At 35.3% G+C, this 66,716-nt stretch overlaps 6 protein-coding genes across 10 annotated transcripts; 2 read left to right on the forward strand and 4 right to left on the reverse strand.

Annotated features, from left to right (window-relative positions):
* Window positions 1-7,184: 7,184 nt before the first annotated feature.
* LOC109092239 lies at window positions 7,185-14,976 on the reverse strand. Of its 2 annotated transcripts, none has more exons than XM_019105986.2 (11): window positions 14,857-14,976; window positions 14,330-14,450; window positions 13,563-13,699; window positions 13,088-13,205; window positions 11,401-12,135; window positions 11,186-11,328; window positions 10,373-10,496; window positions 9,709-10,293; window positions 9,149-9,297; window positions 8,889-9,012; window positions 7,185-7,791 (listed from the first exon to the last, which is right to left on the reverse strand). In XM_019105986.2, exons 2-11 carry the CDS (start codon window positions 14,433-14,435, stop codon window positions 7,406-7,408), a joined length of 2,607 nt encoding a protein of 868 aa, XP_018961531.1. In that variant the 5' UTR covers window positions 14,436-14,450; window positions 14,857-14,976; the 3' UTR covers window positions 7,185-7,405. The 2 variants fall into 2 exon arrangements, with proteins under 2 accessions (XP_018961531.1, XP_042572979.1); XM_042717045.1 differs by having other exon boundaries at window positions 14,873-14,953.
* Window positions 14,977-17,565: 2,589 nt separating this feature from the next.
* LOC109092252 (protein-lysine methyltransferase METTL21E-like) lies at window positions 17,566-19,224 on the reverse strand. Its single transcript, XM_042715988.1, has 2 exons — window positions 19,210-19,224; window positions 17,566-18,205 (listed from the first exon to the last, which is right to left on the reverse strand). Exons 1-2 carry the CDS (start codon window positions 19,222-19,224, stop codon window positions 17,786-17,788), a joined length of 435 nt encoding a protein of 144 aa, XP_042571922.1. The 3' UTR covers window positions 17,566-17,785.
* A 335-nt stretch (window positions 19,225-19,559) lies between these two features.
* Window positions 19,560-21,326, reverse strand: trmt10c (tRNA methyltransferase 10C, mitochondrial RNase P subunit). The gene is made up of 2 exons (XM_042717046.1): window positions 21,187-21,326; window positions 19,560-20,082 (listed from the first exon to the last, which is right to left on the reverse strand). Exon 2 carries the CDS (start codon window positions 20,019-20,021, stop codon window positions 19,575-19,577), a length of 447 nt encoding a protein of 148 aa, XP_042572980.1. The 5' UTR covers window positions 20,022-20,082; window positions 21,187-21,326; the 3' UTR covers window positions 19,560-19,574.
* A 2,167-nt stretch (window positions 21,327-23,493) lies between these two features.
* Window positions 23,494-27,703, forward strand: LOC109045553 (39S ribosomal protein L16, mitochondrial-like). The gene is made up of 5 exons (XM_042717047.1): window positions 23,494-23,720; window positions 24,048-24,119; window positions 25,565-25,713; window positions 26,223-26,516; window positions 27,195-27,703. The coding sequence occupies exons 1-5, from the start codon at window positions 23,663-23,665 to the stop codon at window positions 27,384-27,386; spliced, it is 765 nt and encodes a 254-aa protein (XP_042572981.1). The 5' UTR covers window positions 23,494-23,662; the 3' UTR covers window positions 27,387-27,703.
* Window positions 27,704-28,710: 1,007 nt separating this feature from the next.
* LOC109045555 (centromere protein Q) lies at window positions 28,711-37,995 on the forward strand. Of its 3 annotated transcripts, none has more exons than XM_042717049.1 (9): window positions 28,711-28,766; window positions 30,198-30,290; window positions 30,643-30,697; window positions 31,850-31,943; window positions 32,031-32,099; window positions 32,176-32,305; window positions 33,221-33,340; window positions 33,418-33,495; window positions 37,376-37,995. In XM_042717049.1, exons 2-9 carry the CDS (start codon window positions 30,207-30,209, stop codon window positions 37,526-37,528), a joined length of 783 nt encoding a protein of 260 aa, XP_042572983.1. In that variant the 5' UTR covers window positions 28,711-28,766; window positions 30,198-30,206; the 3' UTR covers window positions 37,529-37,995. The 3 variants fall into 3 exon arrangements, with proteins under 3 accessions (XP_042572983.1, XP_042572985.1, XP_042572984.1); XM_042717051.1 differs by lacking the exon at window positions 28,711-28,766 and adding an exon at window positions 28,888-29,231 and having other exon boundaries at window positions 30,196-30,290; XM_042717050.1 differs by lacking the exon at window positions 28,711-28,766 and adding an exon at window positions 28,888-29,190.
* LOC109068840 (C3a anaphylatoxin chemotactic receptor-like) lies at window positions 37,572-44,781 on the reverse strand. Of its 2 annotated transcripts, none has more exons than XM_042717048.1 (2): window positions 44,631-44,781; window positions 37,572-39,912 (listed from the first exon to the last, which is right to left on the reverse strand). In XM_042717048.1, exon 2 carries the CDS (start codon window positions 39,905-39,907, stop codon window positions 38,852-38,854), a length of 1,056 nt encoding a protein of 351 aa, XP_042572982.1. In that variant the 5' UTR covers window positions 39,908-39,912; window positions 44,631-44,781; the 3' UTR covers window positions 37,572-38,851. The 2 variants fall into 2 exon arrangements, with proteins under 2 accessions (XP_042572982.1, XP_018941108.1); XM_019085563.2 differs by lacking the exon at window positions 44,631-44,781 and adding an exon at window positions 43,245-43,516.
* Between the last annotated feature and the right edge of the window lie 21,935 nt (window positions 44,782-66,716).

The following is a 66,716-nucleotide window of genomic DNA, read 5'->3' on the forward strand; positions in this document are numbered from 1 at the left end:
TTTTACCCTCCAGATGTGTTTTTTTTTTTAAAGGTTAGATAATTATGTCCATGTTTTGTTAATAATTCATTATTTATTGTATATTTGTGCAAAGGTTTTCTTTATAAATTCTCTCTCCTGTTGTAGTCTAGGTTCACAAAACAAAATTTCATAAGCGTCTAAGGTAAGGTAAACTTTTATTGTCCCCAGCAGGGAGATTTGTCTTGGGCCATCACCCATGCTGCAACCATACAGTACACACATTAGTCAAACACAATTCACAAAATACACAGAATACTGGATACATAAAATCACAGCTCCATACTTCCTCTATTTAACAACTTCACAGACACTGGGATAAAAGAGTTTTTAAATCTATTTAACCTGCAGCGAGGAACTCTGAAGCTCCTGCCAGAAGGCAACAACTCGTACTCTGTATTCAAAACATGGGAAAAATCACAGACTATCCTCTCAGCGTGTCTTACAGTGGCATGTTTGCAATGGTGTCCATTTATTCACTCCTATAATTTTCTAAGCAGTATGTATCATTCGTATCAGCTCTGATCTCGATTGCACTGATAGATTCCCAAACCATACTGTGATACAATATCTGATTAAACTCTCAATTACTGCCTGGTAAAGATTACCATACATTTTTGATCAACCCCATGAGCTCTCAGATGAGGTAAAAAATGCAATCTTTGTTGTATCTTATTACAGAGATTATCCACATGTATATGCCATGTTAGTAAATCATCAAAAAAGACACCAAGATATTTATATGATAAGACCTGTGCTATATTTTGATCACCCACTCCTCTAGGATCAAACACCATTTCCTTTGTCTTACCTACATTTAGAGCTAGGTGCTTGTTATCACACCAGTTCTCAAATCTTCTAATCTCTGAAAAATATTCAGACAGATCTCCATCCTTTTTTAATAATCCTAAGATTGCAGTATCATCTGAGAATTTAATAATACTAACCTGCTGCCTACGGTTGGTTAAAAAAGACTGATACCATTTAATAATAAGAGGGTGAACTTTAAGATCCATTAACCTCTTAGTTAAAAGATGCGGCTGCAGCATGTTGAAAGCTGAACTAAAATCTAAAAACACATGAGGTGCATATGAGCTAGTATCCTCTAGATGTCTATTTATTAAATGTGTGATGGTTATAGCAGCATCATCAGTACTTCTGTTACTCCTATATGCAAACTGAAATGGATCCAAAACACTACTAACCTCAGTTTTTACATGATTAATCATAATCTTCTCCAAACACTTCATCACTATCGAGGTCAATGCCACTGGACGATAATCATTATTCTCCTTACAACTAGCCTTTTTAGGGACAGGGATAATAACAGAACTCTTCCAGGACTGTGTGTGTGTGTCTACAGACTTCTGGTAGATGGGACACCAGGCTTCTGCTAGTTCTTTACTAAACGATTTCAGTAGCCGCCCAGAAGCCTTGCCGGAACAAACATGTGAGAACAGTCTCTCCACCGTATGCTGATCAATAATTATTTTAGAAGTGTCCAGTCCAGATAAAACTTCCAGTGCATTTTCCTGTTCCCATGTAAAATCTTTTTCTTCAAACCTACAATAAAAACTGTTCAACTCATTTGCCTTTACACTCTCATCCATGACGTTGATCGTCTACATCTATAATCGGCCTGGCTTTATTTTTTTTAGTGCAGACAATTCAGATTTGTTTTTCAAAACCCATCTTGAGGCTTTAATGTTCATACTGTTCTATTGCAATTGATCAAATCAGAATGAGTTCAAACCAAATCAAACTGAAAGATGACAAAAACAACTTGAATTCTGAATTGACTGGAATGGATCTCATCTAATATCACATGAAACCACGGAAAAGAAATGTGAAATACATTATTTTTATTTAAAGCAATCAAAAAACACAAGTAAATAATTGGATTTGAATTGTATAAAATATTAAGTTGCTTATTTGATAACTTGCAAACGTTGATGTTGGCAGATTGATTTAAAAAAAAAAATAGGAATTAGAGTATAGTGCACTATGTGACAAAAAAGTTTGATTGATGAGGGTCATAAAAATTCTTCTCTCACCTCGATCTAAACAGAAAAAGTATCAGAAGCGAACGTTAAGCAAAAATATACTTGTCAAAATCTATGTTGTAGTCTACCGTCAGCTACAATTTTTAAAAGTTAGAGTTTTGTCACAAGTTAAACAAAATAATAATGTTTTTCTCCGTCAGATAGCCTACATCCTCGCCCCCAACACATCCCTAACACCAGAGGACGCAAAGATGGAGGCCACAATATGTTAAAAGAATTAATGTTTTTAATAAATCGACATCATTTCTTAATTGGTGAAAACATTCTACCGATTTTTAACATTAGACCAGCATTTTTACTTTAAAATTACAAAAGTTTCCTTCTAAACAATCTCCTCTAAGCCACAGGAAAAATGTTGTTTGTTTTAATTTGATTTGATTTAGTTTATTTAGTTATTCACACTTATTTTAGCAGCCTAATTCCTTTAATCTGTCTTTTATTTTTGTCAATCTTAACTTCTAGCATGCTATATCACCAGTGTTGGGGGTAATGCATTACAAGTAACGCGAGTTACGTAATCAGATTACTTTTTTCAAGTAACTAGTAAAGTAACGCATTACTTTTTAATTTAAAAGAAAATATCTGAGTTACTTTTTCAAAAAAGTAACGCCAGTTACTTTGTATTCCCATTTTTTGACTGACAAGCCTCCTGTTCCCATATTGGGAGAAATCGGAAGTATGGAGGCGTTGTGTGTGCTGTGTGAACATGATGTTACTGTAGTTCTAGACTAAATGTGAATGTGCATTAATTCATCCCACTCACAAAAAAAAAAAAAAACAAAACAGATTTAGTATTCATCAAAATGAATCAAAACAGTGAAATGCAAACTCAGAATATGACGCAAACCTGCAATAATTAAATATATTAAATAACACAAATGTATCTATTCCCATTTTATTAACAGTGTCTTTGCTGCTGTAACACATTACTTTCCATAAAAAGTAACTATGTAACGTATTTAGTTACTTTTTTAGGGAGTAACGCAATATTGTAAGGCATTACTTTTAAAAGTAACTTTCCCCAACACTGTATATCAGTTAAAACACACGTATGCGCATACAAATATCTAACTGGAATGAAAGTGGTAAAATCAAGACAGGATTTTCTTAACATAAGACTTGTTATCAGTTGAAATAGATGTACAATGTCTAAACTTTTACAACATTACACGAAAGGCTAAATATTTGGTCTCACGTAGTGCATGGAAAGGAGAACGGCGCAGGGTGTCTGGGGTCGTGTGATTACTGATGAGACCGTATCAGTGTGCTGTATTTCAAAAGGTTGTAGAACATAAGCCTGTTTCTACGGTCGCAACTCATTTGCAACCTAATTAGTTTTGAGGGATCTGGCATTGTGAACTTTGGTGTTGTGTGTCAGCTGAAGTTCAGTGATCAAAACAGATCATGTTCAGTGATCAAAGGATCTCCATTGCATCTATTTATGACGTTCACCTGTGAGTGAGAACTTTGTCAAAGTTTAGCCAAAAGTTCACCGACTGGTCAAAGGATGTGTGCCCTATTGAACCTTTTATAACAACAAAACATCTGGAGAATTTACACAGGGGCATCTGCTGGATTGTTAGGTAAAGTTCTTGAAGATAAGAAAAACCAGGAGGGTTTATTTATAATGTAGATCTGCTGAATGTGATTTCACAGATGTTCAGGATGAGATCAGATCGATCGGGTCGAGGGTGATTGTTTTTAGCAAGGCGGTCTATGCTGTACGAAGATGTTGTTTCATTTTTGTTAATTTAGTTTATTTCAGTTACATTTATTATTTTTATTCACACCTAGATTTGTCAAGCCTCAACACAAACATACACTGCAAATGCAAACAAGTACACAAACAAACAAACAATCACACACACACAAACGTAAAACATACAGAAAACAAACATACACGCAAACAAAGACAAACATACTGTACAAACAAACATACAAACTAAAACTTACAAACAAACACAAATATACACCCAAACTCAAACAAGCACACAAACATACAAACAAACCATCTAGGGCACAAACAAACACTCACACATAAACACAAACATACACAGAAACACAGACATACATGCAAACACAAACATGTATACAAACAAACACAAACATACAGCAAAAACACAAGCACAAAGATATAGACTAACATAAATTCAAACGCAAACATACACACAAACACAAACATACAAGACGCTTACGGAGATATTTCATTATGAATTAGACCTTTATTAGATTGAAAATTAGTTGTCATAAGGTAGTTTGCAACAAAAAGTGTTTCTTATACAAGGTGCTACAAACCCGATGTGTCTGATGGTTTATGATGACATAATTATCTAACTGATACAGATGTTAAGATGTCAGTAATCTTTTTTAGCTTTCATGTAGGATTCATGTCCACGCTCAAGTGTTTTTAGTAAGAGTCCTGGACAAATGACAATAGATGCTTGAAAGACTTCTCTCTTTAAGATATTTTTAATGACAGACTAAAAGCTTTAGATTGTTTAAAACAATTGAGTTTATGCATTTCTCTTAAATATGTATACAGTAACCAGTGAGTACATGAAGCAGAATAAATATATAACCTCATAAATTCATTGTGGTTCTACCATGTTAATCAATAAAAAAAGACTTGATTTATATACCATATCTTACTTTCTTTTCAAAACACAATAAAAATTCTTATGACTTTTTAAATGTCGAACAACCGGTTTTGTTGGAAATAAAAAAAAATGTTATATGTTATGTTTCTTAGTTAGAATGCTTATAGTTTGTAGTAAAATCACATCTTTTAAGCTAAAACATCTTTATTTCAAACACTCTCACGCACCCACGCAGTTTTCACAGACACCCCCCACGAACTGCCAACAACATCCTTAAGTTTGTTTTAACATTTAGCTGTAGCTGAGACCCTGATGGGATTATTTTATGCACAGTTTTGGGAAGGTTACTATGGAAATGTAATTGGTTATAGATCACAAGTTACTCTATTTAAAATCTAAAAGGTATAGTGTAACTATTTCAATTACTTTTAAAAAGTAATGTAACTGATTACATTTGATTACATTTTGTATCACTTTTCTAAATATGTAACGTTTTCAACTGTTAATCTTTTGAAACATGTAAACCGGCCAAGGTTAACGTTACAGTAGGACTCAACAACTAATGACTGTCAGACTTTCAGAATCCTTCATCACTTAAATTAGGATTGTGATCATTTCATTTTAAAGCACAACCACCACAAAATCAGATTTGCTTTGAGATTGTTCTGAGATTAAATAAACATTTAAAACCACAACAAGATAGTTTAATAGCTATGATACTGTTTTTGAAATCAAGTCTTTGCATAGCTTCGACAGGAAACATTAACGGCTTGGTAAAACAGTTCAACATAAAAAATAAATATACATCACCCAAACAGGAAATAAAACAGTTATTGAATAAGCATGTGTCCTAAACTCCTGAAACATCTGTCTCATATTTTAGAGCAGTCAATGCAGTTTATGAAATATATCAATTAAATCTGTGTTTTTATGTTTGCGTTTGTATGTCTGTGTTTGTTGTTTACGTTTGTATGTTTGTGTGTGTTTATGTGTGTTTGTTTTCTGTATGTTTACGTTTGTGTGTGTTTGTGTACTTGTTTGCATTTGCAGTGTATGTGTGAGTGTTTGTTTTTGCGTGTGTTTGTGCCCTAGTTTGTTTGTTTGTATGTTTGTGTGCTTGTTTGAGTTTGGGTGTATATTTGTGTTTGTTTGTACAGTATGTTTGCATTTGTATGTTTGTCTTTGTGTGTATTTTTATGTTTTTTATGTTTTTATGTATGTTTGTGATTGTATGTTTGTGTACTTGTTTGCATTTGCAGTGTATGTTTGTGTTGAGGCTTGACAAATCTTGGTGTGAATAAAAATAATAAATGTAACTAAAATAAACAAAATTAACAAAAATGAAACAACATCTTCGTACGGCATAGACTGCCTTGTTAAAAACAATCACCCTCGACCCGATCGATCTGATCTCATCCTGAACATCTGTGAAATCACATTCAGCAGATCTACATTATAAATAAACCTTCCTGGTTTTTCTTATCTTCAAGAACTTTACCTAACAATCCAGCAGATGCCCCTGTGTAAATTCTCCAGATGTTTGTTGTTATAAAAGGTTCAATAGGGCACACATCCTTTGACCAGTCGGTGAACTTTTGGCTAAACTTTGACAAAGTTCTCACTCACAGGTGAACGTCATAAATAGATGCAATGGAGATCCTTTGATTACTGAACATGATCTGTTTTGATCTCTGAACTTCAGCTGACACACAACAACAAAGTCCACAATGCCAGATCCCTCAAAACTAATTAGGTTGCAAATGAGTTGTGACCGTAGAAACAGGCTTATGTTCTACAACCTTTTGAAATACAGGACACTGATATGGTCTCATCAGTAATCACACGACCCCAGACACCCTGCGCCGTTCTTCTTTCCATGCACTACGTGAGAACAAATATTTAGCCTTTCGTGTAATGTTGTAAAAGTTTAGACATTGTACGTCTATTTCAACTGAAAACAAGTCTTATGTTAAGAAAATCCTGTCTTGATTTTATCACTTTCATTCCAGTTAGATATTTGTATGTGCATACATGTGTTTTAACTGATATAGCATGCTAGAAGTTAAGATTGACAAAAATAAAAGACAGATTAAAGGAATTAGGCTGCTAAATTAAGTGTGAATAACTAAATAAACTAAAATAAATCAAATCAAACCAAACAACATTTTTCCTGTGGCTTAGAGGAGATTATTTAGAAGGAAACTTGTGTAACCTAATTTTAAAGTAAAAATGCTGGTCTAATGTTAAAAATCGGTAGAATGTTTTCACCAATTAAGAAATGATGTCGATTTATTAAAAACATTAATTCTTTTAACATACGTTTAAATCTATCTTTGCGTCCTCTGGTGTTAGGGATGTGTTGGGGGCGAGGATGTAGGCTATCTGACGGAGAAAAACCTTTTTATTTTGTTTAACTTGTGACAAAACTCTAACTTTTAAAAACTGTAGCTAACGGTAGACTACAACATAGATTTTGACAAGTATATTTTTGCTTAACGTTCGCTTCTGATACTTTTTTTTTGTTAGCTCGAGGTGAGAGAAGAATTTTTATGAACCTCATCAATCTATACTCATCACTATACTCTCTCTGGAATTGTCTGCAGTGTGAACATGGTGTTGGTTCTTTAAACAAACGTGAGCCAGAGCCACTTATCTTCACCTCCTCTACCTGTGCCAGCAGTGTAGTTCAGAAAGCCTTCTCAAAGCGGTGCATTGAGGTTCACCTCATCAGATTCTCACGGTAGCGGAGTAAATCCTCACCTCATCCAGCTCCATCAGTAATGTGGTGTTAAAAGCTTTCTGAAAGTTCTCAATAAATACCAGGTCTGACTGATACCGGACCTTGTTTGCAAGGATTATCGTTGTCCCTGTTTGACAGAAGTGAAGCATGGTGTCGAGAAGCTCAGTGAGGCAGTTGTGGTGATAGACCACATCAGCTGCCAGAATGTAATCGTAAGAATGCGTGGAACGGGGAAACGTCTCCTCCAGCTTGTAGCCCCATTGCAATGCTGTAACCTGAGGCTCGTGTCTCCAGTGCAATCTGGTATTCCGGTTCAAGTTGCACCTCAGATTACCGAGGATATCTGGCAGATCCGTGGCCGTCAGTTTAGCACCTACAAATTAGTGACACCATTTAGTTTTGGTCTTAAGCTTAGTCTAAACCAGGGCTGTCCAGTTCTGCTCCCGGGGGGCTACTATCTCAGATCAGCTCAAATCCCATTTAACACACCTGAACAAGATAGTCAAGGTCTTTGGGATTACTAAAAACTCCAGGCAGGTGTGTTGGGGATGGTTGGAACTAAATTCTGCAGGACGTTGGCCCTCTGGGAGCAGGATTGGACACCCCATAGCTTAGTCCAATGGTTTCCAATCACGTTCCTAAAGGCCCCCAACCTCACTCCACTTTTTGCATGTCTCCTTTGTCTGACAGACCCATTTCAGGTCTTGGAGTAGTATCAGCCTCAGACGTCACGTCCACGGACTGTTGGCTAAACGTCTGATGCATACGGCACACAAAATTGGAACACTGCAGGAGTTGCGGAGTTGTCATTGGATTTGTTAAATTATACAGGATTTCCAGAAGATATGCGTTTCGTGTTCTTTAACGTTCCGCCTGGAAACAAAAATGCCGTGAGGCCAAACCCCTCTTGGAAGAAGAAAGCCGTCGTGTTTACATCTTTGATGATCAGCGCTTATCAGGATCAACTAAACACTGGATTATGTGAAATATTTAAATTTTGCAACATAGAATCTTTAAAATATGTCAAAGAGTTTTACACACCGTTATTGTGGGGACATTTCCACAGCCCTAAACATGATGTGACAGAATGAAACGTGATTGGTTGCTTTACCTGTCAGTCATGTGGCCTTTTGGGTAGCCCTTGGCCATTTAAAGTGGCTAAAGTTCCCAGACCTTCTGCTATCCGTCTGAAGGTCTGGCTACGTGAGACGATGCAAAATGTTCATTGTTGAGGGCTTCAGGAACGTGGTTCAGGGTGTAGGCAAGTTCAGATCTAGAGAGCCGCTGTCCTGCAGAGTTTAACTCCAACCCTAATCAAACAAGCTACTCGATGTCTTCAGGATTGCTAAGGCTGTAGGCAGGTGAGTTTTTTTTTCTTTTCAGGGTTGAAGCAAAACTTCTGCAGGGCAGTGACTCTTTAGGATGAACTTGCCTACCCCTGGCCTAATTGTATCAAATATTGAGACGTACCAAGAAGTGTGGCAACTATCGAGACGAGGCCTGTTCCTGCGCCGAGCTCCAGCGTTGATTTGTCAAGTAGATTAATCTGCTGTCGACCTGTTGGGGTGTCCAGGAATCTGCAAAGGGCCAATGCCTATGACATTCATAACCAGGAGTTCATAGTCTCCATTAGACTCTTTGTATTTTACCTTCTCACAAAGCACACATATAGTTTCTTCCTGATATGACAGGTTGATATACTGCTGTGCTATTGAACATTTAATGCTCACCGCTGGCCATACTATACCGCCATAATGGCCTATGGCTTCTTGAATTTTGATTTCATGACCCAGAAAGTAGTAGATCTCCTTGCCAAGACTGGAGTAGACGGTGGGAGCCCAGGATCGGCGCTCTGGTGGTTCTGTGTTGGCAGGTACAACTGAGGGAAAGATAAAAGAAGCGTATCCCATCAGATAGGTATCCATAGCCCCTTTCGCACTGGAGGAAGCTTTCCATAGTTCCTATAACTATTGGCGGAGGTTCCCACTTTTTGGAGCGTTCGCACCACAGGATCTAGAAACGTGTTTAGTTCTAGGAACTCCGTTTGAGTAAGATACACTTACATCACTGATAGTTCCTATACAACTGTTTTAGACCCTACTCCGAAGTATGAGCTAAATTGGTTCCCCCAAGTGGTGTTGTTAGAACTAAATACATTCCTAGTTCCTGCAGTGCGAACACACCAAAAAGAAGGAACTTCTGCTAAAAGTTCTAGGAACTATGAAAAGGTTCCTCCGGTGCGACATCACCTATATAAGTGCATTGGGTCTCTACAATATGCAAGCCTAACCTTCTTCCTCTGCAGGTTTTCCCAAATCCTGGAGTTCTTTGTCTGCTTGTGTCTCATCTGGCGTTTGAGTATCATCACACTCTAGATGTTCCACTTCCTCTGCATCGTTTCCGTTCTCGTTTGTAGAATTTGGCTCCCCGGCATCATAATTGTCGTCCTCTTCCTTGTTCATCTCTTGAACCTGGTCACCTCCCTGCTCTGGTGTCTTGCTGGTTGCTATGTAAATCCTCACATCATCCAAGTCTTCAAGGAGTGTGATTTCAAAATATCTAAGAAAGTTGTCAATGAAGCCCAGATCCGAAGCATAGCGGACCTTGTTCGCCCAGACTAGAATAGTTCCCGGCTGGCAGAAGTGACGCATGGTGACTAGTAATTCTGCTAGGAAGTCATGGTGATAGACCACATCAGTCGCCAACACATAATCATACTGGTGAGTGGATCTAGGGAAGAACTCATCCAGCTTGTGACCCCAGTAGAGTTCTGCAACCATGGGCTCGTGTCTCCGCCGGCCTCTCGTGTTCCTGTTGAGGTTGTATCTCAGATTACTTAGTATCTCGGGTAAATCCGTTGCTGTTAGTTTGGCACCTATAGAGCAATTTCAGTTATTATCTTGCAACGTACAAAACCATTTAGACTAGTACCCGAGTCTTATCCCAACACTTACCCAATAATGTGACGACAACCGAAAGTAAGCCGGTTCCGGCTCCAAGTTCAAGAACTGATTTGTCAAGTAAATCAATGTGCTGATGACCCTGCGGCATTTCCAAGAATCGGCAAAGTGCAAGTGCCTATATGGAAGGAATACAAATCACATTTTAAAAGTACAACATGTTTGTTTTGCTTGACTGTTTTCTTGGACTTACTTTATAATGCCCCTATTTTCTTGAATGCAGCATCACACAAAAGCAAAGTTCTTGGGTTATTGATGTCAATGCTGATCTAGGGCCAGATTTACTAAACAGGGCAAATTAGCGCAAGAGCGCAATTCCAAAGCAGTGCCCATGGGCGTTGAAATGATTTACTAACAATGCACAAATTAAAGAACACAGCAACATCTCACTTACATATCAACCAATGCAATATACCAAGCAGTATACTGATGCTCATCAGGTGCGGGTTTTCTACTTACAACACAGGCACAAAATTTGTGTTTTTGGGTGTTAAATAATTTGACGAGTGCAAATGTTAGTAAACTGTGTTGTGTGATTCATTTTAATACTCTCCTCCCATAAATTTTGCATCTGAAAGGGAAACTCCTACAAATGCATATTCAATAACGTCAGGCGCAAAAATAACTGTCCACACGTTTTCACCTCTAATCCTTCAGCGCGTGTCTTTAGTAAATATTGACAGTACTATTTTAACACCAAAAGACGGTTTGCATTGGCGCAAGCTGTTAGTAAGTCTGGCCCATACTCTATTCACATGTGCATTTGTTTCGCATGGTTCATTGTTACTGCAGTTGAAAGTGTCTCACCGCTGGCCATATCATAGCACCGTAAAAATCGATGGACTCCTGAATTGTAATTTCCTGGCCCAAAAAATGATAAACTTCTTTCCCGGGTCTGCAGTAAATAGTCGGTGCCCAGGATCTCATATACTCTCCTCCTGTGCTTCCATCTTAAAGAAAAGCCCAAATCAGACTCAAATTCATTAGATAAGCAACTGTGTTTTAGAACAAATATCACTGACCAGATTTCTGCTCTACAAACGCTGAATCCATCTCACTGCAGCCGTCGTGGTCTTCTTCACTATCCTCAGGTTCATTTTCAAGGTTTGTGTTGTTGTCGTCGTCGTCATCTTCGATATTGTTCAGGTTTCCATCCTCCTGGTTTTCCACATCAACATAACCTGTAGCCTGCTCTTCTCTAAAATCTACATCTTTCTTTTCATATTCTTGAACCTGTTCTACAAACTTTTGTTCTGTCCATTTAATCTTTCCTTCATTTATCTCTTCCTTTGTCTTTTTGTTGACCATTTCATCCTCGTCCACTCCTTTCCTCGCATCCCCTTTAGTCTCTTTTGAGGTCTCTAGTCCACTTTCTTCTCTCGTGGTGGCAGAGTAAATCTTTACCTCTCCGTTGTCTGCCAGCAGGATGGTGTTGAATGTTTTTTTGAAGTTCTCCGCAAACACTAGATCAGAATCGAAGCGGGTCTTGTTGGCCCATATGAGGGTTGTACCCGGCTGGCAGAAGTGGCGCATGGTAGCTAATAATTCTGCTAGATAGTCATGGTGATAGACCACGTCGGCTGCTAATATGTAGTCGTATCTGTAGACTGAGCGATGGAAGGTCTTGTCGAGCTCATAACCCCAAGTGAGCGCCGCCACCTGCGGCGTGTATCTGCAGCGGCCCCGTGTGTTTCTGGATAGGTTGCTTCCCAGGTTCCCGAGAACTTCAGGCAGGTCAGTTGCTGTTACCCAAGCACCTGGAGAGGATTATACAGGTATGAAAACACAACACAACCATAGGCTTGTAATATGTTGTCAAATCCCACTCCTGGAGGGCCAATGTCCTGCAGAGGGGGCGATAAACATAACATTTCTCAAGAGCAATTGTAATGGTTAACGCATTACAAGTAATGCGAGTTGCGTAATCAGATTACTTTTTAAGTAACTAGTAAAGAAACGCATTATACTTTTTAATTCAGAAGGAAAAATCTGAGTTTTTCAAATAAGTAACACCAGTTACTTTGTTTCCATGTGTTGAGTGACAGTTCTGGTGTTGCCATGGTGACAGAGATCATGTGTAAGTGCAGAGTGTTGTGTGTGAACATGATCTTACTGTAGTTCTAGACTAAATATGAACATGTTTACTCATCTCACCTGCACAAAAACAGATTCAGTGTTCCTCACAATCAATAAAAGCAGTCAAATGCAAACTCAGAATATTAGACAAACCTGTAATAATTAAATGTTAAATAAGACAAATCATTTATGTATTTAATCCCAGTTTATTAACCAATATCTTTCCTTCTAACCTTCGATGATCTAATTCAATCATACTAATAAGCTAAATTAACACATTTGTATTTGATTTTAGTTATTGCTGAATAGTGCTGAACTTTCTTCTCCTGCGTCATATTCTTCATGTGATTAGTTTGAGCAGCGCCCTCTACTGTACAGACGAGAATTTACACTTCCTTCAGCCTGAGGCTTATTCATTCCACTTGTTGTGTGAGAGGGCTTTTACATTTGTAAAAGAAGAACTTTTTTATATTAAAAACAAACAAGTAAGCCCTGTCCAGATTTAAAAGTAACTCAAAAGTAACGTAACGCATTCATTACTTTAAGTAATTAGTTATTTTTTAGGGAGTAACACGATATTGTAATGCATTACTTTTAAAAGTAACTTTCCCAGCGTTGCTGCTTCGTACCTACCCAACAGACTGGCCACGATGGAAACAAGACCCGTGCCGGCGCCAATCTCTAGCACCGCCTTGTCAACAAGGTCAACCATCACTTGGTTGGACTCAAGGTAGCGACACAGAGCCAGAGCCTAAATAATAATTTAGAAAATGTATCATGATTATGAATATCAATCAGGAACCAATGTACAAATGGTTAAAGGTGAACTGTGCCATTATTCTGCTTTCTCAAACATTCCTTACATGTGCCCATCCCTGTTTGCCATTGGTCAGTTAGATAGCCCCGCCCCAAACTCGTTAATGGTCGAGTCAGAAGTTGACATTTAGGGCAACTCAAACACACAGATCATTGCTGTGAAAGTGTCACAGTGTTACACTCTTCAGAAAGCCAGTGACTCTGAATTGAACACCTGGAAGAATATGAACATCCGACTAATGGCACACTTCAGCTTATATATTTCAAATATGTAATAAAGTATTCGTCTCACTGCTGGCCAGATGACAGAACCAAATGAATCAAGAGACTCCCAGATGCTGATCTCATGACCGGCGAAATAATGGATCTCTTTTCCAATGGTGGAAAGCACACTGGGCTCCCAGGATGCCTTACGCACAGGGACGAATTCTGCCCAAAGTAACAAGTGAAAACCTGATGCATTTCTCGTTCAAATCTATACCGATGTAGTGTTGTGGTTTCAGTCAGAGTTTAAAGGAATAGTTCACCCAGAAATAAAAATGTGCTGTAAATGTGTTCACCCTCAGGTCATCCAAGATCAGGATGAGTTTGTTTCTTCGTCAGATTTGTAGCATTGTATCAGTGTCTCATCAATGGATGCTCTGCAGTAAATGGGTGCCGTCAGAATGAGAGTCCAAACAGCTGATAAAAACATCACAATAATCCACAAGTAATCCACAGCACTCCAGTCCATCAGTTAACATCTGGAGAAGACAAAAGCTGAAACACATCCAGCATTAAGATCTTTTTAACTTTAAACCATTGCTGCTTGGGACAAAATCCATAACAATGCTTCCTGTGGATTACTTGGACTCTCATTCTGACGGCACCCATTCACTGCTGATGATCCATTGCTGAGGAACTGATGGGATGCTACATTTATCCAAATCTGAGGAAGAAACAAACTCCTCTACATCTCGGATGGCCTGAGAGGGAACACATCTTCATTTCTGGGAAAGCTTGTTCCTTTAAGAGAAGGTAACTTTGAGATAATTTGCCAATACATTTTTAATTACTTACCATCATGCTTTTCTTTGTCTTCTTCATCAGTATCATCTTTCGCAGTGTTCACGCTCCCATCCGTCTCCACTGTGGCATCTGCATTTCCAGACTGAGAACGATCCATGATGAGGTTTACTCGCTGATTTAAAACACAAATTTAGATCATTGTTTTAAGATCATCTCTTTTTTAATGTTGACCTGTTAAAATCTGTTTTTGCCAGTTTCTCAAACATTGTTTGTCAGATTAGTTCATAAAATATGCAAATAAATCACTGTGCAATTTCAACAAAGTAGCAAAAACATCAAGTGCATGATGTGATGCTATGTAGCATGTCCTTTTTAAAATAGGACTTTCAGGATTTTTCGTTCAGAGAGACATCAGAAACAAGCTACTTGTAAAAGTTTGCATATACAGGCAAGTGAAATAAAAATGCATGGGTGCAATCAGATAAACTTCAACGATATTATACAGTTCAAGCTTAGTGCTACTGTATTTCCTAAAATGCATTCTGAAGCTTCAGAAGAATTCACTGTGTTCCACTCACATCACTGCACCTTCACCTTTACTTGCTTGAATCTCCGGAGGAGTCTGCAGAGGTCAGCTTTACCTTGTTGATCTGTTCCTCTTCACAGTTATCCGGTCAGTGCTTCTGCAACTGCATCCTCAGCGAGGTTATAGACAGGCATCACGCAACACTCCAGCGTCATGCTGCCATGACTATATTTAGCTGGAGATACATGAAGCAGAGGCACATCCACACAAACACTGAGAAATAGAGCATGATGTACGAGATGGGGAATGAGCTTCTGCTGGCACAAAGAGATTGTGAAGACAAACACTAAAGCCTTGAGATAATAGAGCTCTTCAGAAGGCCAGTGACTGTTATCTGCTTATTTAGTAAGCACATATTGTACTAGTCTGACTGGAAGTATTGCACGACGCATAATGTTTCTTACTGTTCTTAAAGTAAAACATTTGCAGTATGCTGAATTGTACAAGTGTTTTACTTTGGGGTGAATCTTACGAAACCTGTCAAGAACATGCTTGAATCATATTTCACTCCAAAATCAAAAGAAAAATAAATTGTGCCTTTCTCAATTAGTGTTATGCAATAAAAATGTAAAAGGAAATAATTAATGCATCACTGTACTATTTTTTTGCACTGATTTAGTAAGTCAGTCAAAAAAATAAATAAAGGTAAATGAGAATTTTTAAGGTAAATAAAATGCACGCAATATAAAATTAAAAAAAGTTCATGCTTTACTTTAAGATAATTGGTCCTCTTTCAGTTAGTGCAATTCAGAAAATATTGATTTTAGATTAAAGCTAGGAATTTTGGGGTAATATGCTGTTTATTGCACTGCTTTTAAGGGTAAACAAAATGCAAAAATTCATTGTTTTCTTTAAGAAGATCCTTCCTCTCCCAATAAAGTATTATGCAGTAAAAAAAATAAAAAAAATAAAAATGTATTTAAATGTAAGGCTTTATGCATAATATGCTGTTTATTACGCTGTTGGTAAGGTTAAACAAAATGCAAAAAATGCATGTTTTTCTTTAAGAAAATTGGTCCTTTCCCATGCAGAATAATACAATAAAATACTGATAAATTAAAATGTTTTTAAATGTAATAATTTATGCATCATATGTAATTTATTGCAGTGCTTTGCAGGGTAAACAAAAGCCACACCATGTAAAAAAAAAAAAAATGTGCAAAAAATGTATATAATTTTTATTGGGGTGTGGTGCAGTGTAATCTGAACATGTGGCATTCACCCTTATATTTTTTGCCCATTAATTCCATCCCTGTTGGTTTCTATGAGTCTAGGCAGCTGGTATGCACTAAATGGATTCCACAGAAGGGAAACCCAATATAACACTCATTATATCTCTGGAGGACACATGAGTTCATCGCCCTAAATCCTTGCTGTATGCTCTCCAGTTTCTTGTGTGATTGTCAAAACCCTCTGGAATCAGTGGGCGGTTGAACACCTTTACCATGTAGGGCCTGATCTCTTCCACATTTACAGCGTTTGGCAGATGTATGCATGAAGAGATAATGTTAAAATGATTGGCTTTGTTGCATTGGGATGCTTTCTAAATCTCTCTTTTTGTTTATGTGGATTATATGTGGTGTACGTGTGTCTTCATCATGTAATGGCACTGCCAGACTCCAGCACTTGATGCCAGGATCAAATAACTCTGTAAATCATCATCAGACATGCATGCATGGTCCAAATGGGCTGCTGCCCTCAGAAGAACCAAAACATGTTTGTAATCCATTACTGCTACGTGCCGTTAGTCATAAACACATCTGGTTCTTCTTAACTTGGAAATCAGTTCTGCTTTCATCTAGAAGCTCCAAATAAGAAAAGCCTGTAAACACTGTCGAGTTTCAGAAGCTGTGTTTAGAGAAGGAAACCTGACTCAGAATGTTTCATGTTTATTTCCAAGTATTGAAAATGCTCGTGTTGTAAAAGTTTAATTTCTGTATCGAAAACTTAAGAGAGTGAATGTAATTAAAAAACATGATCACGTGAAAATAACATCGCTGTTCAAAACTGATTGACTTACAAACATCATACACTTCTTCATCATCAAGTTCTTGAAGTAAACATGAAATTCTCCACAGATCACAACGGTGATGCTGCTTTGTCACATTATTACATATTATTGATGGAAAGGAATAGTTCGCAAAAAATGAAAACTGGCTCACCCTCAGGCCGTACTAGATCAGGATGAGTCTGTTTCTTGGAGAAATGTAGCACTGCATCAGTGTCTCAGCAATGGATGCTCTGCAGTGAATGGGTGCCGTCAGAATGAGAGTCCAAACAGCTGATAAAAACATCACAATAATCCACAAGTAATCCACAGCACTCCAGTCCATCAGGTAACATCTGGAGAAGACAAAAGCTGAAACATATACAGCATTAAGATGTTTTTAACTCAAATACCATAAGAGTTCTAGAGTCTTAATAACTCTTCCTCCAGTGAAAAAGTGCATCTCCTGTTGTCTCTCACATCAAAATCCAGACACATATTTGTTTAGAGCTGTTTAAACGCTGCTTGATCTGTGCAGATTTCTCTCTCCTGATTCACACCAGAAACTTTTTAAGACATTTTTAACAGTGTTATTATGGATTATAGACTCTATGTATTTGAGTTAAAAGCGTCTTAATGCTGGATTTGTTTCATCTTTTGTCTTCTCCAGATGTTCACTGATGGACTGGAGTGCTGTGGATTACTTGTGGATTATTGTGATGTTTTTATCAGCTGTTTGGACTCTCATTCTGACGGCACCCATTCACTGCAGAGCAGATACTGAAACTGTATTTATTTTTCTCCTCAGTAACTGTTGTTTTTATTTTAGACATCAGCAGTTCTTGAAACTTCTGGAATCACGAAATGAATCGTGGTTAATTAATTATCTTATCCTAACCCACCCTGTAATATATTTTAGTTACAGTTCTTCAGGTCAAACGCGTCGTTTCTGTGCGCGGTACAGCTTTATCCGCAGGCTGGGCAGGTTGTAAAGTTCCTCCAGGTGAAAGTGCTTCTTAAATGTGTCCACGAAGCTGTTCTCCGGATCCAGACGGAACCTCATGGCCCACAGGATGACGGTGTGGTCTGAACACAGGTGCATGAAGGTCTCCATCAGCTGCTGCAGGTACGGATGCGCGTACACCACGTCTGCGGCCATGATGTAGTCGTAGTGGCAGGTGTTGCGCGGGAATCGCTCCTCCAGCTGTTGCCCCCAGCTGAGCTCGGTCACAAGCGGCTCGTGTCTGCAGAGTCCTCTGGTGTTACGGTTCACGTTGTGTCTCAGATTACCCAGGACATCCGGCAGGTCCGTGGACGTCACCTTTGCACCTGCAGGTGGAGAACAACAGGTATGCTTTCACTAATATACCCACAAATAAAACTAAAGAATGTTATATTGTTTATTTAATTTGCACTACATTTATATAATTAAAAAATTATATTTTTTTTAAAATCATTTTGAGCAATTTTTTAAATAATTTTCATTTTTGGAAAATTTAAATAATTAGAAAACATTAATTAAAAATATGTTTAAATAATTCTTAATTTTGATTTCCACAAAATTTTATATTAATATGTTTTTGCTAAATTTGAATAATTGGAAAAATTTTATTAAAAATATGTTAAAATAATCATTAAATAATTTTAGTTTTCACTAAATGTTCACCAAATTTAAATAAATTAAAAATAATATATTTTTATAATATAATAATATTTACATATTTAAATATAATAATAAATTTAATATTCATACATTTCAAAATGTCAGTAATTAATTTTTTTAAAATATGAAAGTAATTATTAAACCATTTTAAATAAGTTTACTTTTTGCTAAGTTTCATATTCATACATTTTTTTCATATTCATAAAATTTTAATTATTTTTAAATAATAATACATTTTAAATATTATTTATTTAAAATATTTTATATTTTTTCTAAATTTCATATTATACATTAAAAATTAAAAATCTGATATTTAACAAATATTTTCTAAATAATTAAATTTTCAATTTAAATTATTACAATGTAATTTTAAAACTAATAAATATTCAATTTTATATTCATAAATGTAAATGTAATAAAGACAAACCTTTTGTATTTGATTCTTAAAAAGAGATTTAAATATCAGGAATTTCAGCCTCTTCTTTATTCTAAAGAATTTTTGAATATTCTGTATTCTAATTAATCTCTAACTATTTGCCTTTGATGCATGTTATTGTAGTTCTAATAGTACTTTGATTTTCTATTTTTTTTATTTTGTCTGCTTTTACTTTACTGGAGTCTAATGAAAAAAAACCCAAACAAAACGAAATAACAATACCACGCTAATGCCATGTTTTTGTTATTATTTGAAGTACGAAATAGAAGTGCATGGCTTGTGCCGTTTTTTTGTTATTATTTGAAGTATTCCTGCGTATCAAATCCACACTCTGATTGGCTCTCACCCAGGTGTGAAAATATTATTAGAATCCTGGATTTTAGTTTGTCCCTGCAGCACAGAAGCAGTCATCAGTAGCACAGGTATATTTGTAGCAATAGACAACAATACATTGTATGGGTCACAATTATACATTTCTCTTTTATGACAAAAATCATTAGGATATTAAGATCATGTTCCATGAAGATATTTTGTACATTTCCTACCGTAAATATATCAAAACTTAATTTTTGATTAGTAATATGCATTGCTAAGAACTTTTTTTGCTTTTATGCTTTTGTTTATTTAATAGCTTTTCAAATTGTAGCCTACTTTAAAAGTCACAGTTTCCGCTTCTCTCTCGGATTTCTTCCTCTCCTGCTTCTCTTTCTTGGAGATCTTGTGGGACTCTTTAATGGCCAGGAACTTGAGGTATTTCTTCTTGGCGGATCTGGTCGCGAGCCGAGTGAGATCCTGCAGCTGCTCGTCTGTGATGTTCTTGGGCACGAACTTGCCGGCCTGATGCCACATCTCCACCAGCTCACGGTTATCGTCCAGCGCCGAGCGACTCGGACTCTCGCTCTCGCTCTCCTCCCGCAGCGCTTGAGACCTCATCACCGTCTTCCAGGCGTCCAGATCCAGAGCGCTTTCTTCTGACGCATCTTTCCCAGCGCCGCGGCTGGAGCTGAAGGCTCTGATGGAGGTTCTGAAGCAGCTCAGTGCCAGTGAACGCGAGCGCAGGAACATCATCATCACCTGCTGTGGAGAGAGACTCTGCACTAGCTGTCCTCGGGGGGGATTTACAGCTTCATTTCTACACAGACACAAACAATAAATTATTCAAAAACACTTGTGTATATTGGCTTTACGCTGAATTTGTATACTTTAAAAAAATCACAGTTTATATAAATATATATTTTGATTTTAATTTTAATTTTTTACCTTTTTTTATATTTGTATACCATGATACTTACTTATAAATATATATATATAGGGTTACAAAACAGTGGAAAATTTTCAGTAAATTTTGGAAACTTTCTAGGATTTTTCTTGGAATATTCCAGGGATTTTTGGAAAGTTTCTGGAGATATTCCACCCCTTTTGCAACCCTAAATATATATTGTTTATTGATTAGTTTTAAAAACAAAATTATTGCATACTTTAAAAGTCATAATTTATGTAAACATAATATAATACATATATTATAATTATATTATTATATTTTTATTGCATACATTAAGTCATATATATATTTAAATGTGAATTTACTGCAAAAAATGTGTTTGTTGTGATAAAACAGACCGTAAAGTCTTTATGCAAAATCTAATTTCTTATTTTTGTCTCTTGATTTGGAGGTGGAATATGACAATACTGCTGTTTTTTATTTATTTTAACTTTCATTATGAGAATGAGAGGGCAACAGTGTGAAAATATTTAAACTGTCATGAAAACACTGTCAAAATGTCACAAATTAAAACAGATCAAAGGTTCTAAATCAGGCTTCATCTTCTGTATGCAAAATATAATTTCTTATTTTTGTGTTTTGCTATTTTTTTTCTTCAGTTAACCACATGAAACAGACACAAACACTGGCTACAATAAAAGATACTGAACCTTTCCTTTGTTTTTGACCAGGAAAGAAATACAGCTCATTTAGCTTAAAGGGGCATGTTGTCACAAGACTAAATATAAGCTATACGTAATAACCCAAAAAGTCTAATTTAAGTTTGAAAGGCAGAATCCACGAAAAATATTGCATGACGGCTTTGAACTACGTTTGAAATTATGAACTCTTCCAGAAAGTCAAGTATGTCTGACTCAAACTCGAGAGTTTCGGTGATATAACAACTAGCCCCGGTCTTCTCGACATCTTTAATCACACTCACACTCACACTCATTAAGAGCAAAATCAACATACCACATCAGCTGTATTTCTGTTTGTTCACGCAGAAGCCACTACTGATGGACCCTCAGAAGGACACACGCTGCTCGCTGTCATGTGGATGTCGGGGTGCAACGATAAAAGCCGACCGTGCGGAAATCAGCATTGGTTTATTTAATGGCCCGTCTGTTATTGAATATTTTAAAAGATTTTTTTAAATTTTTTTAACGTTTGAAATTTTGTTAGTGTGATTTAAAACGGTAAAACACGTAATATCACTAAGAGTAATAACACATTTATGTTGAGATGCGCACACAGTGTAGGAACTATTGATGGCGTTGCTAGTCGGACCATATGTAGCGGTACGCCACGCACATCCGCTGTAAACATCCGCTGGGGGTCACGCGCATATTAAAAAACGTTAAAAATACCACCGTTCAGAAACTTTTGACTGGTAGTGTACACCAGTATATCAAGTGAAATTACATCCTCGCTATCTTTAGCATCACATCGTCAATTAACATTCTACTCTGTTAATTAAAAAGCTGTTTATATGCACATTCACTAATTATGAGGAGCACACATGTAAGAGGCTGACAATTAGCTGAACATATACTTGTTTAATTAGTGACACTTAATCTGCATTTTAAAATCTATTATTTATTATTATTATTAATAACAATAATATCGCACTCTGTCTTCAATATTTCTATGAATGAATCTCTGACAGAGCATCAGCCAATCACTGTGTGCATAGTTAATAAGCACGCTGACGTCATCGACAGCGACGCGGTCAGCCCCGCCCCCTCACTCTGAGCTTAATCCTTCTCTCTGTTCCTTACTAAAAGATAGTCTCAGCAGCTTAATACTTATATTCATTCTGATGTATAATATTGCACATGACAGCATTTTCTGTGTTTATATGTGAGTTTACAAGGACTGCGGTTTTGCTGCCTAGTAAATCAAGTTTCTTTAATGCAAGATCAAATCATCTGCACTTGATTTTACTATTAATCATCTGACCCAAAAGAAAACAGGATATGTTTTTGCAAAAAGGAAGAAGCACAGGATATGTGGTTAAAGTGAGAAGTTATTTAAGATCAAATTATCTTCTGCTGAAGCGGATGTTTCCAAAGAAGTGTTCGTACACGGGAAAGATGAATTTAACCCACGAGACTCTTATTTACTGTACCACGACATCTAGCCTTGAGTTTGACCCGACAACATGTCGAATATTATGTTTTATGGTGGAGATAAAGTGTGTTTTGAGATTATAAATGCTTTTTCAGGATTTACTGTGGAAACAATCCACAATCTGATGAACTCATTTTGTGTGATGTTTTCAAAGTAAGGCTTATTGATTTCACACTGACTTCTAGACACTGAACTACTGTCAGATGTGTTTAAAGGAACAGTTCAGCCGGAAATGAAAATGTGCTGCAAATGTGTTCACCCTCAGTTCATCCGAGATCAGGATGAGTTTGCTTCTTGGAGAAATGTAGCATTGCATCAGTGTCTCATCAATGGATGCTCTGCAGTGAATGGGTGCCGTCAGAATGAGAGTCCAAAAGCTGATAAAAACATCACAATAATCCACAAGGTAATCCACAGCACTCCATCCCATCAGTGTAACATCTGGAGAAGAACAAAAGATGAAACAAATCCAGCATTAAGATGTTTTTCACTCAAATACATAGAGTCTATAATCCATAATAACACTTCCTCCAGTGAAAAAGTGTTCTGGTGTGAATCAGGAGAGAAATCTGCACAGATCAAGCAGCGTTTAAACAGCTCTAAACTAATATGTGTCTGGATTTTGATGTGAGAGACAACAGCAGATGCACTTTTTCACTGAAGTAAGTGTTATTATGGATTATGGACTCATATTTGTGTGTATTTCTGAAGATCATGTGACACTGAAGCCTGGAGTAATGATGCTGAAAATACAGCTTTGAAATTACAATTCAGAATCAGAATCAGAAAGATTTTTTTTGAAGTGTGTTTTTGCGTATAAGGGGTTTTTTTTTTTGTGATATGATTTTAGTGTGCAGACAACACACAGACAAAAAAAAACAAAAAACTTTGCAAACAAACAAGTGTATAAACAATTGTGCTATAGATGATAATGGAATAGGATTGAGTGAGATGCAGGGATGTACTAGGATTGAGGGGTAACAAATAAATATAAGGAAGTTTATTATTTTAAATAGTTAAACACCGCAGAAGTACTAAGGTATATTTATTTGTCAATTATTCGCCAAGTTATGTTTCTAGATATTTTTAGATGCTCAGACTACAACCGTCCGGAATAAAAATCAAATCCACGCGGAACTCGTGATCTGCGCGCATCTGTTTCCGGCCGAATTTCGCCGCCGGACCGGATGTTGATCAAACATGGCGGCGACCTTGTGGATCGGCGAGACTCTGTCGTGAATCACGGCCGAAAAGAAATTAAGATCTATAGGCGTACCTGTTTCTATTTTGTACACAGAATTAAATTCTAGAATCAGCGATGTTCTCAGTGCTGAAACGCGCGCTTCTGGGGTTTGTCCGGACATCAAGACAGCAAGGTATCGTTAGATTTCAGACAAATCATCTTCAATCCACGTGAAGAAACACTGCAGTTATTTATAGTAATGTTTTTGAACCATGCACTTGGTAATTCTGTAGTTGCTGTGGTAATATACCCCCCCCCCCCCCAAATACTGTTCTAATTTTCTACAACTCCAGGGTATAATATACTACATTTACTGTAGTACTGAAGTATGCATGAGTATTTCTGAGAGTTTGTCAGTTTCTTCTGTCTGCATCCACACCCTGCTGTACATGTTTGTCATAACTTGTCAGTTGTGGTATTTGGTGATCTGTGACTGTATGACATCTCTCTCTCGATGCAGATGTTCTTCAGAATAACCTGAAGCTGCTGTCTGCAGGACTGAGGACTTACGAAGTGCCACCAGACTTCAGTGGTACTCTCTTAAACACTCACTCACCCGTCAGCTTCATGATGATTAATGCATGCTAGTCCCTTTCAGCGAAGCAAACGAGACGTCTCTGGTTTATGTGCACTCAAGAGGAAAGAACGGCTTTATTTGGGGAAAAAACTAACCTGAACCCCAGTTTGATTTATCTGATAAAATTAGCAATTGCACTTAAAAAAAAAAAAAAAAAAAAAAAATTATATATATATATATATATATATATATATAATATATATATATATATAGTAATAGTAATAATAGTAACTGATATGAAATAAAAATAAATAGACTAAATAAACTAATTATATATATATATTTTAATGTAGTAACAACAACAGTTGTATTAATAGTAATAATTATTATTGCTTCTAAATTTATTTTGTTAGTATTTTATAGCAGTAATAATAATTATAATAATAGCAATTATTATTTTATACTAAATGAGATTATAAAATATAAAAATTAACCCCAGTTTGATTTTTCTGATAAAATTAGCAATTGCACTTAAAAATATAAAAAAATAAATATCCAAAAATATATATGGTAATAATAATAATAATAGTAACTTATGAAAATAGAAAAATAAAAATGACTAAATAAACGATTTATTTATTTATTTATTTTTAATGTATTAACAACAACAGTTGTATTAATAGCAATATTTATTATTGCTTCTAAATTTATATTGTTAGTATTTTTATAGCAGTAATAATAATTATAATAATAGCAATTATTATTTTGTACTAAATGAAATTATAAAATATAAAAATTACTATATATACTACTTATATTGTTTATTGTATTTTTATATATTTTAATGTAGTAACAACAGCAGTTGTATTAATAGCAATATTTATTATTGCTTCTAAATGTATTTGTATTTTTATTTTTGTTACAGTAATAATAATTATGATAATAGCAATTATTATTTTGTACTAAATGAAATTATAAAATATAAAAATTACTAAAAAATAAATAATATACTAATCATTTTATTTTGCGACTGCAGAATTATAATATTAATATTTACAGCTGTCTAATTATCACTGCATATGTTTACTTAATGTAATGTGATACAGTATTGTAATGTGATTTAGATATATATATGTGAATATGCAGAGTGTGGTTTGTGTTTTGATTATTGCACGAAGCCATATTTTGGTTTTAATAAAGGTAATTTTGATTCAGAGAGAGAACGAGCTTTATTACACATACACATAGAGACAAGACAAAATACAGATAATGAAAAAAAGTAAACATAGAACAGACTGACACAATACTGTATGAACGTATTGGCGCTTTTGATTTGTGATTTCCGTGGTGTTTTTCTCATACTGGTGTTCTTTTTCTTTTTTTGGTGTTATGTTTTCTGCTGATTCGTGCTGCCTCTAGACTAGAGTGTGTGATTTCCGCGGTGTCTTTCTCTCATGCAGATGTGGTTCTACCAGAGAAGCCCAAGCTGAAGTTCCTGGAAAAGGTCCCAAACTTGAAACAAGCGAAGAAGGAGATGAAGAAGCTGCGCGACATCCAGGGACCGGCCAGAAGCACCAATACGTTCAGCGATGGACAGTACGGGATCGTGGTCAGTGTTTTAAAGTGTTAGATCGTGCCCCAGACGCCAGATCCCGTTGTGTCTGGTAACACAATGATCAGATTCCAGATTTTCAAATATCATCCTCCTAACAAACAATACATTAACAGAGAGATTATTTATTCAGCTTTCAGATGATGCATAAACCTCAGTTTCACAAAATTGACCCTTCCGACTGGTTTTGTGCTCCAGGGTCACATATAATAGAATACAAATGACTAATCAATTAATGAATCAATGAAATGGGTATATAAATGACTATAATGATGATTATTACAAATCAGTGGAATACGCTGAGAACTATTTGTGTCCTTAAACACTCGTCGAAAGCTTATAAAAACATAGTTCTGGGTTTTTTAGCTTGTCACACAGCAGCTCTTAGGCTTTGTTCTGTTTCTTGTTAGAAGTCAGAAGTGACAAGGAGGCAGCTTCAGTGGAGAGAGTGTGTGTCTCTGATGTACCGTTAAGTGCTAGTAGGGTGTGAACGCATGTCTCTGCAGGCTCTGGGTGGAGGGTATCTGCACTGGGGTCACATGGAGATGATGCGGCTCACCATCAACCGCCGCATGGATCCCAGCCGCACCTTTGCCGTGTGGCGCATCACGGCTCCGTACAAACCTGTGACGCGGAAGGGCCTCGGCCAGCGCATGGGCGGCGGGAAGGGCGCCATCGACCACTACGTGACTCCGGTCAAATGCGGCCGGCTGGTGGTGGAGGTCGGAGGTCGCGTGGAGCTGGGGGAGGTGGAGGCCGTGCTCAAGGAAGTGGCCAAGAAGCTTCCCTTTCCAGCCAAGGTTTGTTCTGAGTGCATTTAGCTCTTAACATCCTCTAATCTGCTTTCCTCTAAAACAATGTTTATTCTGTGCACTTAACCCTCTGGTGCAGGGTTGGGTGTCGCTTAAATTCTAATGTGGTTAATACTTTTATTAATTCATATTTATTCAGTCTCAGAATTTTGAAAAAGAGCGAAATAGAGCGTCATGATACATTGTGACAAAATAAGAATTTTTATTTATTTTTTTTTTTTTTTTAGTAGAAGTTGAAGTTCTCACAATCCTGAAGAATAAATATTAGGCAAATAAACAAAGTCTCATGGAGTTCATGAACGGAATGATTCAGTGACTCACTACTGGATGAATCAGTGTTTTTGAATGAATGATTCAAAGACAAATACACTTTTAACCAGGGGTGTAATGGTTAAAAAAATTACAGACGGAACACAAACAGTTTGTAAACACAGACCTCTGTTTATCTTCAGAACACACATTAAGATATCTTTGATTTCATCGACATGAGGGTGAGTAATTAATGACTGAATCTTCATTTTTTGGTGTACTGTCCCTTTAAGAGAGTTTAGGTCTTAGCACTGAAAAACAAGACAGCAGTGTGGCGTTAGACTCCAAAGCTGAGACCACCGGAGGGTTGTAAGTGTGGAAGTGTTTCTGAGCAGTTAGTGTGTGTGTGTGGTGTAGGTGGTGAGCAGAGAGAGTCTGGCGGAGCTGTACGAGGAGCAGGACAAACGTGCCGCCAGCAACCAGAACCCCTGGACCTTCCAGAGAGTCGCACGCTCCAACATGCTGGGCATCCGCAAAGTCCTGAGCCCGTCCGACATGCACAATCACGGGCGCTACGCCGGGAAGTTCTTCAACCCCAGACGGGTGTAGCATGTCTGAGAAGCTCCAGCGTCAGCACAAAGGAAGAAAAACACTGTTCTCGCGGCCAGGATGTGGTGCGCTGATATTCAGAACGCTTTGATTAATATCTGCTGCTCTGAGGGACCTGGCGTTCACTTATCAGACGCCTTCTGCAACACTCTGCAGATTTGATAACGGAAGCGTGTCATTCTGGAACAGGTTTGATAATGCAGAGGGATCACCTGTTCACTTCATGCATTCTTTCATCAGATGTGTGAGCGGGTGTTGTGTAGAAATGTTGTAAGACCAGTACGCAAGACTAATAAACCTGATTTCTTTGCAGTTTATTTTGAAGGCATAGTGTATTTCTGCAACAGATTTTTTTTTTTTTTAAATCTCACAATTTTCTTAGAACAATGAGTCAAGTTTTTTTTTTCCCTCACAAAGCAAATTTATATGCAATTTCGAGATATAAATAATAATAATCATAAAATATATATATTTTTTTTTCATAAATGCAAATTTATATGCAATTTCAAGATACAAAAAAAATATACAAGGAAAATATAAAAACATTTCATTTATTTATATATATATATATATAGATATATATATATATATATATTTTGTATCTCGAAATTGCATATAAATTTGCATTTATGAAAAAAAAAATATATATATATATAATTTTATTTTATTTTTCAGAATTTTGAGTTTACATCTCACTTTTTTTTGTTACTGTTATGGAATAAAATAATACTAATAAAAAAAAGAAAGGTATTCTTGGAAATCTGTTTGTTTATTTATTTATTTTTTATTAATGTTAAAGATGTATTGATGACAATATGTGAGACAAATAAACATGATTTCTTTGCAGTTTATGTTGAATTTTGTACATGAAGCATAGCATAGTTCTGCATCAGAATTCAGAACTCTCACAATCTCTCAATTCTGACTTTTATTTCTCTGAAATCTGGATTTATATCTCACAGTTCTGTTTTTTTTTCCGCTATAGAATAAAACAAAAATTCGCAGTAATGTTTTTTTTATACTTTATTTTTTCTCTCGCAGTTGTGAGTTTATATCTCATAATTAAGACTCTTCTTCTCAGAATTGCTAGTTTAGGCCTAGAAATTATAAACTTTTTTTTTAAGAAATTATTTTTTTTTAAACTGCCAGCTAAGAACTCAGAAATGTGAGAAAAAAGTCAAAATAACAATTTTTTAATATTTTTTTTATTCCGGAGCAAAAATAAGCTTCCGGTCTACTCTATTTTATTTAATACAAATGCATTTTTATTTAAAAATGTAATATTTAATGTATGAACGAGTACGTTCATTAAGTTAAAAGGGAAACGTCAGCGCATGCGCACTTTAGTTCGCGCACTTTGAACCGTGTGGCGCGAATCTGGTGAGTACAGAAGAAGACGCGGTCTGTATACACAGACGATTAATTAGCGTTAATTTTGGTTGTTTTATTGTTTTAAGGTTATCGTTATTGTTTTTTTGTTTTTCTTGTTAGTTTTATTGTGTCTTATTGTTAATAGCAGATGCTGTTTCTATACTGCGAGCGACGCGACAAAAAAAACTAATGGCTTCCGTTATAAACAAACAAAGCTAGTAACTTAGATTTGACGCGACGCGTCGCTCTCTTTTACTTTATACTTAGTAAAATCTATTGACCCCTCTTTTCTGTTTACCATATTCATATACCATAATACTATAAAGAATACCACGGCATACAAATAATACTGTCATAACCGCTCTGCATACGTTAGCTAAAAAATTAGCATTATCCACAACAACAATACACTGTGATGCTGTGATCGTCACTGGTTTGTTTATCATTTGTGATCTTTCTACAGTCTTTAAAGAGAGCTACACTAGCACTCAACAGTTTCTGAACAGTAAGATTTTTCATGTTTTTAAAGAAGTCTCTTCTGCTCATCAAACCTGCGTTATTAATCCAAAATACAGCAAATCACTAATATTGTAAAATATTTTTACTATTTTTTTTAGTTTTTTTTATGTGTTGTTTTCTGTGTTTATATTTTTTTTAATTTGTCATTAATTTATTAAGCTGTATTTTCAGCATCATTACTCCAGTCTTCAGTGTCATATGATCTTCAGAAATCATAATAATATGATGATTTGCTGCTCGAGAAACATATTTTTTTGGAATTATTATTAGAATTTTTATAATAGAAAGGTCCAAAGATCAGCATTTATCTGAAATAAAAAGTTTATACACTATACCATTCAAAAACTTGGAGTCTGTATAATTTATATTTTGTTATTTAATTTTTTGGGGGAAATAAATGATAGAAATTAATGCTTCTGTTTAGCTAGGATGCTTTAAGTTGATCAAAAGTGATGATGGAGACGTTCATAATGTTACGAAAGATTATTTCAGATGAATGCTGTTCTTTTCTATTCATAAAGAAACCTGAAAACATTCAACTCCGCTGTTTTCAACAATAATAATAATAAAAATAAATGTTTTTGTTTTTTTGAGCAGGAGATCATCATATTAGAATGATTTCTGAAGATCATGTGACACTGAAGACTGGAGTAATGATGCTGAAAATACAGCTGCACATCACAGAAATAAATTACAGCTTAACAGAGATTCACATAGAAAACAGCTGTTTTAAATAGTAAAAATATTTCAGAATTTTACTGTTTTTGCTGTACTTTGGATCAAATAAATGCAGGCTTGCTGAGCAGAAGAGACTTCTTTAAAAACATGAAAAATCTTACTGTTCAGAAACTGGTTTGAAATATTAGCTTAAGGTTTTGCACACTTACCGTCTCTGACTGAGTTTTGATGTTTTCTGTGCAGCTCTTCGTGATGAAACCAGCCCGAGGGTCAGGGAGGGCCTCCACACGGGGCCCCAGAAGAGCCACAGACAGGAACACACACAACACTGATAAAGTGAGACACACTGATAAAAAAAATAAAAATAATATTCATCATATATTTATTTACTTAGCCATTTTTATTAAAAATGTATAAAACAATATATTATTTATATTAATATTTTAAACGTATAAATTCTTTATGTATATTATTTATGGGTTAAACTTTATTTTAAGGTGTAGTAGTTGTACATATTTAAGTACTGAGTAATTTTAATCACATGTACTTACTAGGGTTTGGCTTAGGACTACTTTCATGTAATCATGCTTAATTTATTGTTAAATAAACAAGTAACAAGAAACAAGTATTAGATATCATTCAACAAATATGATGCATGAGTATAAACATGCTCAGCGCTTTCTTCCAGAGGTCCAAACCCCGAGCTGAGGGCCCACATCCGGAGCCGTCGAACAAACGCAGCGGTGAGTTGAGAAATGATGGGAGATGTCTGTACTTGAATGCACTCGCAGACTCGTTGCGTAAGGTGAGGTTTTTCTGAAACGCATTCGTTGCTTCTCTCTGGAGGTTTGCCAAACAAAACAACGGCCTTATGAAAAGCCTCTGTGTCCTCTTTTCTCTGAAAATGTAAATTGTCGTTATTTTCTAACACACACGTGTTGTTTCAAACTCGTATGATGTTCTTTCTTCGGTAAAACAGAAGACGAAGAGCAGAATGTTTATTTTTATTTTTATCATGCAGTGGAAGTAAAAACAGAGGCTTCAAGAAGTGCATCATAACAGTCCATACAAGTGAAATTGAAATTATTAATCACCGAATATCATTAAAAACCAAATCAAATGGGCTTCAGGAAGTTCGAATATATCTACTATTGCACTGTTCACACATTAAACATTAGAATTTAAAATGCAAAGTCAAAAGTAATGTTGGAAATATTGTTCAATCCGTAAAATAAATCTTTCTTGAAAAAAAATAAAAAAGCTTTATTTTTTTAATATACGTTATAACGTTAATTTATTTAAATACTCTTGAATTATCATTTATGCATGGAGTAAACTATAATTAGAGGTATTTATTAAGTATGTTTCTGTAAAATTAATATTTAGATTGTAGCAGGATTGTTATAGTTAACTAAAACTGTAATTAGAACCATAAAAAACACATTTTTGTGACTTGAAATAAAATAAAACGTTAAAAGCTTATTTCAACATTTAGTTTAATGCACTACAAAATCAAACTAAAACTGAAATAAAATTAACACAAACTATAGACATACAAAAAATACTGAAAATGACAAAAAATATATGTGTGTGTATATATATATATATATATATATATATATATATATATCTATATATATTATATATATATATATATAAAGCTGATTCAGTTAATGATAGTATTTCCAAATGCTGCATTTAAGTAAAAAACATGTTTATTGAACAATTGATCGTTAATTCGAATGAAAATTAATTATGAAGATTTGTTGTGAATGTATGAATGAGGTTTGAGATCACATCAAATGATGACAGAATTATCTAAAATTCTGTATAATGTCTGAATGTAATATCTGTTGTGGTCTTTTTTCTCGTCTGATGTTCTTTTAACGCCTCAGGGATGGCTGGAAGGAGTAAGAATAAGGGAAACTGGAAGCCGCTGGCCAAATCTTCCCTGCTGGCTCTGGAGAACATGCTGGGTTTGTCCATGCTGTGAGTAACGTGTTGCGTAATAAATACATGTGCGTGCAGAGTGCTTCATCATCACGGTCTGAGTGTTCTTGCATGCTTTCGACTCAGGTCTGTACTGGCTCTGAAAAGCAAAGAAAAAGAAGAATCGCAGAAGCATCTCAACCTCCTCAGAGATCAGTAAGAGACACTCGGCCAAATGTCTCCTTTTGTTTTTTCAAAAGCATTTCAGGCGCAGAACTCTTTGTTTTCTTAGGTTCCTGGCTAAGTGTGCACAGCTCTCTGTTCCCCCGAGGAAACCTGGAGACATTATGCATGTGTCCCATCAGTTCAGAGCAGAGAGGAAGAGGTCCGAGCACGGCAGGAAGTCGCTTGAGGCTCTAGAGGTGATGACAGAAAGTCATAAAACGTCTTAATTATAAATTCAAGAGGTCTTAAATTTGGGACCAGATTTGCACTATGGCTTAATGTGACGATTAAACTTCAAAAGGCTACATTTTCATTAAATATGAAAGTTATATTAAAGACAGAGAAATAGGTTTTAAATTATATTTTTTACCAGATTTGCATTTTTTTTTTTCCTTGGGGGGGGGGGGGGGGGGGGTTTTTTTTTTTTTTTTTTTTTGGGGGTGATGGGGGGGGGGGGGGGGGGGGGTATATGAAAGACAGAGAATATATGATGTTTTTGTTCTGACCAATGCAATTAATCTATATTTTATTTATGAAAAGAAAACTATGCAGTGTTTTTAAACTTTTAATTTCAGTTTCTGTACCTCATGTTATTCAGCTGCAACAGAATGCTTTGCAAAAAGACACAATAAATACTGGACAAGTTTGACTTTTATATGTGACCATGGACCACAAACCAGTCATAAGGGTCCATTTTTTTAAATTTACATTCATGCATCATCTGAAAGCTGAATATATATAGCTTTTCATTGATGTCTGGTTTGTGAGGAGGACAATATTTTAAAATCTGAGGGTGCAAAAAAATCTAAATATTGAGAAAATCATCTTTAAAGTTGTCCAAATGAAGTTCTTAGCAATGCATATTATTAATAAAAAATTAAGTTTTGATATATTTACGGTAGGAAATTTACTAAATATCTTCATGGAACACGATCTTTACTTAATATCCTAATGATTTTTGGCATAAAAGAGAAATGTATAATTGTGACCCATACAATGTATTATTTTCTGCAGGTCTTAAATTCGAGCTTAAAAATCCTGCAGAAACCCTGGATGAACGAGCATGAATTAATTAAGCTGATCAGCTGTTCATTAACCCTTTGTGTGTTCAGGAGAACGTGCGTTCGATTGTTAGCACGCTGGAGGAGATGGAGGTGCAGATGGATGGTTTGGAGGAGAAATGCAGGATAATGAGACACAAACTAGAAGAGGAAGAGGACAAGGCACGTGAGGTTGGTACAGGTTTGATGGTTTCACCTGAACAGCCAGAGACGGTTTAATCCTGGTGTTTGACTCTGATCTGTTCCAGTTTCTCCAGCTGTCAGAACAGACGGTCCTGCGTCTTCCTGCTTTACCGTCTCGCCCGGCCAGCGAGCCGACGCTACAGGTACATCACACTAACCACAGTCCAGATTACTCACTGTACTTTGAAGAACTCGTATTCAAGCACAAAGTCAAATTTTCAGGTTAGGTTTTACCTACAGAGAACGGTTTTGTTCATAGGACCTAACTTTGTTTGCATCATAAATTCATTTCTTTGACAGTTAAGCAATTACCGTAAAAATATTAGTTTTTCTTTATTAGTTAATCTTTAGTATTTGTTTACTATAGAAGTCAATTTCTACCACGCAATAAAATAAATAAAAATTTGCACCTTTTTATCTCACAATTCTGACTTTTTCTTGCAACTACAAGTTTATATCTTTCAGGTCTGACGTTTTGTTAACACCATGGAATAAAAAAATAATGTTAAAGTTGTGACTTTTTAATCTTACAATTCAGACAAGTTTTGCAATTTTTTTTCTTTGCAATTATGAGTGCATATCTTGGACTTCATATTATAAACACGCAATTTGCAGTTGTGACTTTTTTTCACAAAATTGTGAATTTACAATGCAATTTTGCATTGCATTATCAGTTTATATCTTGCATTTCGGACTTTCTTTCTCAGAATTGCTTGTTATGAATGTAGAATTGCACATTTCTGAGTTTACATCTCACAGTTTTTTTTTCTCAGAATTGCAAAGAAAACATTTTAATTGTGATATAACACGTCTATTATCTTTTCCATTTTTTTATTCCGTGGTGGAAATGGGATTCCATTTGTTTGCTGCTTTTAATTAAAACAGGATTGTTGCGTTGCATTGAGTTTGGTTGAAATGGGACGTATTCTAGTGACATTTCTCCGGAATAAGATAACCGTTGAGTTGTTTTGTTCATTTGGTTGCGATCGGAGTAATATCAAGCTTGATTTTATCGCTTTGGTATTCACTTTTGGTTTTGACTATGACCACAAGAAGTGTTTTGTATTAAGGTGTCTCTGTTAATCGATGAAACGGTACTGACAAATTAGCCTTAAAGCCTTAATGATTTATAGGTCTGCAATCTGCATTATTTGTATGATAATCAAATACAGATTTTTATCGGAACATTTGATAATTATAAAATATGCATATTGGCACAGTGGTTAACCAGAAAAATTAAAAATGGCATTTCATGCCCAAAAGGTTGCAGACTTCTGCAATAGTGTGTAAAGAACCAAAAACACATGTTGAGAAACCTGCCTTCACCTTATAAGAACAATAACAGAGTTACAGACAGACTTGATGCAATGCTTTCAGGAAAAGTGCTTTCAACACTGAACAGGGTAGTTGTTGGAAATGTTGTGCAAGTGATTCACAATATGCTTTTGTTAATTGTTGTGAGTGTGTTTCTGGGTTTCAGATTTTGTATGGTTGCTTTTTGTTTTTGTTTGGAGTTAAATAAATGAATGTTTGTTTTTGGTGTTAGTTGCATTAAAAGGTTTTAAATCATAGCAGGAACTCTTAAATTCTTTAAAGTCAAAAAAGGCAATAAATGTTGGATTCACTGCAGAAAAAATGAATATCTTGAGCATTTTGTCTTGCTTTTCTATGAGAAATATTTAAACATCCTTAAATCAAGATGCATTTACTTAAGTTGCAAAATGAAGATAAGATTAATCTTGTTTTCTGAGCAAAATGAAGTGACTTTATGATTAAAACAAGAAGGAATATCTATCATTTGGGAAGGACAACCTGCTTTCCCTTTGAATTAAGATTTTTCGGACTCAACTGGTTGATTTTGGTCCTTGTTTTAAACATCAGCTCACTTAATTTTAATAAATATGTGTCCCTGCACCACAAAAGCAGTCTGAAGTCGCTGGGATGTATTTGTAGCAATAGCCAGAAAGACATAGTATGGGTTAAAATTATAGATTTCTCTTTTATGCCAAAAATCATTAGGATATTAAGTAAAGATCATGTTCCATGAAGATATTTTGTACATTTCCTGCCGTAAAATATGTATCAAAAAACTTAATTTTGATCAGTAATATGCATGTTAAGAACTTACGTTCATTTGAACAACTTTAAAGATGATTTTCTCAATATTTAGATTTTTTTGCTCCCTCAGATTCCAGATTTTCAAATATTGTCCTCCTAACAAACCAAAAATGACTGGTTTTGTGCTCCAGGGTCACATTTCTCAGAAGACAAGACTTCTAATCTAAAATACTAATATATGTATATTAGTGGTGGGCATAGATTAATTTTTTTAATCTAGATTAATCTCACTGAAATCTTGGAATTAATCTAGATTAAAATGGCTCATTGGAATTCTGCCGAAGGCATTAAAATTATGTTCCAGTAGAGCTTAGTAGCTGATAGAGCTGTGCTGTAGTAGTTTTGAGGACGCAGACTCTTCCCCTGCGCTAACATTGCTTGGTCCCGGCATCTTCGCATTAAGGGATGCTTTGTGTTTAGGTGGTGCTTTGAGACTGGAAGAACTATTACAGTAAACCTCATCCGCATTGCACCAAGTTTGCAAACAAACTTACGCCTGTTTCACACATACTCCGTCTGCAGTGCGTATGCGTTGCATTTTTTTATTTTTATTTTTTTTTACGCACACGCATAATTAGACCGGATTTTCCCAGGGTTCACGTCGGGTTGTGGTCCGTCAGTGCGTTCCAAGGAGCAGGTGCTGCGTCTGCAGCAGTGCCAGGCAAAAATCGCGTTTACGTACCGAGTCTATTTTTGCTGTGCTGCATGCTCTGAATTAAAGTGACAGCGCATTGTTCGCGGTAAAAATTAACATGGATTGACACGGAAATGCAGTAATTTCACCAATAAAATGTATACTAATTAAAGCCTACTGTTTTTCACACGCAAAACACATGGGTTTTGGCTATTTTTAAAACAAGAAAAAAAGAGCACCTTTAGATAAACGAGGCAACATGATATAGGCCTAGGCACTTTTATGGGAAGCAGAAAAAAACAAAGTTCATTAAGAATCGTGCGATTGCTTGTAATAAAGATTTAAAATGCAAAAGGCACGAGAGTCGACTGTTTCTGTCAGCGGTGCTTTAATTTTAAATATTTGCGATATCCCAACAAGAAAAGTAGGCTTATTGTTGTGTTTAAATATTTTGCCGCTTGCTTGAGAAACTTATTATACAAACCTAGAAGTCAAATGCATGAATAATATGTTGTTTGTATTTATTAAGTTTAAACTAATGTTTATGATTATGTAAGACTGTTACTGGTCTGTGATAAGAGTCACATTTTTTTTTTTTTACATGGTTTGAAATATAGAATAATGAACAAATGTTGTGTTTGTGGACTACCTAAACAGCCGCGGATCAGTAGCGGGACCTCAAAACGCGTCCTGTGTGAAAGCACAATTGAGAAACCCCACACACACACGGACTGCATACGCACTGCAGCCGGTCAGTATGTGTGGAAACAGGCGGTGAGTCTTGTCGAAGGTTTTTTTGGGAAGTTTGGTACCATTCTCAGTATGGGCTTACACACAGGTTCAAAGACTCGTTCTCGCCCCCCTACAGTTGCTAAACTATCACTGGTGAAAGTCATCATAGCTTGCGTTAGTATAGGACCCAGCTCCCAACCCAACTTTGAGAATAGATTTAATGGCGATATTTTTTTTTTTATCGCCCCGCTAAGAGTCTCACGTTAACGCAGGCACGTTAACGCCGATACGGGGGGGGCCACCAGCCCTAATATATATGTGTGTGTGTGTATATATATGTGTGTGTGTATATATATATATATACTAGATATATATATATATATATATATATATATATATATAGTATATATATATATATATATATATATATATGAACTCATGAGACTGATGCATTGCTTTCCTTTCAATTAATTCATAAAATCTCTTAACTTGATTTCATAAACCGTGTTTGACTGAATCCTGTGTGTTTGGTCCTCCAGGAGCACCTCATGAAGATGGTCCCTGATCCTCCGGCGGTGGTCCGAGCGCTTCACACGGCTCCCGTCCTCGAGGATGTGAGGGCCTTTCTGGAGCTCGCACATAAACAGGTGGACGCAGTGCAAGCAGCTCACAGAGACACAGCCCTGGACTGACCATCTCAGACAAAGAAACTAAACTTTACACACAGACGACGGCTGAAAAACAAAGCAACTGCTTGTTTATTTGAAAACCACAAGTTTGCATTGAGATCTAGACACAGAAAATAACATATTTGTCATGCATTAATGCTGCAATATCAAGCGCTGGGATTCAGATTTCACTGATTTCGCTGCTGTCTGGTAATTTGATCATCAAATTCATCTTAATCTGTAAGATTAAGACGTGTCATGTTTGGTTTGATGTCTGAACTTTTGTTTTAAATGTCTTGCTAATAATCTGGGTGAAAACTTTCTATGTAGGGGACATCTCTACTGCATAATAGTAGTTATGCTTAATTTAACCCTTAAATGACCAGCTTCTAGAAGGAAAGACTTTCATTTGCTCTTAAGTTCCTAAAATGCAAGTGCTATAATGCAATACAATTAAATCCAATATTAAAGCAAACATATTAGTAACATAATGGCACTTGTTTTAAATGTTTCTATGTACACTTTCAGAAAAAAAGGTACAAAAGCTGTCACTGGGGGAGCGGTACCCCATCAGAAAGTACTTAAAAAGTCCATATTTGTACCAAATCAGTGCCTGCGATGTACAAAGTAGTATCTAAGGACGCGTTCACACTTGTAACAAAACGACCAAACATGACACAAAAAGGTACAAAGTTCACCTTTTGAAAAGGTGCTGGCACAGTGACAGCTTTTGTACCTTTTTTTTTTTTTTGTCTTAGGGCACATTTGTTTTGCATAATATAAGAGAACATTATTAATGCTTAATTTAAGCCTGAAATGACCAGCCTTTAGTCAAAGGAAGGAAAGCCTTGCGTTTGCCGTTACGTTCCTTAAATACAATGCATCACAATTAAATCCAAGAGATTGTTTTGTTTATAATCTGGGTGAAAAATTTCTGTGTACACTCTCAGGGGAAAAAAGGTACAAAAGCTGTGACTGGGGGAGCGGTACCTGTTCAGAAGGTGCACCTAAAAAGTCCATATTGGTACCAAATTAGTACTTAAAGTGTACATATCAGTATCTAAAAGGTACTAAAGTGCACCGCCACAGTGACAGCGTTTGTACCTATTTTCCCTGAGAGTGTAGGGCACATTTCTACTGCATAATATAACAGAACATTCTTTATGCTTTGAAATGACCAGCCTTTAGTCACAGGAAGGAAAGCCTTGCATTTGCTGTTAAGTTCCTTAAATGCATTGCATCACAATCAAATCCGAGACTAAAACAATCATATCAGTCAATCTCTTGAGATGCTGTGCATGTTTCCTGCTCGTAGTCAGTGTTCATCATCCGTCAAACAAGCAGATCCTAAAACTCAGAGTCCCTCCTCCGCAAAGACTTTTTTCGCAAAGACTCCTCGTTGAAGACGTGCTCGAGCGTCGAGACCAGCGAGGCGCGAACCGTGCGGCCGAGTCCGCGAGCCGCGAACACGTACAAGACGGGGTTGAGCGCGCTCTTTATGTAGACCAGAAACAGCGCCACGTACGCCGCGCCGATCGCTCCTTCTTTGATCTTCTTCCAGTCGGGGCGTTCGTTAGAAAGGGCCCTCAGAAAGCGGCAGGTGAAGTACGGCACCCAGCAGGTGAGGAAGAGGAGCATGGTGAGGAAGAGCACGCGATAGAGACGGCTCAGACGGTGGCTCGTGTAACCCGGCCCAGATGACGAGGTTGGGGAAGACATTGCGCTCTCAGCTTTATTTGCGCAAAATATCACGGCGATATTGCAACCCAAGAAGATCACCAAAGGTAGCAAGAATCCCGTGACGGTCTCCAACACATTTAAGGCTTGTCCTCCTTTCAAATCGCTTTCAATGCAAGCCTCTCGGTTTTCCCAGAGAATGACTTTGGCTGTTTGGATGTAGGGAACCGCAAAACACGCCGCTAACACCCATATTGCGGTGCAAGCCAGTGGCACGACCCAACGAGGGCGTCTCAGTCGAGCCCAGACTGGTCTGAGCAGACACAAGCAGCGCTCCACCGCGACGGCGCACAGCAAGAACGCGCTCGCATACAACCCCAGGCATCGCAAATAAATCACCAGCTTGCACACAGACTCCCCCAACGTCCAAGTGAAGCCATTCGCTAAGTAGGGTAGCATCAGCGGCGTCCGTAACAGCAGCACCAGGTCCGCCAGCGCCAGGTTCACCACGTAGATGCGGAAGCTGTCGGCGCTCTGCGTTTCGCCGGTCACACATCTGTTGCGCCACCAGACCCGAAGCCCCAGCGCCCAGACCACCAGAGCGTTTAGAGAGACGCCCACGATGAAGATGATCACGGTCAGCGCCATCTGCAGCACGCGCATGCCCTCGCCGGGGTACACGGTGGAGTTGGTGTGGTTGGAGGGGTTTGGCGTTGGGGTAGACATCGGTTCTGTGTGGAAATACAGTGAGAAATTCACATCAGGGTTCATTTAGACAGCACATGACTATATGTGGCACAGTTATATACACACTACCGGTCAAAAGTTTGGGAACAGAATGATTTTTAATGTTTTTACAGGAGTGTCTTCTGCTCATCAAGGCTGCATTTATTTGATTAAAAATACAGGAAATTATTATGATGTAAAATAACGTTTTTCTGTTTTAATATACATTAAAATCTAATTTATTTCTGTGATGTGCAGATGTATTTTCAGCATCATTACTCCAGTCTTCAGTGTCACATGATCTTCAGAAATCATTCTGATATGCTGATTTATTTTACTTTATATTTTTTTGGAAACTGTGATACATTTTTTTTTTCAGGATTCTTTGATGAATAAAAAGTTAAAAAGAAGCGCATTTATTTAAAATAGAAATCTTTTCTAACAATATACACTACAGTTCAAAAGTTTGGGGACAGTACATTTTTATTCTTTCTTTTTTTTGAAAGAAATTAAAACTTTTATTCAGCAAGGATGTGTTAAATTGTCAAGAAGTGATTGATTTATGTTTTGAATAAATGCTGTTCTTTTTAACTTTTTAATCATCAAAGAATCCTGAAAAAAGTATCACAGTTTCTAAAATATATATTTGGCAGCACAACGTTGATAATTCTGATAATAAATCAGCATATTATTATGATTTCTGAAGATCATGTGACACTTATACGGAGTAATGATGCTGAAAAATACAGCATCCCCCTCTCTTCCTTCTCCTTCCCTGTGCATCACAGAAATAAATTATATCTTAAAGGATATTAAAATAGAAACCATTATTTTATATTGTAATAACATTTTGCAAGATTACTGTTTTTTTCTGTAATTTCATTAACAATAAGGACACAGACAGCAGGAACTAAATTAGGCTGCTGCCCCTTTAAACCCCTTTTTTTTAGTTAGTGAAATTAATGCTGGTTCACAATGCAGTCTGCACGGAAACACACGGTGCATGTTCATGGAAAGCATTTCGTTATGCTTGAGAAACACATCTGTTTGTTGTCTGGCCAAAAAACAAGGAAGTCGCGTACAGTTTCCTCTTTTCAGAAGCATTATGAAATGCTTTGTTTTCAATCACATCAAATACTTTCTGCATTATTTAAAGCAGGTACTACATGAATAAAAACACTCTTTAGGTCACCAGATGTCATCAAGGACATGCATGCATTTCTGCTGGAAGGCGATGATTTAATTAAACAAGACTTTGCATTAAACATGTTTTATTGGACTGCAAGTAGGCAACATTTTTATTCAGTAAACCTCCTTAGGTTTTACCAGAAAGGTTTTAGAATTGTCATATGTAATATAAAACATAATTTAAACCTCTGTATTTTTTATTTTTTTGGGTCACTTTATTTTAAAGTCCAATTCTCGCTATTAACAGACTTTTGCTTCACTAAACTCCTAATTTTCTGCGTATTAATAATAAGGTAGTTGTTACGTTTAGGTATTTAGGATGTAAACACTTCATAAGTACTAATAAACAGGTGATATAGGCATATAATAATAGGCATGCTAATAAGCAAGTAGTTAATACTAAGAATTGGTCCTTATACTAAAGTGTTACCTTTTTTTAATAGTTTATATTTTTAAAGTTACTGTATATATATATTTCGTAACTCGTTTCTTGGCGTGAAAGTAGCCTCAGTTGCTGATACGGCATTAAAAACTATACTACTTCTACTAAAATACACTGTAAGGGAGCACAAACATTGTGTGGTTACATAAACACAACCACAGACTTAAAGGGACAGTTCACCTAAAAATGAAAGTTCGGTCTCTTATATCGTTCCAAACCTGTTTGAGTTTTTTTCTTCTGCTCAACACAAAAGAATGTATTCTGAAGCATGTACCCATCAGATAAAATAATTGTTCAACAGAAGAAAGAAACTCATACAGGTTTGGATCGATATAATTCATTTTTAGGTGAACTGTGCCTTTAAGGACTTAACGTGACTTTAGTTTGACCAACTAGCAGTCGACCGAGGGTTAATCAGTCTGTCTTTTCAGTTTCACATTAGACCAGTCTGCATTGATTTATAAAAGTCATGACCAGTCTTAAAGGAAAAACTAGTAAGACTAGTCTAAGCAGTTTGTGCACCCGCCCACAGATTAAAACAGTTTAGAAATGTAAAAATAATAAACATTTCAATGAGCCCAATCAATCATCAAGTACTCAAACTTCTAGACAAAATAAGATATTTTGAAGAATTGTGGTAACCTAGCAGCTGCGTGTAGCCATTGACTTACATAGTATGGGATAAAAAATACTATTTATATACTACTTTAAATACTACTTATTTATATATGTGCCTATTAAAAATTCCCTGCAGCTGAATATTATTTTGTATACTTAGTATTGATAAATTGGAACTGCTCATTTGTACTAAATGCACTTTAATTATGCTCAAGTCCAATGAAAGATATACTGAAGTGTATTTGATTGCGCTAAAGTGGAAGTATACTTCAGCTACACTTTAAATATCTCTCATTTAAAGACTGATATTATACAGAGATCATACAATACTCACCAAAAAACACATTTTAGACATCATATAAGAAATAAAGCTTCAAATAAAGCTCAGTTATAATTTAATAGCAGTAAGTCTTAAGTGATGTGTCAATAATGGATTTGAAGTATACTTAAAGTATACTTTTTTTTAGGGTATGGTCATCTTTTGGTTACCGATATTTTTTCGAATATCGTCTTTTGTGTTCAACAAAATAAAGAAATTCAATCATGTTTGGAACGACTTGATTAATTTTCAGGTGTACTGTCCCTTTAAATGTGAAAGTGACCAGACACACAAACTGACCAGAATACAGTCAGAAAATCCCACAGACCCGCATCTAGTGGCCGGAAGAGACCTGATAGGGGACTCTTTAGATAGGAAGCGTCTATCAGAACACCTCATCAGTGCTTTATCAGTGAGTGAACACCTTTAGCAGTGCAGTAGCAAACACAGGTGAAGTCTAGAGGTCATGCGACGTGATGCTGAGCATGTTCCTAGGAACAGTGAATCGCAGGAATGTTACCTTTATGACCCGAAGGCGTAGGATTATCTCACCCACAGCTGTCCTCCCATTCACAACCTGTTTCCACACATCCATAATGCATTCCTGGCACGCGAACACACCTACAGCGCTGCTCATCTAGAACACGTTTGCGTTCAGCAACCACGAAAGCGTTTCAACTAACTTAAATTCTCTGCTACGACTGATTTTGTGCCTGTTTCTTTAGAGTCTAACAGATTAGTTACAGTTGAGATTTGTTAGTGTGTCTTACCTTCTTTCAAGGCTCTGGTCGACCTGCATGCATTGAGTCAGAGATCTGAGAGCTTTGGCGCTGATGGAGTGGAAACACTCACAGGAGGAGTGTTTCTGTGCTTTAAGCTATCAGTGGGAGGGTTTAAGCTTGACACTCTGCCTTTCGATTTGATTGCAACATTAATGGACGGAACGAAGCATAGCTTGCTTATAGTGCTTCATTCATGTGCTGCATTGATCTACTGACTTTGTTTATCGTGTGTGATCAGGGGACTTCATGAGGTCTAGGCTCTTTTGAGTGCAGAGGTGTTTTTTTAAATGATGCTATTTTGACAACGTATTCGAATTTATTGATTTATTTTGAAGAAAATATGAGCAGCGTTTAACCATTGTTGGAAAATTCTGTGCAATTCCTCCAGTGTTATATATTTATATAACCATTTTAGTTAAAGTTTTTTTTTTTTTTTTTAAATGTCATAGTTTAGTTATTAGTTATTTTATTTTATAATTATTTTTATTTAATTATTTTCCCTTTTCTTTTTTATTTTGCATTTTATTTCCTTTTACATTCATTTCAAATAATTACATTTTCTTTTTCTGATTTTAGTTAGCTACATTTTTTATTTTATTTTTAATTAGTTTTAGTAATTTTTGTTGTGTTTTTGTCATTTTCTTGTAATATAAAATATAATTTTGATTTTAGTTAATTTATTTAATTTTTATTTATTTTATATTTATTTTGTTTTGTTGTCTTGACAAAAAGTTTTACTTTTTACTTTTTTTTTACATTTTATTTCCTTTTACGTTCATTTGAAATAAATTGTCTTTTTTTCTGATTTTTGAATATATTTTTCATTTTATTTTTAATTAAAAATTCGTAAAAAAATGTAAAGTAATTTTAATTAAAAATTTTTTTTGTCATTTTCTTGTAATATAAAATAATATAGTTTTTATTTTTGTTTTAGTTGATTTATTTAATTTTTATTTATTTTGTTTATTTTATGTTGTCGTCTTGACAGACAACATTATTTTATTTTTAATTTTTTTTTTTTTTTTTTTTTTTTTTTTTTTTCGTTTTGTTGTCTTGACAAAAAAATAACAATTTAAATTTTTCCTTTTTTTTTTTTTTTTTTTTTTTTTTTTTTTTTTTTTTTTTTCATTAACGTTCATTTGAAATAATTAAATGGTCTCTTCTCTGATTTTGGTTGGCTATAATTACCCTGGATTCCACAACTCTCTTCAACAAGGCACATGATTTTTACAAACCCATATCCCTAACTAAACTAATCAACATTTGAAGTGGATCAAAACCTTTCATCCAAAGCCTAAACCCAGAATGCATTCTTGTCTTCGATGAACTTGTGTGATCCACTACTATATATGCAATATTAACAGTGATTCTTACCTTAGTGGACACTGCTATTAAGGCAGTGAGGTCTCATTTAATCAGGTGTAAATTGCACTTGAACTGAGCTGGAACTAGCAGAGGCTTGTCTGCATTCTGTCCGTGTCTCGTAAGTGTTGAAGTGTGTGAAGTGCGTTGCGCCACTGCGCTCTTTGAGACATCGTGAGCTCTGTAGACTGAAACTTCCTTATCAATCAACCACAAGATCAGACTTGGCTATTTTCAGATGTGTGGCTTGTTCATTTCTCTCACTTGCTGTGAGAAAAAATGTAAACTGAGTTTTTTTTGTTTCCAATCAAGTCTACAGTATATATACTTAACATTGGTGGAGGAACCTCCGTTTGTGAGTTTCTCTGTTACTTTTTTATATTAAATCATATATTAATCGTTCAATTGACCTGCTGGTTTCAAACACTGAGCCAATGCTTGTCAACAAACGCAAGTTTATGCAAAAAATAAACATGTATAGAAATAATAATGTGACTTAATTTGACTCCCTGTCAGGTCTTTGATCAACATGACTAGCAGTTTTATTCCTCAAGACTGTAATAACCAGTGACCAGTAGGTGTCGTGGTGTTTTTCCGAATGAAATGCTTCATTTGTGAGTTCCATTCGTCACCAGTAGGTGGCGCTGCATAACTGAGACAGAAGCAGCAGTCTGTGGAAGTTATTCATATGTCATAATAGTATAATTACCACTAAACCAGCTGTTATTACATTAGAAGGTTGGATCTTGTTTTGTTTCTTGGCAGGAACACAAGCGTTTGTCCTGATCCTGTTGGTTTATTTCAGGAGGCTTAAGTCTAAAGGCGGCACTGAATTTACAAAATGAACATCGTCCTTTTTAGTTCGGGTTCGTTTGGTGTTTGCAGTCGTAGGTTGTGTCTTGTACAAAAGGTTATTTATCAGTGTTGTTGCTCAGAAAAAAACATGTTATTTTACTATATATATATATATATATACAGTACAGGTCAAAAGTTTGGAAAGTACAGGTCAATGTTTTTGAAAAAAGAAGTCTCTTCTGCTCATCACAAGCCTGCATTTATTTGATCAAAAATACAGAAAAAACAGTACTATTGTGAAATATTATTACAACTTAAAATAATAGTTTTCTATTTGAATATACTTTAAAAAAAGAATAATTTATTCCTGTGATGCAAAGCTGAATTTTCAGCATCATTACTCCAGCCTTCAGTGTCACATGTAAACATCCAGTCTATCACATGATCATTTAGAAATCATTCTAATATTCTGATTTTATTATGAGTGTTGGAAACAGTTTCTGCTGTCTAATATATTTGTGAATAAAAGGTTAAAAAGAACTGCATTTATTCAAAATAAATAAAAAATTCTAATAATATATATTCTAATAATATATTTTCTTTACTATCACTTTTTATCAATTTAACACATCCTTGCTGAATAAAAGTATTGATTTTATTTAAAAAAAGAAAGAAAAAAAATTACTGACCCCAAAATTACTGACCAGTAGTGTATATTGTTGTTACAAAATATTTCTATTTTAAAAAAACATAGCTGCTTCTTTTTTTTTCTTTTTATTTCATCAAAGTATTCTTAAAAAAGTATCACATGTTCTGAAAAAATATTAAGCAGCAGAACTGTTTCCAACTTTGATAATGAATCATCATATTAGAATGATTTCTAAAGGATCATGTGATAATGATCCTAAAAATTCAGCTTTGGATCACAGAAATAAATGATCATTTAAAGTATAATAAATTTAAAAACAATTATTTTAAATTGTAATAATATATCACAATATTACATTTTTTTTTCTGTATTTTTGATCAAATAAATGCAGGCTTGATGAGCAGAAGAAACTCTCTTTTCAAAAAACATTAAAAAAAAAATGTTTCCAAACTTTTGACCTGTACTATGTAATGTATATATATATAGATATTATATATATATAATATATATATATATATATATATATATATATATATAGGGAGATATATATAGATAGATAGATAGATAGATATAAAATTGCATATTTTTTGTACATTTATTTTTATTTAAAGGACATAATTCTGTTAATATACTAATTTATATTTATTTTACTTATTTATATTAATAATAGTTTATATTAATGTATATATAATCATTTAATATTATTGTGCATTTGTTTTATTTAAAGAACAGAATCCTGTTAATGTAATGATTTTGTAATTAGAATAATTTTATACTAATGTATATATAATCATTCTGAAATTTATATTTCTGTAAATGTGTTTTTATTTAATGGACATAATTCTGTTAATATAATATTTTTTACATTTAATGTATAATAATAATGTATTTTATATTTTGAACATTTATTTTTATTTAAAGGACGGAATTCTGTTAATACAATAATTTTATATTTGTAATGTTTTTCTGTTAATGTGTATATGATAATAATAATAATAATAATATTCAAAAATATGTAAAAAAGATTTAAAGGACAGAATTGTTAATATTTTTATTTATAATATTTTATAGTAATGTGTAATAATAATAATACTATTTTTTTATTTAAAATGTTATTATAGAATTTTAATATAATAATTTTTATTTACTTTTTTACATTAACCCATAAAAATAATGTATTCAATGTATTTTTTTTGTAAATTTATTTAAAGGACAGAATTTAGTTCTTATAATAATTTTCTATTTAATATTTTGATATTAATGTACAATAATAATTTTAAAAATTATATTTTTAAATGTATTTTTATTTAAGAAATTCACAAATTTGAAGATTTAAACCAACATACAAAACATACAAAATATTTTCGCAATTTATTTTATTACATATTAAATATAAAAAATAAAAAATACCTTGCTATGTGTACTGTGTTACGCTGAATGAGACTTGCTATATCATTGCTCTTTTGTTGATTTTGTTGAAGCATCTGCTAAATGACTAAATGTAAATATTATATAAAATTGCATAATATAAGTGAAGACCTCATTGTTGCTAAGATACAAACCTGCGTGACAACTAGCCCCGGTCTACACACACTCTGGACTAAACATCTTAAATACGTTCTTTGAATGTTCCTGGTAGTTGTGTTAAGTGTCCAAACAGATCGTTTGCTGTAAAATCAGAAGATAGTTTGATGGCGTCCATCCAACAGGCGCTTCACTCCCAGCAGTCTTTGGTTTAGAGCTGATGTTTGCAGTCACACATTGCAGTATTTTCGTTGCTTTGAAGGTGAAATAATTCTCTAGTTCTAGTGGCTGCAGTTTTGGGGTGATGTGGGGACTCTGGAGAGACTGATAGCAAACCCAGAACGTTTAAGACGAGTCTAGACATCAGCGCTCTTGAGATGATCTCATCCGTATGATGTAGTATCAGGGACGGAAGAGATGTCTCAGTTTGACTCGAAAACATTTCCCCTCGTATTCAGATATCATAGCAAAAGTGAAAACAAGCGCTGTGTACTTCCCTCTTTAGTGAAAGTTGGATTTCAGCCTTATTTGAGCCAGCGTTTATACCGAGCGAGCTCCTGATGTCAAGAGTTAGAGGCGAACCCATAACCTTTTACGGTTTGCCCACAGTGTGGTTTCACCCTGGACTTTCCAGAACCAACTCAGTGTGTGATGCTGGTGAACTTTCTCTGATTAGGGAAGATTGTGCTATAATCAGCCTTCTCTGACTTTCTCTCCATCGTCACGTTAAGAGACACACATACGTTCCACTTCATTCATCACTCGTGATCTTTATTTTTACTGTTGCTTTTGATTGACAAAATCAAAATCTAGTCGACTTCATGAGTGAATTTCAGTTTAACTCTTGTGCGTCAGTTTAAAGAAACACACAGACATCAAAAACATCAAAATATTATATAAAACTTAAATCTTGAATGCTTTGGAGCGCAGACTTTGGTCTCTTTTTAAAGAAGACACTTCTTTAAGACTATTGTTCAAAGGAAAACAGCGAAGGGAGTTTGTTATGAGAAATGCACAAAAATACTATTTTAAAATTTTATATGAAATGTATCTTTGCCAAGACATGTTTGTTGAAGAAGATCAAAGCCTTAAATCTGAAGTTGTGTTCCAAGTTTTAGGTTGATATCACAAATGTTTTTAAATATAATATATATATATATATATATATATATACAGTACAGACCAAAAGTTTGGAAACATTACTATTTTTAATGTTTTTGAAATAAGTTTCTTCTGCTCATCAAGCCTGCATTTATTTGATCAAAAATACAGAAAAAAATGTAATATTGTGATATATTATTACAATTTAAAATAATTGTTTTTAAATTTTATTATACTTTAAATTATCATTTATTTCTGTGATGCCAAAGCTGAATTTTTAGGATCATTATCACATGATCCTTTAGAAATCATTTCTAATATGATGATTCATTATCAAAGTTGGAAACAGTTTCTGCTGCTTAATATTTTTTTCAGAACATGTGATACTTTTTTTAGGATACTTTGATGAAAAAAAAAAAAAAAAAAAAAAAAGCTATGTTTTTTAAAAATATAAATAGTTTTGTAATAACAATATACACTACTGGTCAGTAATTTGGGGTCAGTAATTGTTTTTTTTTTTGTTTTTTTTTTAAATAAAATCAATACTTTTATTCAGCAAGGATGTGTTAAATTGATAAAAAGTGATAGTAAAGAAACTAAATTATTAGAATATATATTATTAGAATTTTTTTTTTATTTTGAATAAATGCAGTTCTTTTTAACCTTTTATTCATCAAATATATTAGACAGCAGAACTGTTTCCAACACTCATAATAAATCAGAATATTAGAATGATTTCTAAATGATCATGTGATAGACTGGATGTTACATGTGACACTGAAGGCTGGAGTAATGATGCTGAAAATTCAGCTTTGCATCACAGGAATAAATTATTTTTTTTAAAGTATATTCAAATAGAAAACAATTATTTTAAGTTGTAATAATATTTCACAATATTTACTGTTTTTTCTGTATTTTTGTTCAAATAAATGCAAGGCTTGATGAGCAGAAGAGACTTCTTACAAAAACATTAAAAAATAGTAATGTTTCCAAACTTTTGACCTGTACTGTATATATATATATATATTTATGTATATGTATATGTAATAACAATAATTACAAATTTTATATTTAATATTTTTAGAGAGTTAAATGCCAGTTTGTGTACATAAAGTCAATGTTGTTTTTTATGGAAACACACACCCACACGTTTATGTCTAATAACACCCACACAATTATAATTACATCAGACCTTTTTTTTTAATTTGTCCGGCAGAAGCAGAAAATAGGAAACAAAGAGTAATGCCAAACCTGAGAAAATGGTGAAAACCAGGGGGGAAGAAAATTGTAAAAATGTTAAAAATAGTAAAACTTTGTCAACAGAATTAAGCCCGTTAACAAATAATGCATGATTTCATGCTTAAATGGCACTGGGATTAAATATTAAATGGTTTTCAAAAAGGACAGTTTTGTCTTTGAGGTCCTGAGCAACTATTTTCTATAAAATTTTTGAATATAAAATATTAAAGTAGTGTGAAAATATACAAAAATATGAAACAAATAATTAAAAAAAATAAAAATTGAGTGTGAAATATTAAAATTCTAATAAAAACACATTACTGAGAAAATGCTGTTTGCATTAACACAGACAAAATGATCAAAACATCTAAAGTGAAAAAGACAAAACATGTCCCTAAGTTAGCACACGGATTAGTCTGTGACTTTCTTTATTTGATGTGCACTATATTTTAAATGAAATAAAAAGAGAAAGAAGCCCCACTAAGAGAACATTTCCTCTAAATGATAATCTGAGCATCGGAGCTGTGATGAAAGCGTCTTACAAGAAACTTTAAATGTCATGCATGCATGTAGTATGATGCATTTTCCCCTAACTCTGTCTCTCAGGTTTACTGTGGGTCACCCACTCCTGTACGCTTCAGTAAATTTACATCATCACAGACAGGATGCAGACCTTAACTCTTTAGAGACGCTGGAGCACGTGTAGATCTCATGGGCTGTTTCATGAGGTACAGATAAAGAGAAAGGAACGTCAGACTGCAAGGAACTTTTTGCACGTTATTCACTTAACCGCACACCAGTAAAAGCACTGTAGCAATGTTATGGCAACACCCTAGCAACCATATAGCAATGTGCCACTAACAAGTCAACTCAAATCATCTTAGCAATCACTAACACACCTTAGTAACCACAAACCAATTCCAGGCAGTCACTCACATTTTGTCCTGGAAATGTACAAGTTTTGTATTTTTATTCTTTTTATTCTTTAAAATGCAACTGAAATGGTAACATTTAAAATATATATATATATACAGTACAGGTCATAAGTTTGGAAACATTACTATTTTTAATGTTTTTGAAAGAAGTTTCTTCTGCTCATCAAGCCTGCATTTATTTGATCAAAAATACAGAAAAAAAAATGTAATCATGTGATATATTATTTACAATTTAAAATAATTGGTTTTTTTTAAAATTTATTATACTTTAAATTATCATTTATTTCTGTGATGCAAAGCTGAATTTTTAGGATCATTATCACATGATCCTTTAGAAATCATTCTAATATGATGATTCATTATCAAAGTTGGAAACAGTTCTGCTGCTTAATATTTTTTCAGAACATGTAATACTTTTTTTAGGATACTTTGATGAATAAAAAGTAAAAAAAAAAAAGAAGCTATGTTTTTAAAATATAAATATTTTGTAATAACAATATACTGTACACTACTGGTCAGTAATTTGGGGTCAGTAATTTTTTTTTCTTTCTTTTTTTAAATAAAATCAATACTTTTATTCAGCAAGGATGTGTTAAATTGATAAAAAGTGTTAGTAAAGAAACATATTATTAGAATATATATTATTAGAATTTATAAATTGCAGTTCTTTTTAACCTTTTATTCATCAAATATATTAGACAGCAGAAGTGTTTCCAACACTCATAATAAATCAGAATATTAGAATGATTTCTAAATGATCATGTGATAGACTGGATGTTACATGTGACACTGAAGGCTGGAGTAATGATGCTGAAAATTCAGCTTTGCATCACAGGAATAAATTATTTTTTTTTAAAGTATATTCAAATAGAAAACTATTATTTTAAGTTGTAATAATATTTCACATATTACTGTTTTTTTCTGTATTTTTGATCAAATAAATGCAGGCTTGATGAGCAGAAGAGACTTCTTTCAAAAATATAAAAAATAGTAATGTTTCCAAATCTTTTGACCTGTACTATATATATATATATATATATATATTATATATATATATTATATAGATATATATATATATATATATATATATATATATATATATATATATATAATTATATTATTATAGTATAATTCCAAATTAAATACATGAAGTGGATTCGATGGACTGGATGGATTCAGTTCCCTTGAGTAAAGTGAATAACATGAAAAAAGTTCCTTGCAGTCTGACGTTCCTTTCTCTTTATCTGTACCTCATGAAAGAGCCCATGAGATCTACACGTGCTCCAGCGTCTCTAAAGAGTTAAGGTCTGCATCCTGTCTGTGATGATCTAAATTTACTGAAGCGTACAGGAGTGGGTGATCCACAGTAAACCTGTCTGAAAACCTGTGCTGACCAGCTGGCCCACCATCATCCCTGTTCCAAAGAAACCCAAGATAACAGGACTTAACTACTACAGGCCTTTGGCTCTAACGTCTGTCGTCATGAAGTCGTTTGAAAAACTGGTTCTGGCTCATCTGAAGGACATCACTGGACCCTTACTGGACCCCCTGCAGTTTGCTTACCGAGCAAACAGGTCTGTGGATGATGCAATCAGCATGGGATTGCACTTCATCATGCAACATCTGGACAAAACAGGGACTTATGTGAGGATCCTGTTTGTGGACTTTAGTTCAGCTTTCAACGCCATCATCCCAACAGCCCTCCAGACCAAACTGACGCAGCTCTCTGTTCCTAGCTCTATCTGTCAGTGGATCACCAGCTTTCTGACAGATAGGCAACAGCTAGTGAGACTGGGGAAATTCATGTCCAACAGCTGCTCCACCAACACTGGTGTCCCTCAGGGCTATGTTCTCTCCCCACTGCTCTTCTCGCTGTACACCAACGACTGCACCTCTAAAGACCCCTTTGTCAAGCTCCTGAAGTTTGCAGATGACACTACAGTCATCGGCCTCATTCAGGACGGTGACGAGTCTGCTTACAGACAAGAGGTTGAGCAGCTGGCTGTCTGGTGCAGTCTTAACAACCTGGAGCTGAACACGCTCAAAACAGTGGAGATGATCGTGGACTTCAGGAGAAACCCCCCTGCACTCCCCCCACTCACCATCATGAACAGCACTGTGGCTGCAGTGGAGTCATTCAGATTTCTGAGAACCACCATCTCTCAGGACCTGAAGTGGGACAATCACATTGACTCCATTGTGAAAAGGCCCAACAAAGGTTGTACTTCCTTCGCCAGCTGAGGAAGTTAAACCTGCCACAGGAGCTGCTGAAACAGTTCTACTCAGCCGTCAGTAGCCGCGTTTCCACTCTCGGGCTTAAAGCGGGTGTGCTAGTGCGTGCCAGGGCCAGTCGCGTTTCCACTGTCACTTCCGGGGCTTGATCGTGCCTCGTCGGGGCTTCCTCGGGGCCAGCGGCCAGGGTTTTTTGGCCCGACGAAAACCTTGGGCCAAAGCGGGCCAGCTGGGGCTAGAGGAGTGGTTATGAACAAAGGCGGAGTTTCTTTTCGTCTGGAGAGTGTCAGCGCTGTTCATTTCAGAAAGATAACAGCTATGACACCAGCATTAAAAACTTCTAAAAAATAAGCTGAGCTCAAAACTCACTTTCAGTCAGCAGCGAGTGTTTGAAACAACGCAATCCGATATGGATTGTAATCATCATAAAAGGCAGGAATATTTACAAGCGATGTAAAAGACTATGCACGCTAAACATTAACGTTACCATAATAAACATAGTAAATGCAACCACTTGGAGAAATTCAGCTTCTTATACTCTATCACAATTGTGTATTTATTTAGTAACATATTTTATCTGTCATAAGTCTCGTCTCGAGAGTTTAGCTCCGCGTAGCATGTCATCAAAATATAATAATGATTTTTGTTTGGGAGCTTTTATAAAAATAGAGTTATTATCATTCATTCTAAATGTGACGTATATAGGCTACTGTGGCTACAAATAAACAGAAACAGTCTCGACTGAATAAGCAGGCTATTTTCATAAGTGTTAAAAATAAATACATAAAATAGAAATACATTTCATTTATTTCTGTGTGATTAATTTTGAGTCCTGATAAATTGATTCATTATGGTCAATGTATCACTTATAGTAAAACATCGATGCTTTTGAATTTGAATATTTAACAGCGCATGCAAACAAAAGGCCGCTTTTATCGTGTTCGTTTTGTGATCGCACTAGTTCCAGTGACTTATTTCTTAGTTTTCTGATAACTTCTCTTTGTTAGTGAAACGATGGGGTTGCATGACGTTGTTCCTGAGAGACGTGTAAAGGGCGGGTTTTAGTGACGCGCAGCGGAGCTTCTGGCCCGACGGTGGAAACGCAGCGCTATTCTGGCCTCGGTGCTACTGGCCCGAGGCTATTAGCCCGGCCCGGCCCGTTTTAAGCCCTGGCTCGCACTGGCCAGACAGTGGAAATGCGGCTATTGAGTCTGGCCTGTGCACTTTAATAACTGTCTGGTTTGGTTTGGCTACAAAATCAGACATCAGAAGACTACAGAGAACGGTTCGGACTGCTGAAAGGATTATTGGTGCTCCCCTGCCCACCCTTAAAGAACTGTATACATCCAGAGTGAGGAAAAGGGCTCAGAAAGTCACTCTGGATCCCTCACATCCAAGTTACCCCATCTTTGAACTTTTGCCATCTGGTCGGCGCTTCAGAGCCGCAAATACCAGGACAGTCAGGCACAAGAACAGTTTCTTCCCCTAGGCAATCTACCTCATGAACAGTTAAATGTTCCCCACTTATGCAATAAAAATGTGCAATATACTTATATTTATTTGTTACCCCTCCATCCTAGTACATCCCTGCATCTCACTCAATCCTATTCCATTATCATCTATAGCACAACTGTTCATACAATTTATTTATTTGCAATTTTTTTTTGTCTGTGTGTTGTTGTCTCTGTGTGCTGGAAGCTTATGTCACTAAAAAAATTCCTTGTATGCGCAAGCATACTTGGCAATAAAGCTCTTTCTGATTCCGATTCTAAAACATTAATTGCTTGAATTCAAAATAAGTTGCTTACTAGCAACTCTAACATAGTAGTAAAAAGTTGGAATCTGTATCTTATAATTCTGCTCACCAAGGGTGTATTTATTTGATCAAAAATACAGTAGAAATTGTGAAATATTATTTAAATTTCAAATAGCTGTTTTTTTTTTAATGTGAATCTATAGTAAAGAGATGAAGTAACCCCTATACCAGTTACTTTTAGACGAAACCTACGCTCTTTCCTCTGTAGTGTCCTCCTCTCTTCCCTCACCTACCCATTTCTCATCTCTGGGTGTGAATGCAGCTACTGACACTTTATGCTCTACTTTAACCTCTTGTCTAGATGATATTTGTCCTCTGTCCTCCAGGCCAGCACGGCCAGCCCATCAGCTTTGCTTATTCTGCTGGATCTATCTGCTGCTTTTGACACTGTCAATCATCAGATCCTCCCGTCTGCCCTCTCATCACTGGGCATCACAAGGATTCCACTTCGCTGGTTTGAATCCTATCTCACTGGTAGGTCTTTCAGGGTGATCTGGGGAGAGAGGTATCCAAAGCACATCAGCTGGTCACTGGGGTTCCTCAGGGATCCGTTCATGGACCCTTCCTCTTCTCCATATACACAACATCACTGGGTCCCATCACACAGGCACATGGCTTCTCCTACCATTGCTATGCTGATGACACACAGCTCTATCTTTCATTTCAACCAGATGATCCAACAGTAGCTGCACGGATCTCAGGTTGCCTGGTGGACATCTCGGCATGGATGAAAGAATATCACCTACAGCTCAACCTGGTAAAGACTGAGCTTCTTGTCTTCCCTGCCACTCCAACTCTACAGTATGATTTCTCCATCCAGCTAGGTTCTTCTATAATTACCCCATTAACTTCGGTCAGAAACCTTGGTGTAACCTTTGATGACCAGCTGACCTTCAAAGACCACATTGCAAAGACTGCTCGATCTTGCAGGTTTGCATTGCACAACATCAGAAAGATCAGGTCCTTTCTAACGGAGCATGCAGCACAACTTCTTGTCCAGGCCCTTGTCATTTCTAGGCTGGACTACTGCAATGCTCTTCTGTCTGGACTTCCATCAAGCACAATCAAACCTCTACAAATGATTCAGAATGCAGCGGCACGACTGGTCTTCAACGAGCCCAAAAGATCCCATGTTACACCTCTCTTCATCTCCTTGCACTGGTTACCAGTTGCGGCTCACATCAAGTTCAAGACATTGATGCTTGCATATAGAACAGCCACAGGCTCAGCACCCCTCTACTTCCACTCACTACTATGAATCTACATCCCCTCCAGAAGTCTGAGATCCGCAAGTGAGCGACGACTCGTTGTACCATCGCAGAGAGGCACAAAATCACTTTCCAGAACATTCTCATTCATCGTTCCTGGCTGGTGGAATGATCTTCACACCTCTATCCGGAATGCTGAATCCCTGACAATTTTCAAGCGACAGCTGAAAACTCATCTCTTTCGAAGATACTTGACTTCATCATAAAAAAACTAATTGTCTTTCTCTATTTATTTCTTCTCTTTCTAGCTTGTACTGTATTTCAAGCACTTTCTGTGTCAGTTTGCCTCTTTAAGAAGAATCGCTTTATGTATCCACCAATTGTAAGTCGCTTTGGATAAAAGCAACTGGAAAATGACTAAATGTAAACTGTAATTTATTTCTGTGATGCGCAGCTGTATTTTCAGCATCATTACTCCAGTCTTCAGTGTCACAATATGCTGGTTTGCTGCTCGAGAAACATTTCTGATTATTATCAATGTTGAAAACATTGACAACTGTGATGCATTTTATTTTTCAGGATTCACAGATGAAAGTAAGTTCAGAAGAACAGCATTTATTTGGAATAGAAATCTTTTGTTGCATTATAAAGGTCTTTACTGACACTTTTGATCAATTTAATGTGTCCTTGATGAATAAAAGTGATAATTCTAGCAAATCAGCATATTAGAATGATTTCTGAAGATCATGTGACACTGAAGACTGGAGTAATGATGCTGAAAATACAGCTGCACATCACAGAAATAAATTACAGTTTAACAGATATTCACATAGAAAACAGCTGTTTTGAATCCTAATAATATTTCATATTTTTCTACTGTATTTAGGTTCAAATAAATGCACCCTTGATGAGCAAGAAAGACTTCTTTCAAAAACACGAAAAAATCTTATTTCAAATTTTGACCAGTAGTAAAATGTAAATAAAAATCTGGATGTATTCTGTTCAGGAGTGTGAATGTTTTCCCTATATGTGAAAGTATTTGTGAACTGCTCTTTTAAGTGTGAACTCTGCAGTATGCACTAGAAACCTTGGGAAGTACCAGCGCCTTTCGTTTATTACTGATCGAGCGTCTCGTTCTCAGTCTCTTGTCCACCTGTCACTCTGATCTCATCTCTCTATATGAATGAAAGGTCTTTATTAAACTGTCTGTTATGTGTGTGTTTTTTTTGAGCTGCATTGAAAAGGGAAGTGACATAATGGTTTATTTCTCATGGTTGAACATCTGGTTGGGGCTGAAGAATTACTCACCAGAAATGTGCATGCTTTTCTTGAACACTCAGAAGAATGTTTACGAGCAAAGTGTTTCTCAAATACTCAGAATAGTTTCTACAAGCATAGTGTAATCAGAGTCCTTATTTAGTTTTCTTCCAGTCGTCATCCTTACATAACGCTTGTCCTCCTCGCTGACCTGTAATAGCGCTTGGGAAAGGATCCTGCGTATTGGAAGTTTTATTCTTACCACATCATATGCGAGCAGCGTAGGCTGTGAATTTCCAGCTAAGGGGCGTCCCCTGTTTCTCCAAAACGTCCCCTCCTTCTCCCTCTCGTTCTCGTCGTCTGTTCTCTTCTCAGCCACAAAAAAACCACTCATTTCCCCGTCGATCTTAACTGTCTCCTCACCGATGAGGCACACTTACATGTTTGGAGGTCACTGCATTCGACTTGAAGCATTAAAGCGAGTGTGACAGTACAAGTTACTTTTTAAAAGTAACGCGTTACAATATTGCATTACTCCCTAAAAAAGTAACTAATTATGTTACTTAAAAGAGCATGCATGCTTTACGAACGCACACTCTATAAAGTAAAAAAATCAGATCAGTAATCAGATTACTTTTTTCAAGTAACTAGTAAAGTAACGCATTACTTTTTAATTTACAAGAAAATATCTGAATTACGTTTTCAAATAAGTAATGCTAGTTACTTTTTTTCCCCATTTATTGATTGAAATATTCTTTATGTATTAAATCCCATTTTATCAATCAGTGTCTTTGCCGCTGAGCTTTCGATGATCCAACTCAACCATACTTATAAGCAAAAATTACTCTGTATAAACTAACATTTGTTCTTCTTTTTTTTATTGCTGAAGAGTGTTGATCTTTCTTCTTCTTCGTTCTGTTATACAGACATGAATTTACTTTTCCTTCAGCCTGAGGCTTTTGGTGTGAAAGGGCTTTTACATTTGCCAAAAATAAAAAAATTTATATTAAAAATAACAAGCAAGCACTGCCCAGATTTAAAAAGTAACACATAAGTATCGTAACGCATTACTTTCCACAAAAAGTAACTAAGTAACATAATTAGTTACTTTTTTAAGGGAGTAATGCAATATTGGTATGTATTACTTTTAAAAGTAACTTTTCCCAACACTGATGACAACTTCTAATGAAATTATGCTTAAAGTGAGAATTCACCCCAAAATTTAAATTTGCTGTTTATTTACTCACCCTCAGGCCATCAAAGATGTTTTTTTTTACTTCTTCAGCAGAACAGTAAAGAAGATTTTAAGCTGAAACCGTTGCACCTTGGTGATTCATAAAATGCAAGTCAATGGCTACCGCCACTTTGAGAGTCAAAAAAAGCATATCAGGCAACGCAAAATTAATACCCATGACTCCTGACGATATATTGAGGTCTTATGAAACGAAACGATCGGTCTGTGCAAGAAACTGAAAATTACTTACTTCATTATTAGCTGTAGTTCAGAGTATTCTGTAATCTGATTCTTTTCCGTAAACTGATTCTTTCAGAGAGTTTGTTTCAATGAACTGGTTCAGTTCACTAGTTTGTTTACATAATCACTCAATGATGTAATGTATACACAATTATAAGTCAAGTCACTTTTATTTATATAGCACTTTTAACAATACAGATTGCGTCAAAGCAGCTTTATAGTATTAAATAGGAAAAATTGTGTGTAATAATACAAAAGGACAACAGTAAACACTCAATTTTGGTTAAAGTCAGTCTGATTCAGTGATGTCATCGTCCAGCTCAGTTCAGTTCAGATAGTATCAGTACAATCAAGTCAACGATATCGCTGGAAATTATATTATTAAAGCACCCAATAATGATGTGAAATATGGATGTTTTAAATTTCTAAAGCATATAAAGTGAATAAACTAGCCTTTATCAGCTCACCTTTTTACAGAAACACTGAGAAACCATAAAAACTCATCTTTCTTCGGTCCGAGTCGAACTGTTTCCTCAGTTCAGTGACTGCTGGAGGAACTGAAGCCTTGAATCATTCATCACAGGATCAGATACGCCACTATTTCAGCTCATTTCCAGTCGGAGTGACTGTCAGGCATCTGAAAGTAAGTTGAGATTAAATAACTCGTAGATCTGTGCTGCTCGAGCCAAGAACTGTGTCAGAAGATTCAGTCTGATCTTGTGAACTGATTCACTAAAAAGAACAGGTTTTTATTCACGAACCAGAAATCAATGTGGAGGCTCTGGATTACAGATAATAATAATATAAATTATGTTCAGTTCTTGCACAGACTGATTGTTTTGCTTCATAATACCTCAACATATAACGCCAGAAGCCATGGGGGTTAATTTTGTGTTACCTGTACATGTTTTTCCGACTCTCAAAGTGATGGTTCCCATTGACTTACATTATATGAATCACCAAGGAGCACAGTTTCAGCTAAAAATCTTCTTTACTGTCACCAGCAACGCAGAGATTTGAGTTTACATTACACACAATGTTAAGCTGATGTAATGATCAACATCATTCTATCATCAGAACATATCAAAATAATGTCTGCAACTTAATAGTTTTAATTAAATCATCAATAATTATAATTTGCAATCGCATTTGTTCAGGTTGTGGTGACAGGTCTCCTGCATTACTTTTTAGAAGTGTGACCTTGCAAGCAATATCAACCTTTTATTTCTAGTGCATGACATTTATACACTTTTAAGTGTGATGTAAGTGTCCAACATTATCCAAATATGTTTTAAGCTGCTGTATGTATAGTTTACGAATAACGTTATTCATTACAAATGCAATTTAGATGACTGTGAAGAAATATAGAGCTTAGTATCATCGGCATAACAGTGAAAGCTAACACTGTGTTTCCTGATGATATCTCCCAAGGGTAGAATGTAAAGCGTGAAAAGTAATGGCCCTAGTACTGAGCCTTGAGGTACTCCATACTGCACTAGTGATCGATATGATACCTCTTCAATCACTGCTACGAATTGATGGCAGTCAGATAAGTATGATTTGAACCATGCTAATGCACTTCCATTAATGCCAACAAAGTTTTCTATTCTATTCAAAAGAATGGTGTGGTCAATAGTGTCGAACGCAGCACTAAGATCCAATAGCACTTATAGAGAGATACAACCACGATCAGATGATAAATGCAATTTAGGTGATCAGCTGAGGTGAAATATTAACATGAATGTGAGAATATGTGAGTATTTGGTGTCTCTCAGCATCACTGGAGCTACACGAACAAAACCTGAAGATCAAGATGTTCTCCATCATCAGCCGAGATGATCCATATGGAAGAAGAACATCTGACCGTCTAAACAAAGAATCAGATGATCAATGACACTCATTGCAGTACTTATATTTCATTAGTCACATATATATGTTATCTCAGGTTAAAACTGAAATCTCTGAGGAGCGTTTCCAGCACCTTGTAGCTACGCAATGAAGAATTAAAAGCAGAACTGTTTTTGAACAAATTCATTTTTTTTTATTTAAATGTAAACATTTTCATTTTAAAACAATGTAATAAAGCAAACTGAATAATAAATATTGCTTCATCCCAGTTTTTTAAAAAAGTGCACTTCCATAATGTAGTTAAAGTGCTCTATTTTCGCGCACTAATTTTGTACTTAATATGCTAAAAATGATTCTTTAGTGCTTCAGTCTGATGGCGGCTGCCATGTGATTGGTTGATTAGATATTTGCATTAATGAGCAGTTTAAAAGAAATTAATTATTTTATTCACCAAGGGTGTTAATTGGTAAGTCTTTTGAAAGACTTATTGATAGTAAGGTTTTCTATTTTCCGATAAATGCTGTTCTTCTGAACTTTCTATTCATCTGTGAATCATGAAAAAATAAAATGTATCACAGTTTCCACAAAAATATTGTGCAGCACAACTGTTTTCAACATTGATAATAATCAGAAATGTTTCTTGAGCAGCAAATCAGCATATTAGAATGATTTCTGAAGATCATGTGACACTGAAGACTGGAGTAATGATGCTGAAAATACAGCTGTGCATCACAGAAATAAATTACAGTTTAACACATATTCACATAGAAAACAGCTGTTTAAAATTGTAATAATATTTTACATTTTTTCCTGTATTTTTGATCAAATAAATGTAGCCTTCCTCAGCAGAAGAGACTTCTTTTAAAAATATTAAAAATTTTATGATCCCAATTGTTGTTTTATACACACACACACACATATATATATATACACTACCTGTCAAAAGTTTGGGATCAGAACGATTTTTTATGTTTTTACAGGAGTGTCTTCTGCTCATCAAGGCTGCATTTATTTGATCAAAAATACAGGAAAAATTTAATATTGTAAAATATTATTATGATGTAAAATAACGTTTTTATATTTAAATATACATTAATTTCTGTAATGCGCAACTGAATTTCCAGCATCATTACTCCAGTCTTCAGTGTCACATGATCTTCAGAAATCATTCTAATATGATGATTTATCATCAGCTGATGATTTAGTGGAAACTGTGATAGGTTACTTTTTTTCATGATACTTTGATGAATAAAAAGTTTTAAAAAAAGAGCACTTATTTTAAATAGAAATCTTTTCCAACAATATACACTACAGTTCAAAAGTTTGGGGTCAGTACATTTTTATTCTTTTTTTTGAAAGAAATTAAAACTTTTATTCAGCAAGGATGTGTTAAATTGTTAAGAAGTGATAGCAAAGATTTATATTAGAAAAGATTTCTATTTTGAATAAATGCTGTTCTTTTTAACTTTTATTCATCAAAGAATCCTGAAAAAAGTATCACAGTTTCCAAAAATATATATTTTTCAGCACAACTGTTGATAATTCAAATCAGCATATTATTATGATTTCTGAAGATCATGTGACACTGAAGACTGGAGTAATGATGCTGAAAATACAGCTGCACATCACAGAAATAAATTATATTTTAAAGGATATTAAAATAGAAACCATTATTTTATATTGTAATAACATTTTTATTCTTTGTTGTTTACAGTTTGAGACCGAGTCAAACTGTTTTTAAAAATACTTGTGTATTTGTGATTGATCAAATAAAATGAAATGTGCTGCCATATGAAATTCTGAACTGATGAATAGAGCTGTAGTTTAGTATGAAATGTGACTGTGACACTTGAGTTAGAATCAACCGCTCGTGTGTGTTTATGGCTGTATTCTGCATTACAGCAGATGACTTCAGAAAACAGCCATTTCTTCATGAAGTTCTCAGTGGTTCATGAGGAAACTTTCACTTTTTCAACATCTTCAATCCTTTCGTTTATATGTTTGACACTTATATCCGTGTGTGTGTGTGTGTGTGTGTTAGTAACATCCTGCTCACCAAGGCTGCATTTATTTGATCAAAAACATTCTGAAATATTATTCTAATGTAAAACAGCTGTTTTCTGTGTGAATCTCTGTTAAACTGTAATTTATTTCTGTGATGTGCAGCTGTATTTTCAGCATCATTACTCCAGTCTTCAGTGTCACATGATCTTCAGAAATCAGTATAATATGCCGACTTCCTAAAATTAATTATTACTATAATTTTTTTGGAATAGACCCGTTTAACCCAGTTACTTTGGATTGTTAAGCAGGTCATCTGAGGTAAAATGAGAAAAAAAATGCGTGAGACAGTCATTTAGTGACTAACAGGTTCGATCCTTTATTGAGTCACGCCAACTGAAATAATCTGAGCATTACTGATGATTATTGATCAGGTGAAGAACAGGACACAACGTGAACACGAGACAGCGAAAATAAACCATGTACAAAACAAACACTAAGCTGTATCTTGTGTCTTTCATGTTATTTATAATAACCTATCATCATCATCTTGAATGTTAATGCTGTTTTTATTTATAACTTATATGTGATTGTGTAGCATGTAAAGGAAAATCCCTAATCGTAATTTTACTAATATTAAAAAAAAAAAAAAAAGGCAGCAACTTCCCAGTAACACTTTTGATTTCCTAGATATTTTATAATAGTGAAATATTGATCTCAATCCCCTCTATACACGTAATTTGCATAGCCGGTATTTACCCCAGAAATTTCCGTTTGTGGGGATTTTTTTATGACTCACCTACTAATATATATATATTCTCTGCTGCTGAGAGAGAGAGCCATCAGACAAAGACTGTAAGTCAGTGAGACCTGTTTCAGATGATGGGAATATCTCAAAAACGCAGGGCTCTCAGCAGCAGAACAAGCCCCGGAGGACTGGCAGGAGTACACTTCGACAGCGAGGAAGGAAGTCAGAGAGGTAAATGTGTTTCAGAGCTCTGAAGAAAACCACACGCTTCTGCTTCTGCTTCTGCATCTTCTGCTTCTGCGGTGGCTTCACCTTTCCTTCCTGCTCTTTAGTGTCTAATGTCTAACTCTTCCAGTGATATCAGAGACAGACAGACTTCAGAGCAGGGAGCAGGAGCTGAATGTGACTCAGTGTTGCCGGCATTTAAAGGTCACCTTTCTGAACAGGATTGTGTGGATGTGTGGGCAACGGAGAAGATGCAAAACACACTACTCACGCCTAGTTTTAGGACTGACGAGCTTGCACTTCTCACCGCAATCCAGACCTATAAAGTCGGATGCATCACCGTCTGCTTTTAGAAATGCATTGACTTTGTGTTTGTTCTCCACAGGTCCAGATCTGGATGTGAGCGCGGCTCTAAAGCGTCCCAGTTCGGGTTTAATGCTAATCGTGATAGGGGTTTGTGTTTCTGAACACCTATGCTGTTAGCATTATACCTGCGCTGGCGACCAACCCTACAGAAGCACTGAGGATCACAGCTGAGCTCAGCGGCTCTGATAGTAACTTGCGGCTTCTGAACTGAAAGCAAATAAAAGGAACCTGCAACCAAGTGTCCTTTGAATTCACTTTCGTTAGCTGTGGATGTGTGCATGAGGTCACTTTCCTCTTTTTATTCCTCAATGAACAGATTTACTACTTGATTGTAGCGTTGCATAATATTCATGCTTCACCGTGTTTTTAAATGATATTTTAGCCTCGCAGATACGAGTTGTGGTTTCTGTCTGCAGCAGTTGAGCTCTTATCGAGCAGCGCTGGTGGTGGGTTTGTGGTTCGAGAGCTCTTCTAGTAATCTGAAAGTTGCAGGTTTGAGTTCTCAAAGAAGTGATTCATAAAGTGAGCTAGTAAGACCCCTGGTCTGCGCATCGGTAAAGTCCCTGGAGTAAACATAATGTAAGAAAAGCACCTTATCCATTACACAAACCCCTAAACAATTACCACAGTAACTCTAAATACAGCATGCACTCTTAAAAATAAAGCTTCCATTGAAAGAGAAATGTCATAGGAGAACTATTCTGGCTCACAAATCTTTCATTTTTTTTATTTTTTTTATTTTGGGATGTGAGTGCAGTGTTAGTTTGTTACTATGACATCATAAATCTGTGAAGATTGTATCATTTGCTTGATGTCACTGGATTTAAATATATATATATATATGCAAATTAACTCGTAGTTTACTACTGCGATGATTTGTTGTTTTTGTAATTGAACAGTTTCTGTGTAATATATATTGATAAACACACTCTCTCACGTTTAATTTATTATCATTTGCTTTCATATGTCTGAGTATTTATGACACGGAAATAGTGCTGGCACACGATTAATCACATGCAAAATAAAAGTTTTTATTTATATAATATATATGTGTGTACTATTATGCGTCGGCCTATATATAGATATATATAAACACACACATTCTGAAAATATTCACATGTAGGATATATTTATAATCTTGTCATTTATATCATATATAAATATATTTATGATATAAATGTAAAGCATTTTTCTTAAATATATACATGAATGTGTGTGTTTAAAAATATACACAGTACACACACATATATAAACGAAAACTTATTTTGGATTGTTTGACAGCATTAACCTACTTGTGAATATTTTAATTAAAAAAAATAAAGATATTAAAAAATAGATTTGATATTGTGCTTTTATATTATTTATGTAGGCCTATTATTGTAGATAAATAACTAAAATTACTTATTTAAGGTTTCAAAATAGCTTTGTGTATCTTGGTTTATTGTTTATTTTTATTTATTGCAATGATGCCAAAGAAAAACCATTTTGGTAAATATATATCATTTATTTAAACACAATTCAATATTTTACAGTGATAATACCTGTTTGATATTTTAATGAGTTTAATAATAAGTGTAATAATAAGTTAAGCAGCTTGTTAGCGAGTTTATAAACTAAAGGTTGCATTTGTGTCCTGAATGCTGGTGTTGTTTTAGTTTATTGATATTTTACTGGAGAATCTGTGATGTGCTTTAATAAAAATACTCCACGGGTGTTTTATTAGACTAGAAAGCCACTTTCAAACTAGAGAGTGTACAGCTGGTTTGCTCTTCTAACAGCTTTCATAATAAATACATAATAATAGATTGTGCTTGTAAAATTGAATTAAACATGATTTATATTGTGACGAAGTATTTTGCGTCTCGGTATAAACTCAAAGCGGAACCTACACGCGCTCCGTCAGATCACACGGAATGATTTTATCGCTGCAGCCGGAAGCGGCACAAGCGTGTCGCTGATCTCTGTCTGTTAGTAGCTTTATTTAACCTCTTTCCCTGTTTACTTTATGTTTAGCAGTTTATATCGCGGAGGATATTTTTGTGTGACAGACACTATACTCGGTCAAAGAAAACTTTCTGTTTTAAGCTTCTATTCTGAAGCTTTGTTCTTATTTCAATCACATTGATTTCTAAAACATTTTCCTCCTAAAATCATGGTGAACATGTGTTTGTTTTATGTCTGTTGACTGTATTAACATAGAGACATTAACATATTAAAGCAGTGATAGCATTTAGAGAATGTTGACTAATCTTATGTACAACATCATTTAATATTTCAGATTATTATTTATGGTTGATTGTTCTCTCTGTAGGTGGAGATTCCCGCCCCCTCAACACTGACTCCTCCTCTCGCAGCGGAGGCCACACCCACTGCCACGCCCCCTCAAATTTAATCACTGGAAATCACCAAAGTTGGTTGCTAGCACAATTTGAATTTATTCATAATAATAATTATTTTATTTTATTTATTTATTTTAAAATCACTTGCTCAGTAACTTCCCATTAGTGAGTGAATGTGAAAAAAAAATCAAATAAAATCAATAATGATGTATCAGTGTATCAATACTGAAAAATCTAAATTTTATTTGAATTTATCATTGTATGAAATATAAGAACATATAATTTGAGAGTTACCAAAGGAATAAAAAGAATGTATTAATAAATTATTTCTCATGATTGCC

The sequence above is a fragment of the Cyprinus carpio genome, chromosome B1 (genome assembly GCF_018340385.1).
Source record: "Cyprinus carpio isolate SPL01 chromosome B1, ASM1834038v1, whole genome shotgun sequence".
NCBI lineage: Eukaryota > Metazoa > Chordata > Actinopteri > Cypriniformes > Cyprinidae > Cyprinus > Cyprinus carpio.

What these genes read in the sequence shown, in the direction of transcription:
- LOC109092239 (XM_019105986.2), bottom strand. Translation starts at nt 14,435, where the DNA reads ATGGATCGTTCTCAGTCTGGAAATGCAGATGCCACAGTGGAGACGGAT. An exon ending in AGACAAAGAAAAGCATGATG is followed by an intron (nt 13,700 to 14,329) that starts GTAAGTAATTAA and finishes TACTTTGGGCAG; the next exon opens with AATTCGTCCCTGTGCGTAAG. An exon ending in GCGGTATAGTATGGCCAGCG is followed by an intron (nt 9,013 to 9,148) that starts GTGAGCATTAAA and finishes TGAATGTCATAG; the next exon opens with GCATTGGCCCTTTGCAGATT.
- trmt10c (XM_042717046.1), bottom strand. Translation starts at nt 20,021, where the DNA reads ATGATGATGTTCCTGCGCTCGCGTTCACTGGCACTGAGCTGCTTCAGA.
- LOC109045553 (XM_042717047.1), top strand. Translation starts at nt 23,663, where the DNA reads ATGTTCTCAGTGCTGAAACGCGCGCTTCTGGGGTTTGTCCGGACATCA. An exon ending in AGTGCCACCAGACTTCAGTG is followed by an intron (nt 24,120 to 25,564) that starts GTACTCTCTTAA and finishes TCTCTCATGCAG; the next exon opens with ATGTGGTTCTACCAGAGAAG. An exon ending in AGCTTCCCTTTCCAGCCAAG is followed by an intron (nt 26,517 to 27,194) that starts GTTTGTTCTGAG and finishes TGTGTGGTGTAG; the next exon opens with GTGGTGAGCAGAGAGAGTCT.
- LOC109045555 (XM_042717049.1), top strand. Translation starts at nt 30,207, where the DNA reads ATGAAACCAGCCCGAGGGTCAGGGAGGGCCTCCACACGGGGCCCCAGA. An exon ending in ACACACACAACACTGATAAA is followed by an intron (nt 30,291 to 30,642) that starts GTGAGACACACT and finishes GCTTTCTTCCAG; the next exon opens with AGGTCCAAACCCCGAGCTGA. An exon ending in CCAGCGAGCCGACGCTACAG is followed by an intron (nt 33,496 to 37,375) that starts GTACATCACACT and finishes TTGGTCCTCCAG; the next exon opens with GAGCACCTCATGAAGATGGT.
- LOC109068840 (XM_042717048.1), bottom strand. Translation starts at nt 39,907, where the DNA reads ATGTCTACCCCAACGCCAAACCCCTCCAACCACACCAACTCCACCGTG.